Consider the following 72,089-nt stretch of genomic DNA (forward strand, 5'->3'; position numbering starts at 1 on the left):
CAGGCGTGAGCCACCCTGTCTGGCCTGACTGGCTAATTTTTTGAAAAAGATAAATATAGATGGCAATTACACTACTGATTTAGAAAAAGAACTAAATCAAAATATTAAATAAAAAATACCCAGTAATGTTCTGAGACGAATTTTAAGTATTTATTTCATCTTTGGATGAATTCAAGATTACTAAGCATGTCACCAGGGGCAGAAACAAGGAGTGTCCTTGATTTTACTATGTAAAAATTGTTAAAATCCCATAGAAAATTAATATGATAATTGATGTTGAAACATAAACACTAATTTGGCAAAGTAACAAGTGTGGCACCTACAAGTTAGTACCTCAGTGTAAAAAGTGTTAATATAAATAAAGAGACGACAGTGATTTTTAAAAAATGGGCAAAGGCTATGAACAGATCATGCACAAAAGCGAAAACGTAAGCAGATGAAAATTAAATAAAAATCCTGCAGGCTAAATAGTAATCAAAGAAATATTACTGCTATCACAAATTACCATACATTTATTTAGTGGCTTAAAACAGCACAGATTTATCACCTTATATTTCCGTTGGTTATAATCTTACACAGGTCTCACTGGCTAAAATCAAGATGTTGGCAGGACCACGTTCCTTTCTGGAGGTCTAAAAGAGACTCTGTTGCCCTGACTTTTCACCTTCTAGGACCCTTCCACATTTCTTGCCTCATGACCACTTCCACGCAGCCGTGTCTCTGGTTCTCTGGCCATCCTCCCACAACCTGGAGAGTTTCCACTTCGAAGGTAAGGCTCTCCAGGGTAATCCAGGATATTCCATCTCAAGGTTCTCAACTTAATCATGCCTGCAAAGTGGCTTTTCCCAGGTAGGGCAACATTCAGTTTCCAGGGATTAGGATGTGAACAACTTTGTGAGGTGATCATTGTATCTACTATAGGCATATAAAAAAATTCAATATACCTTAATAGAATATGAGGATATTATAATTTTATATATGACATATAATTATTATAAAATATGTATATAATAAAGGGATAATCAATTTCCTAATGAATTATTTGACATCTGCTGAGATGACATAATGTTTTCCAAGAATCTGTTAATCTGGTGAATTATCATGGACTAATTTTTTCAATATTAAACAAACATTTTATTCCTGGGAAAAACAGCTTGTTATGATGTATTATGATTTTTGTATTTCGTGTAGTTTGATAATATTTTATTATGATTTCGGCATCTATGTCCATAAGTGAGATGCACTTACAGCTTTTTTCTTTCAGACCAACCCTGTTATGTTTGATATCAAGTTTTTGTCAGACTTGTAAAGCAAATTGAAGAAAACTTCTTTTCTTCTCCTCCTCCTCCTCATCTCCCCCTTTCCTCTTCTTCTTCCTCTGAGAGAGTCCGTATAAAATAGAGATTATTTTTTCTTGCCTGTTTCATAGAACTCGCTGTTCAAACCATTGTGCTAGAATTTTTCTTTGTGAGAAGATATTTATTTACTAATTCCTTTTCTTTTATGTGTGTATGACTAATCAGATAGTTTATTTATTTCTGTCATTTTGAGCTGTTGTACAGTTTTCAAAGATTTTCTACTTTGTCTTTTTTTTTTTTTTTGAGACGGAGTCGCCCTCTGTCGCCCAGGCTGCAGTGCAGTGGCGCAATCTCGGCTCACTGCAAGCTCCGCCTCCCGGGTTCACGCCATTCTCCTGCCTCAGCCTCCCGAGTACCTGGGACTACAGGTGCCCGCTACCACGCCCGGCTAATTTTTTGTATTTTTAGTAGAGACGGGGTTTCACCGTGTTAGCCAGGATGGTCTCGATCTCCTGACCTCGTGATCCGCCCGCCTCGGCCTCCCAAAGTGCTGGGATTACAGGCTTGAGCCACCGCGCCCGGCCTCTACTTTGTCTTTCTAAGGGTTTTAATTAATGGGAATGCATTTATTTATATATAATTATCTCTTCTAATTACTGTATTGCTGCTTTTCATACAAAATCTTTAATCACTTTATGTCTCAGTAAAATGGATTTTACCTACTTTATAATTATCATTAAAGTTTAATAATTTAATATATATACAAATCATAGAGCACTGCTTGCACATGGTAAATGCTATATAAGTGATTATTATTGACATAATTCAACTTTCAATATTTTTAAAATTTCACAGCAATTTTTTCTCTGACCTGTGAGGTACTTAGAAGTGTTATTCCTAATTTCCAAAAACATATTTCTCTAGCTAGCTGTTCCTCAACTTATCATGGGGGCTACATCCCACAATAAACCCATGATAAAGTTGAAAAATTGTAAGCTGAACCATCATAAGTCAGAGACTGTCTGTATATGTTTTCAATAGTACTTATTTATTCACTATTAATTTTTAATTTTACTTCATGGTGGCCAAAAACATGTATTTTATAAAATACAACCTGAAGAGATTTGTCAAAGTTTGCATAATGGGCTAATATGTGGATGAACTGTCTTACCGTTGCATCTTAAAACCCACGTGTGCTTGGTGCTACATGTAGGTTTTCTTTTGTTGTTAAAATCACTGTTCTATGGATTTCTTTTAAATTAGTCTTACTAATTATGCTGTTCAAATATTCTAATTTTTGAAATATACTTTTCTATCAATTATTATAGAGTATGGGTAAAAATCTACTATAATTGTGGATTTTGTGGATTTGTGCATTGATCCTTTAAATTAAATGAACATTGGCATTATATATTTAAGCCTGTGTTATGAAGTTTATACAAGTTTAAATTTGTTACATCATCTTTCTGAATGGCAATTTATCAATATCTCATTACTTTTTCAGGTCTATACTCTTTCAATACAATTAAAACAGCTTTTTTAGTTTTTACAAATATTTTTCTGGTATAGATTTTTTCATCCTTTTGTTTTCTACCTTTTGTATTTTTATGGTTTTAATTGTCTCTTCAAAATGGCTTATAGCTTTCATCTTTTCTTAATCCAGTTTGATAACTTCAGACTTTTATTAGAGTATTTAGTTTATTTGCACTAATTGTACTTAAGGATTTATTTAGATTTATTCCTATCATTATTTTTTATATTTTCTTCTTTTGTATGCTGCTTTTTCTCTTCTCTTTTGCTTTATTTGGATTGATTGAGCACTTTTCATTCATTTGATCATTTCCTCTAGTAGTAGGGAAGTGGTTTTTGTCATGATAGACTCAGGTATACTCGGGGTGGTGGTTCAAACCAAGATACTTTTGTGAATGGGAGGAGCCACTGTTCATAATTATGCTAGGAACAAACCTTGACTGTTCTGTGCACACCACAAAATATATCAGCTTTAAATATACAGCAGTAATAAACAACCTTAAAGTATCAGTAACTTAGCAACAACAAAAAGTGTATTTCTTATTCGGGCTACATGCCCAATGAGAGTCAGCAGGACAGGCTCCCCAGGTCATTGTTTTTCAGGGACCCGGCCTGATGTATGCTCTACCTTACCCTGTGATTTTATGACCTCGCAGTAGTGGGAAGTCAAAATCACATGGTGATTTTGGCAGTGCTCTCCCATGATGTAAAATATGCATGGGGTATCCAAATGCAGGAGCTGAGGAGATTTAAATAACAAAAGACTTCTAAAAGGAGTCCTGAAAATAAAATTTAGAGTGAAACATTTTTTGTTTGAGAGTAGGTAAAATGAGAGTAGGTTATTTGATTTAATAGTGGTCTCTTTGGATCTCTAAAAATCTTTGCATGTGCATTCAAAAAGTAAATAGAAATAGTAAATGCCAGTTGATTGAAAATCATGATACTTTTGAGATGATACTAAATTTTTACAATATGATATAAATCAGAATAGTGTAGGCAGCCAATTTACATAATTCAACCCCAGAAAATTAACTACATACATTCACTATGTAATGACTTAATTCACTTAAGTTGAGCCAAGTGTCATAAATTTGCAATGAACGTTTTTACTTTTTAAAAAATGAGCTAATTTTAGATTTGTCACAGAAAACTACTATTCATTGACATCGCAAATTGGAATTATTAACAGAAAAGCTCATTTCAAATACGGAGAACATAAGAGAGTGTAGTGATTGGGATGTGTTCTCAACATCAAAATGTAAGAAGAAAATTTAATAGCCAGAACTTGAGAAAAATATAATGGGCTACCCGATGAATCACTTGACAGGAATATTATCAATGGAATTAAATAATGGCCTACTGTCAGTTTAATTCAATCTTCTCTTTAGTTAGTATATCAAATTTCATTCGTATATTATGAGAGGTGATGCCATCATTTTATCTGCCTGTCTCATTCTGACTATAGAATTTGAGCAACTTGACCATTCTTCGTTCTTGTTTTGATGGTCAAAGTTGCTGAATAATTGCTTCTTTCCTCCTTTGTGTGTCTTAGGACAAATACAGCACAATCTCAGAGTTAACTTAACATCCAAACTGTTATGACACTCTCTGTCCTCAGTTAGTTGGTAGAATTATAATCAGTTAAAAACACATGTAAAAAAAACAGCTTTTACTGAACATGGATATATAGCAGTGCTACTTTATAAAATAATAGTGTGGCTAATATAATGGCATTTATTTAAACAATTATTGAGATTATTTTTCTCATCTCTCCTCATTTTCTGACCTGAGAAATACAGTTCCAAGTCCATGAGTGAATGTAAATGAAGAAACAGGGAAAGCATTTTAGAATTTCTTGAAATCTGCCACCAGGTCTGATTGTACATATGTATATATACACTCATGCATGTGTGTGCCTATGTATGTGTGCATATGTGTATACGTATGTGTGTATGAATATATGTATTTGGTCATCATGGGCTGGTATATCTGGTTAGAACAAAGTACAAGTAAACCCCAAGTAATGAGTAAGATTCCCTCCAGATCCAGCTAATTATTTGAACATACCCTTTTCATCACAGCACGTCACTGCTGCAAACATTGGAATGCTTTCCCATGGTTTACTAAACAAAGTGCAAAGCTGTCTGACAATGCAGATCACAGCAAAGATCCAAGTGATGCATGCCCTTCGGCAGGATCTTCCCCACCCTGGGTCTCAGTTTTATCTTCTAGAAAATACACGTTCAAGAGTGAGATTTGCAGCTTCCTCCCTGCTCAGACCTCATGATTTTGACTCTGAAACCCATTCATATAACTTCATTATTCTTGCTCCCATGTGAGAAGGTAAGTCTAGTATGAATATCATTTTTGCCCAAACACTCCTGAGCATTACATAGACTTAATTAACGTTTTGCTTCTTCAGATGTTTTTTCTCATGTGCAGGCTGTTTATTAAAGGGCCACACAGCATGTTACCTTCAATCCTAAACATTTCTGGGAGTCAGTTTCGTGCACTGCAGTTGAAGATGAGAACTATTGAATGCTTACCCAGTGCCAGGCCTGTGTCTCCGCGCCTCTCGCCTGTCCCCGCTTAGCATCCTATGAGGTCGACACTGTGGTCACCCTCCCTTGGCCGGTGCAGAGCGGAGGGGAGGAGGTTAATGACTTGGTTGGCCTGTCTGACTCGGAAGCGCTGTCTTGCTCACCTCCAGTGTGCTGGGACAGCACAGGAACCACCTCAGAGGTGCTCTGGAGAGAGTGACCAGCACCCACCCTTCCACGCTGCCAGGGGTTCTTCGATGTGTCCAGTCTTCTCCTCCCAGCTGCGGGCCTCGAGCATTTATCTAAATGTTTCGCCTCCTTCAGACCCTACCTTGCTTTCTCCTCTCCCACTGGGGGTGGGCTGGCCTCCTACCCCCTGAGAAAATCAAGGACAGTGAGGAGGAGTGCTGTGGACTTCCCCTCTTTATCTTCATCAGCTGCACGGGCAGCTGTGCCTTCCTGCTTTGCCCTGGTCTCCTGGTTATGAAAGCCAAATCCCCCACGCAGCTGAGTCCCTTTCCCTCCTGCCTTCTTATGCTCCTGCACTGTCCTCAACTACTGTCTCTCTTTATGTTCAGCTGACCCCCCTCATCCCTACCCTTCACTTCACATGCCATTGACATAGTTGAGTTCACTCCACCTCGAAAAGGCTCTCCCTGAACTCTGAATATTCTCTAGCACATGTGTGTCCACCTCCATTTGCAGACAGTCCTGTTCTGTGCAGTTTCTTGTTCCTGGCCTTTAGCCCTAGTGAGCCCCTCCTTCAGATTTTCCTCTCTTATTTGTCTATCAAAACATTCTTCCCCGCGTAACAGGTGCCCCTCCCTCAATGAGTTCACCAGTGTCAAAACACCTCCCACACCTTGGAGTAACCGTAAGATTACTTGCTTCTCTCTCCTACTGAACTTTTAGTGTTTTGAGGATGGAGACCTTGCCATAGCACGGTTCTACCTTCCTGCAGTACCAGGCACCTAGAGTCCTAGGCCTTATTCATTTCATGCCCCTATAGATGCTGATTAAAGGCCTTTCCCTTCCCCATCCCCTGGTAAACTCCAACCCATTCTTGCAGACCCAGGTCAAGTCTCTTCTATGTACCTTCTGAAAACCTACTCAGTGGAAATCCTTACTATTATTACTAACATCACTTTTTGCACTATTTGTCCTCTTGATCTTTCTCTTAGTGGTTTGTGAAGTTTTTATATATTGCTGTTTTTATGTCTCCAGGACCTGAAACTATACTAGGTACATGGTAGGCACTCAACAAATATTTATTGAATGAATGGATCAATCAGCCAACCAAACTATGCAAAATAAAGAGCATAAGACTGTGAGAGAGGAGACGAAAGCCTGGCTGGGAGGGAAAGGCCATAAGGAGTAATAAGATAGGAAAGTGTTAGGGTGTGTGGGAGATCACAAAACAGTATTTTCAGCTGTCTCCGTTGAGAGTTGACATCTGCTTTTCCACCCCTCGAACCTAGGTTTGGCCTTGCAACAGATGGACCAACAGAACACTAGGAAACATGATTCAAGTAGCATCTTGAAATGTGATCCTGCATTGGGGGTCCCCTCTCCTCACTGCACCCGGAACTGTGAGTCCCTGATGTAAGTGAGCTCGAGCTAGCCTGTTGCAAAGACACCCTAGAGAAGGACAGAGGAGCCCAGTGAGCAGCCTGGTGAGTGAGGCCATTCTGGACCTTCCCCTCCAGCTGTGCCACCATCTGACCACAGTTCACTCCAAGTGAGACGAGTAGGAAAATCGCTCCCTTGAGTCCAGTCCAAATTGTCCACCTACCGAGCTGTAAACTAGTGAATACTTTTCTAAGTTTTCTAATAACAGCTACTAAGTTTTGAGGTTGTTTCATAGCAAAAACAAACTGATATGAGTTACAAAATATGAAGACACCCCTTGCATTTTAGAGGAGTAGGTTTAAATTTAATTTAGCCAGCAACCAAAACTTTAGCTTAAGTTACTGTTCTCTGAGAAAATCTGTGTTAACCTAAGGAAAGGTTAATTGGGTTAATATTATTTTTCTTCAATTATCTCACCATCTGCAATGAGTTAATTCTCTCTAAGATTTTGTGATTTTAGAAGAAATGGACTTATGGAAGTAATTAGCCATCAATTCCTTCAATGGGCTGTGTAGAACAAAGGGATTTCACTAAATGACAGTATTCGTATTTGCCCATCATTTCCATTCAAATGAAGTAGTGTTCAATATATGCTTACTTTGGGTTTACTTCTGCAGTCCTCCAAGAAACAGTGGTTTGTGTGGGCACAAATGAGCTACAGCACGTATAAGTCAATGGGAAGAAAGGAAATGCTCACTATGCTAGAAGTGACAGTAGAAACTTCCATTGTATGTGACTGGAGAGGCACAAATGAAGGGCATCTCCCAAAGTGAGTGAGAAGAGTTCAGACTGAATATCTCAAAACCTAAGCTCATGTAAGGGAACAGGCAGGGCAGCCCACTGGATTGCTTTCTCTCCTATGAAAAGGAATCACTGGAGCTGGTGGCACATGGGTGAGCTGGAGAAATTGCTCGTGGAATTGAGAAGGTCTCAACCTCTAGGTTGAATATCGTATTTCATCATTTTTGTGTCCAAGGTGGACATTTTCTAGCCATGTACTTATATACAAAATATAAGAAGCCATTTGGGCTGGGCGTGGTGGCTCACTCACTCCTGTAATCCCAGCACTTTGGGAGGTCGAGGCAGGCAGATCATGAGGTCAGGAGTTTGAGACCAGCCTGGCCAACATGGTGAAACCACATCTCTACTAAAATACAAAAATTAGCTGGGCGTGGTGGTGTGTGCCAGTAATCTCAGCTACTCAGGAGGCTGAGGCAGGAGAATCACTTGAACCTGGGAGGCGGAGGTTGCAGTTAGCTGAGATCACACCATTGCACGCTATCCTAGTGACAGAGCGAGACTCTGTCTAAAAAAAAAATAAAATAAGAAGCCATTTGGACCCAAACAGGCAGATCTCCTTGGTTCTTGGAGAGATAAGAGAGATAAGAGCAGCTTTGCCTTCCCCTGTGTCTGAAGATTGTATCATGGATCAGCATGGGCCTCTGTACCACAACTTGTTTTCCTGGGGTGTCCGTCCCAGGCAGTGCTTACTTTCTAAATTTTTCTCGGAGGCCTCATGGTGGGTATGGAAAACCGTGGGTGGTGAGTGAAGGAAAAGTAAGATGTCGCTGAAAGTGGTCTTACCTCAGAGAGAAAGAATTCAGACCTCAAGACAATAGGTTAAACTTCATGAAGCATCTTTGATTAAGTCATCTTATTCTATTCTACTTTTGCTGTAACTAGCAGGCTTCATCTTTTGGGAGTGTGAGAGGAGTGACAGTTTAAGGAGGCTTCACAGGCGTCCATACAATCACAGGATGAACAGCCTTTTAGAAGTTACAGTTGCCCTTCCAGGAAGACAAGTTTCATTGCCTGGTACATAAATTGAGTTAAACTTGAAGGATATTTTTATGTGAAAGGAAGGGCAAATATATACAAAGATGACATTCACAAATACATTTTCTGTAAAAATAGGACAAAAGAGTAATATACAACTAAGACATTGTCAAACTTTTTTTTCTAAAATCAAAATTTTACACCAGTTTTTTCCCTTTAAACTAGGAACCTATACTATTTCAAAGTGTTAAAACACATTATAACATTTTCAGAAAGCTACATTTAGGGAATGTTAAAAATATACATTAGAGGCTGGGCACGATGGCTCATGCCTGTAATCCCGGCACTTTGGGAGGCCAAGGCAGGTGGATCATCTGAGGTAAGGAGTTCGAGACTAGCCTGGCCAACATGGCAAAACCCCATTTCTACTAAAAATACAAAAATTAGCCTGGCATAGTGGCTCACAGCTGTAGTCCCAGCTACTTGGGAGGCTGAAGCAGGAGAATCGCTTGAACCCGGAAGGTGGAGGTTGCAGTGAGCCGAGATTGCACCACTGCACTCCAGCCTGGGCGACAGAGCGAGACCCTGTCTCAAACAACAACAACAAAAAGGCGTTAGAACCCTGAGGCTTCCAATGTCCATTGCAGGAGCTGTGGCCGCCATGTTCTTCTGGCATAGCTGGTTACCTTGGCCACATACCTGATGACCACCCACTGACAAACAGATGAATTGCTCTGCCATGGCTCAGAAGCAGACACTCAGACAGGAACTTTTCTTTTTTCTTTCATGGAACTTTACCTGTAGACCCTTTTGTTTCGCCCCAAACCATTAGGATAACTAAAAGCCACTCCAACATGTTGACGGGGGTAGCCGAGGAATGATGCAGACCAGAGCATCAGAGTAGGTGACAGGCATTTGACAGTGGACACCCAAAAAAGGTAAGAGTGGCTATTCATCACCAAGGGCAGAGCATTTGCTAATCATGTCATCCCTAGAATTAGCTCAAATTTAAGAGTCTCAGTGAAAAAAGTTTTGGAACTAGGCCATGAGAGTCTGAACTATGAATTTATTATTTTAGGGCTGCATGGACACATGGGCCATGTGAATACTAACTAGGCCCTTGTGAATATTGGAACTCTAGAATCTAATATTGACTCTTCAAGCCAATATTGATGAGGGGTTAAATAACCAAATACCACCTGTACCCCAATAACTTACGGGAAAAAAATTAAACAAAAAGCATTACCATCATTAGAAGTTACTTTGGCCTAACCATTTTGGAAAACTGGGTATTGAATAAAGTCGGATTTAAAGCCCAGTAATTTTGCTCCTACTATTAACTATGAAAATATGTACAATGAGAATATCTGGGAAAAAAGGTATGAGAAAAACAGCTCATCACATACAAACTAACAATACAATCAATGGCTGCTTTTACACCAGAGGCAAGGAAGACCAGATAGCAGTGGAATTACACATTCAAAGTGCTGGAAAAAACTATCAAGGAAGAAGTAATTATCCAGTAAAACTATTCTTTAAAAATAAAGGCAAATAAAGACATGAGTAGATAAACAAAGACTGGGAGATCTTGCTACTTTCAGACTTATAAGAAATACTAAAGAAAGTCCTATATTTCTCCTATTTTAAAGATACAGACTGTATAAAGCACTAATTATAATACTTTTGGGGGCTTATTAAATAAATTCATATATAATATGGTTATATATATTCATATATTATCTATGTCATATAGTACAAAAAAGAAGAAAATAAATGAATATTAAAGGTTTTATATTTTAACAGAACTAAGTTAGTATTAATCTAAAGTAGATGTGGTCAGTTAAGATATATGTTGTATGTTTATTGCAGCACTACTTACAATAGCAAAAACTTAGAACCAACCCAAATGTCCAACAATAATAGACTGGATTAAGAAAATGTGGCACATATACACCACGGAATACTATGCAGCCATAAAAAATGATGAGTTCATGTCCTTTGTAGGGACATGGATGAAGCTGGAAACCATCATTCTCAGCAAACTATCGCAAGTACAAAAAACCAAACACCGCATGTTCTCACTCATAGGTGGGAATTGAACAATGAGAGCACTCGGACACAGGAAGGGGAACATCGCACACTGGGGCCTGTTGTGGGGTGGAGGGAGAAGGGAGGGATAGCATTAGGAGATATACCTAATGTAAATGACGAGTTAATGGGTGCAGAACACCTACATGGCACATGTATACATATGTAACAAACCTGCACATTGTGCACATGTACCCTAGAACTTAAAGTATATTAAAAAATATATATACACATAAAAATAAATAAATGAATAAAGTTTTTACATTTTAACAGAATTAAGTTAGTTGTAATCTAAAGTAGATGTGGTAAGATATATGTTGTAATCCCTAGAGCAAACACCAGGAAAATGCATTTTAAAATAGTTTTAAAATTGACATAATTAAAATAGTAATAAATATTAAATAGTACTAAAATTATTTATTTTTCACAAAAGAGTAAAGAACAAAGAAACTAGAAAACATGAGACATACAGAAATGAAATAGCAAGATAGAAGAACAAAATCTAACATTAAATGTGAATGGATTAAGTTCAGATTATCAGATGACAAAATATAATATCCAACTACATGCTGTCTAGAAGAGTTACTCTTTAAAGACACAAATAGGTTGAAAATAAAGTGATGAAAAATATACATCAAGCGACAGTTACTGTATAAGCTACAATAATATCTATATACTAGCTATATCTATATTAAAAGCTAAATATGTATTAGAAACAAAGAAGGATGTTTCATAATAATAAAAGAATCAATGAATCAAGAAGCTGTAAAAATATAAATATATATCTAACAAAAGACCCCCAAAATACATGGAGCTAAAAACTGATAGATGGTAAGACGAAACAAACAATACAACAATAAGAGTTGATAGACATTTCTCCAAATATATACGAATAGTAAATAAACACATAAAAGATGTTCCATATTACTAGTCATTAGGGAGATGCAAATCAAAGCTACACTTTATACCCATTAGGATGGCTAGAATCAAAAAGACAGACAATAAAAAGTATTGGTAAAAATGGATAAATCACACCCTCATACATTGCTGGTAGGACAGCCACTTTGGAAAACAGTTTGCACAGTTCTTTAAAATATTACACATGGAGCTACCATGTGACTGAGCAATTCCACTTCTAAGTATACACCCAAGAAAGCTGAAAACGTGTTCACAAAAACACTTGCACACAAATGTTGATAACAGCATTATTTATTATAGCCAAAATGTAGAAATAACTCAAATGTCTATCGACTGATAAAAAAATGTGGTATGTCCATAAAATGGAATATTATTTGGCCATGAAAAAGAATGAAGTACTGACACATGCTAAATATGAATGAACCCTCAAAACATTATACCAAGTGAAAGAAGCCAGACATACATAAAGCGTCAAATGTTGTTTAATTCCATTTACATTAAATAGCTGGTATGGGCAAATATGTAGAGACAGAAAGTCAATTAATGGCTTCTAGGGGCTGGGAGCAAGGGGAAGTGGGAAATGATTGCTAATGGGTATGAGGCTTCTTTTAGAGACGATGTAAATGTTAGGAATTATATGGTGATGGTGGTTGCACACCTTTGTGAATACAGTTGGCCCATGAACAACATGGGTTTGAACTTCCAGGTTGGCCACACCAGGACAGCAAGACCAACCCCTCCTCTTCCTCCTCCTTTTCAACCTACTCAACATGAAGACGATGAGAATGAAAACGTTTATCATGATCCACTTCCAGTTAATGAATAGGAAACATATATTCTATTTCTTATGACTTTTTAAATAATATTCTCTTTTTGGTAGCTTACTTGATTGTAAGAATACTATATATAAATGTACATTTTAAATGAGTGAATTCTATGGAATGCAAACCATATCTCAGTAAAAGGAAAAATGCGAAATAAAAAAAGAGTTGAAAACTTCAAAACCAGTCTCAATAATAGATAGAGCAATTAAACTGAAAGAAAATTAAAAAGATAAATCAATGACTTGAGCAGCATAACTAACCAACTTGACCTATTTTGTATAACATAAATATACATGTATGAAGTATATTATATGCTTATGCATATTTATGAAGAAATTTATTCAACAATGGGAGAATACACATTCTTTTAAAGCACACATAAAACATTTTCCAGGATAGATCACATTCTGGGCTATAAAATAAACCTCAGACGGGCACGGTGCCTCAAGCCTGTAATCCCAGCACTTTGGAAGTCCGAGGCGGATGGATCTCTTGAGCTCAGGAGCTCAAGACTAGGCTGCACAGCATGGTGAAGCACTGTCTATACAAAAAATACGAAAATTGTCCAGCATGGTGGTGAGTACCTGTGGTCCCAGCTACTTGGGGGGCTGAGGTGGGAGGATTGCTTGAGCCTAAAAGGTTAAGGGTGCAGTGAGCCCTGATTGTGTCACTGCAGTTCAGCCTGGGTGACAGGGTAAGATCCTGCATTAAAAAAAAGCCTCAATAAATTTTTAAAGGATTGTAATCATACAAAGTATATTTCTTGACCATACCAGGATTAAATTAGAATTCAATGATGGGGAGAAATTTGGGAAATCATCAAATGTGGGAATTAGGCAACACACTTCTAACTAACCTAAGAATTAAAGAATAAATTTAAAAAAAGAAAATATTTTGAAATGAATGACAAGAATACACAGCATCAAAAATACAGAAGTGTTTAGAGGAAAAATGTAGAGCTCTGAATATCTATACTAGGATAGAAGAAACGTATAAAATCAATAACTGAAACTTTTGCTTTATGAAATTACAACAAACAGAGAATCTAAACCCAAACCAGGCAGAAAGAAGGAAATTGCAAAATCAAAGTAAAAGTCAATGAAATAGAAAACTGAAAAAATACTGAAGACTATGAAAGATGGCTCTTTGAAAAGGTTGATATTCATAAACTTTTAGCTAGAATAACTACAAAATAAAAAGAGCAAATGTGAAATATCAAATCAGGAATCAAGAGAGGGCATCCTTAACACAGAACTGAAAAAAAATGTAAATAAATATTATGACAACTCTATGCCAAAATATTAGACAATGTAAATAACATATAAAAATTGCTGGAAATGCTTGAATTGCCAAAACTGACTAGAGAAGAAATAGAAAATCCCCACATTATCTATCGACATGTTAAAAATAATAATACTAATCTTACACAAATTATTTCAGAAAATACTGGAGGAAGTAACATCTTCCATTCATTCTGTGAGGCCAGTACTACACTTATACCAAGCCCAGATAAATAGCTCAAAAGAAAAAAGGCCAATATCTCTCATAAACATGGGTGCAAAAATACTTAATGAAATGTTAGTAAAGCAAATTCAACAACTCATGAAATATGACCACGATTTTAATACTAGGAATGCTAGGTAGGTTTAAGATCCCAAAACAAGACAATATACAATTTTAATAGTTTAATGACCAAAAACTATATATCAATAGGTGTAAAAAATATTTAATGAGTTCCAATATTCACTCATATTTTTGAAAAAAATTCAATATAATCGGATTATAGAGGAATTCTTCTCTCTGATATAGGCATCTATGAAAAATACACAGCTGACATCATATTTAATGGTAAAGGACTCAATGCTTTTCCAGTGCTATGAACAAACCAAGAATATATACTTTCACCGTTTCTATTGAATATCAAACTTGAGATTTCATATTGTTCTTAGGAAATTTTAAACTTACAGGTTGGAAATAAGTAAACAAAACTCCTTTTATTCACAGATAGTATGATTCTTTTTATAGAGAATCATAAGGAATGTGCATGTATGCGCACACACACACACACACAACTAGAACTAATAAATGAATTTTTAAAGAACCTCAAAATACAAGATCAATATTTTAAAAATAAATTGTATGTTTATACATTAACAACATAAAAACTGAAAATGAAATTTAGAAAATTATTCTTGTTGTCATGAGAAGAAATAAAATATCTGAGAATCATTGAAAAAAAGAAATGAAGGTTGGTACATTAAAAATTACAAAACATTGTAAGAGAGACCAAATAAGATATAAATAAATAAATTGAGAGATGTCCCATTTTCATGTACTAAAACATACAAGATTGTTAAGACATCAGTTATTTCCAAATGCATCTACAGATTCATAACAATCCCTAAAAAATATCCTAGTATGCCATTTTTTTAAGGTAGAGAGGGAGGTAAAATTGATAATACTACAAAATTTATTTAAAATCCAAGAACTTGGAATGGACAATGTTTTCAGTGAAGAAATGTTTAGAGGATTTAGACTACTTGATTTCAAAACTGACTAAAAAGTTACAGGAATCAAGACAATGTGGCACTGGACTGAGGATAGGAACATACATCAATGGAACAAATCAGAGAAACCAGAAATAGACCCTGGCATTATGGCGAATAGATTTGTTAACAAATGGGACTAGGCAATTCAATGGATATAGTCTTTTCAATAAATATGCTGAGACAATTGAATATCAGTATGAAGAATAAAGTGAAAGAGAGAAATTAGATTCCTACCTCACGCCATACACAAAAATTAACTCAAAATAGATCTTAGACGTAAACTTAAGAGTTAAAAGCTATACAATTTTTAGAAATGATCCTTGTGTCCTAGAGTAGGAAGAGAGTTTTTAGATATGACACCAAAATGACAATACATAAAAGAAAAAGGAAATGAAATAGTGGACTTTAAAAATAAAAAAGCAAACACTTTTATATTTTCTATAACATCATTAAATAGTTGAAAGCACAAGCCACAGACCTGGGAAATATAATGTAAATAGTATATATAATATAGAACTTTTATTCAGAATATATTAAAAACTCTTACAAATCAATAATAATACACTCCAGTTTTTTAAAAAGGCAAAGGATGTGAAAAAGAAGAGTTGAAAGTAAGTAATACACACAAGAAAACATGCTCATTGTCATCAGTAATTAGAAAAATCTAAATTAGAATTATGAGAAGAAAACACTATATTCCCTCTAGAATGGATATAGTCAGACAATGACGGCATGGAAAGCTGCTGAGATGTAGAGAAACTGAACACTCTTCTCAATTCCTGTTCAGAATAAAAATGGAATAATTACTTATAACACGTTGACAATTTCTTCAAAAGTCAATAAAAATTTAGCTTACACTCCAACAATAGCAGCTTCTTGATTTGGATGATTAATTCTTAGTTATTCTACTTTTCTTTTTCTTTGATGTTGCTTTAGTTTTAAAAGTATATACTTTTACATTGGGTACAGTGTACACTGCTCGGGTGACAGGTGCACCAAATTCTCAGAAATCACCATTAAAGAACTTATCCATGTAACCAAACAGCACCTGCTCCCCAAACACTACTGAACTAAAAAAAATAAAGTGTATGCTTTTATTTTGGATTGCAGGGTATGTGTGCAGGTTTGTTACATGGGTATACTGCAAGATGCTGAGGTTCGGGGTATGAAAGATCCCAACACTCAGGTAAGGATTATGGTACTCAGGAGTTCTTCAACCCTAGCCCAGCTCCCTCCCTCCCCCATCTAATAGTCCTCAGTGCCTACTGTTGTCATCTTTACTTCCATGAGCACTCCATGGTTAGCTCCCACTTAATGAGAACATCCTGCATTTGCTTTTCTATTCCTACATTAATTTACTTAGGATTCAGATGTGAATTGCCCTCTAATTATAGCTTCAGCTGTATCATTTCTGATTAGGTAATTATCATTTAGTTAAAATGATTTCTAGTTTTCATCAATTTCTTTTTTGGCTCAATGAATATTTTAAAATGTTTTGTTCAGTTCCCAAATACTTGGAGACTTATCTTCTCAAATTAATTTATACCTTAATTTTACCATGGTCAGAATACATGCTCTCAATCAATTTAGTTCTACAAAATGACAAATATTTTGTGTGTGTTAGAAAAGAATGCGTATCCTGTGTTCTTGAGTTGAATATATCTATTCTATCAATTTTGAAAATCATCTAATCATCTAAATCCTTACTATTTAAAGACTCAAATTTCATGAAGAAAAATTGTGATGCTAAATAAACAAAAAGGAAAATCTACAATCATAGATAAAGATTTTAACACAACTCTCTCAGTAATTAGTAGAACCAGTTAGGAATTATATCTATCTGTTGAATTGACTACTTCATCATTATAAAATACCTTTATGTCTCGTTATGCTTTTAGTCTTAACTCATTTATACCTGAGGTGGGAACTTTTTGAATTTGAAAAATCAGACCTAGGCAATGATCTTGAGCAGCAGGAGATAAATAACTCCCACATGCTTAGCGTTCCAATAATGAAACACTTGGCATAAATGAGTTTAAACCCTATTTTGCATGTTATTCAAATATTTACACCAGCTTTTTTCTGCTTATTTGTTGCATGGTATATATTTTCCCATCCTTTTGCTTTCAAATGTACATACTTGTAATGAAAGATATGTCTTTATGGGAGCTTACATTTGTTTTTTTAAATTCAGCCTGGTCATTAATTTAAAAACTGAAATATTTGACTCATTTACATTTAATATGTTTTTTTTTCCTTCATCATGACTTTTTTTTTAACCAATTAGGTACTTAAATTTTTTTCATTTCCCCCTATTTACTTATTAATTACATAGCATTTAATATTATTGTTGAACTCACAAATGACATGTATTATTTTTAATCTCTTTAATTATACTCTAAGTTTTGGGATACATGTGCAGAATGTGCAGGTTTGTTACACAGGTATACATATGCTGTGGTGGTTTGCTGCACCCATCAACCCATCGTTTAGGTTTTAAGCCCCACATACATTACGTATTTGTCCTAATGCTATTCCTCCCTTTGCCCCCAACCCTCTGACAGGCCCCAGTATGTGATGTTCCCCTCCCTGTGTCCATGTGTTCTCATTGTTCAGCTCCTACTTATGAATGAGAACATGTGGTGTTTGGTTTTCTGTTCCTGTTAGTTTGCTGAGAATGATGGTTTCCAGCTTCATCCATGTCCCTGTAAAGGACATGAACTCATTCTTTTTTATGGCTGCATAGTATTCCATGATGTATATGTGCCACATTTTCATTATACAGTCTATCACTGATGGGCATTTGGGTTGGTTCCAAGCCTTTGCTATTATAAATAGTGCTTCAATAAACATACATGTGCATGTGTCTTTATAGTAGAATGATTTATAATTCTTTGGGTATCTACCCAGTAGTAGAATTGCTGAGTCAAATGGTATTTCTGGTTCCAGATCCTTGAGGAATTGCCAGACTGTCTTCCACAATGGTTGAACTAATTTACACTCCCACTAACAGTGTAAAAGCATTCCTATTTTTCCACAACTTCTCCAGCATCTGTTGTTCCCTGACTTTTTAATGACCGCCATTCTAATTGGCATGAGATGATATCTCACTGTGGTTTTGATTTGCATTTCTCTAATGACCAGTGATGATGAGCTTTTTTTAAATATGTTTGTTGGCCGTATATATGTCTTCTTCTGAGAAGTGTTTGTTCGTATCCTTTGCCCACTTTTTGGTGGGGTTGTGTGCTTTTTTCTTATAAATTTGTTTAAGTTCCTTATAGATTCTAGATATTAGACCTTTGTCAGATGGGTAGGTTGCAACAATTTTCTCCCATTCTCTAGGTTTCCTGTTCACGCTGACAATAGTTGCTTTTGCTGTGCAGAAGCTCTTTAAATGTAATTATATCCCATTTGTCAATTTTCACTTTTGTTGCCATTGCTATTGGTGTTTTAGTTATGAAGTCTTTGCTCATGCCTGTGTCCTGAATGGTATCGCCCAGGATCTCTTCTAGGGTTTTTATGGTTTTAGGTCTTATGTTTTTGTCTTTAATCCATCTTGAGTGAATTTTTGAACAAGCTGTAAGGAAGGGGTCCAGCTTCAGTTTTCTGCATATGGCTAGTCAGTTTTCCCGACACCATTTATTAAATAAGGAATCCTTTCCCCATTGCTTGTTTTTGTCAGGTTTGTCAAAGATCAGTTTGTTGTAAACATGTGGTGTTATTTCTGAGGCCTGTGTTCTGTTCCGTTGATATACATATCTGTTTTGGCAGCAATACCATGCTGTTTTGGTTACTGTAGCCTTGTAGTATAGTTTAAGTCAGGTAGTGAGATGCCTCCAGCTTCATTCTTTTGCTTAGGATTGTCTTGGTTATATGGGTCCTTTTTTGATTCCATATGAAATTTAAAGTAGTTTTCTCTAATTCTGTGAAGAAAGTCAATGGCAGCTTGTTGGGAATAGCACTGAATCTATAAATAACTTTGTGGAATATGGCCATTTTCAAGATATTGATTCTTCCTATCCATGAGCATGGAATGTCTTTCCATTTGTTAGTGTCCTCTCTTATTTCCGTGAGCAGTGGTTTGTAGTTCTCCCTGAAGAGGTCATTCAAATCCCTTGTAAGTTGTATTCCTAGGTATTTTATTCTCTTTGTAGCAACTGTGAATGGGAGTTCATTCATTATTTGGATCTGTGTTTACCTATTATTAGTGTATAGGAATGCTTGTGATTTTTGCACATTGATTTTGTATCCTGAGACTTTGCTGAAGTTGCTTATCAGCTTAAGGAGTTTTGGGGCTGAGACAATGGGGTTTTCTAAATATACAATCATGTCATCTGCAAACAGAGACAATTTGACTTCCTCTCTTCCTATTTGAATACGCTTTATTTCTTTCTCTTTCCTAATTGCCCTGGCCAGAACTTCCAATACTACATTGAATAGGAGTGGTGAGAGAGAGCATCCTTGTCTTGTGCAGGTTTTCAAAGGGAATGCTTCCTGCTTTTGCCCATTCAGTATGATATTGGCTCTGGGTTTGAAATGAAAACATGTATTCTTTAGTTATTAATATCAACTTTAAATGAAACCTCTAATTTTGTTTTAATACCAGGTCTTCCAACAGTACAACTCCATTTACACTATCCCACCTCCTCAACATGCATACCTTTTATGCTGCTGTTGTACAATACTTAAATTCTACATATATTTTAAACCACCTAGATAGATTGATTGTTTTAAGCAGTAACTATTTGTGTAAAAACATCCTTCAATATTGCCCTTAGCGTGACTCTGTCACTAAATGATTTTCTCCCATTTTATTTGTTTGATGATGTCTTTGACCTTCCTTCCTGAAGACTCCTCATTCTCAATATTTTTCTTAGTTGGAGACTGATACTGTGACAGTGTTAAGGTTTCTATTGTCTCGGCTCATGTAAGACATCATTGCATTTCATTTTCGTTTCCACTGGTTCTACGGAGAACTCAGCTGAGTCCAAATGCTGTCTCTTTTGAAGGAAATATGTCAGTCTACCTGTCCGGGTGTAAGAGTTCCTCCCTACATTTGATTTTTAGAAGTACTACTGTGATGTCCATAAGTCTCCTTCCTTTGCTTATTTTTAGTGGGGTGTTCCTCGTTTATCCTGTTTGAGATGTGTGCAGCTTCACGGATCCTTAGCAGGGGATCTTTTGCCAGTTTTGGAACATTCTCAGTTAAAATATTTTTTGAACACTTCGGCAAATTCTTCCTTACCTTTCCTTCTGGATTCTAATTACAGGTACCTTTTACTTTTACACTATGCCGCATATTTATCTTAATTTTTTTCTGTACTTTTTCTTGCTTTAACCTAGATGTTTTCTACTGACCAATCTTCCAGTTAATAAATCGTCTTTAATTGCATATTCATTTTACTTTTAAACACATCTTCTAAATTTATAATTTTATAAATTATATATTGGTTTAATGATACAACATTTATTTTCAGGATATTGGCCTCCAAAATCCTGGCTCAATTTCCCATGTTTTCAAACAGTCTTCCTTCTTTCTTCCCTTTTATTTATTTAAAAAGAAATTTTCCTACCTTTATGCTAGTCCTTGATTGGAGGGCTGGGCTAATACAAGCTACCTGATTGTAGTCAAATGAAGTAGAAAGTCAACAGAAAAACAGGAGTGTGGTGGCGGTAGTTTTGCAAGATGACTCAACCAAAAGAGGCAGAGTCAGGGGCTGTACCTAAAACAAATTTCTTACACCAATTTTCCCCTTAAAAATAAATGTGGACTTGTCACCACAAACCCCTCTCAAGACGGCAGGTGAGGAATCACTGGCTGTGTCCTAGGCCTCATAGGAACACCAGTGCCTAGAGTAGTTGTCTTTGGTGGTAGGAAATGACAGACTTTCTATCAGAGAGGCTTTTATTAAATCACAAATATAACATAAAAAATTAAAACCAAATGTCAAACCCTACATGTGACAGGGTAGCTGGCTCCAGGAGCTTAATGATTAAAGAAGAGAGCGTGTGGGCCCAAGGGTTTTCTTTGAAGGAGAGAAGTAACTGGCGTAAAGGCCCTCAAACTCTCAACTCAGCAGCCAAAAGGAGGCACAGACGCCAAAGACCTCAAGCATTTTCCGAAGGACGGGAAAGGAGTGGGGAATAATATTGGGATCCCGGGTCTTACACACATGGCATGACTCCTTATGCCAGGAGTGCACTCATTTCTAAGCCTGTCTTAGAACTGACAGGTGTCAGAATGAGAACTATGTAAAATTTGAAAGTATTTAATGATTTTATCTCTTGCAATGCCTGCTATCTTCATATATTTAAAATATTTCCATCACAAAAGCAACCAGATGGCATTGCCAAGATGGACACATAGGATGAAGCACCATGGGAAGGTTCTGAGAGGGCCTTCGTCGAAGTTCACTGCTGAGCTTGAGCTCTGTTGGGTTCTGGGGCGGGGACTCAGATACAGGGAGAGTTTGACCTTCCAGGAATGCTCCCTGACTGGGGGCCATCAGTGCTGGTCTCCAGGTGACGGGCGACCAATTCGCTGTTGGCACCAATGATAAATTGGCTGTGCCAGCCCCCTTCCTTCATTCCCAGGAAGCTCCGATAAAGGTTGTCAGCTCCTGGAATGCATTTTTTAGTACAGTTACCTATTGCCTGTGGGCGGATGTTTTAATTTCAACCAACTTAGAGGACACTATCATTTAAAATACTGATCAGTTCAGACCATCCTGTATAATACGTAATTTATGAGAAATGAACTTCGAACTTTGTTAAGCAATTTGATATAAAACCTGTAGGGCACATTCTTGCCATTTCTACAGATAGTAACTGTGAGTAAGAGCAGAAGATGTGGTCAGGAAGTGAGTGCTCATTCAGGTAACCTCGGTGACCCTTACAGCACTGAGAGGAACCTCTGCTCTGTGGCATCTCCAAGGGTGGAAGATTGGACATTCAACCAGTGTTTCGGTTTGTGGGATGAAACGTTCGCAATTGCAAAATCTTTGACTAGGAAGGTTTCATGGGCAAGCTTGATAAATTGTTCCAGGGCTAAGAAACAGTAAATACTCCTGTTGAAATATTTCACTTTGCTCAAGTTTCCCCTAATTTTTGACACCAGAGACAACATTAAACAAACATGTTCTAACTGCATCTTTTCTCAAGGCCTGGCTGTATACACACAATATTTCTGCAGTGTTGCCCTTGTGTTTGCATATTTACCCCCAAAAGCCCAGTGGACATCTGTGAAAATGAATCCCACATTGGGAAGCTACTGTAACACAAACTTCGCTCAGGAAGTCAGATGTCTGCAAACACAAGAATGTACCTATGTTTCTCAGGTTTAAAATCAAGTTCAACTGCAGGTTGATCTGCCTTTGCAGCATCCTCTGCAGGCTTTATTAAGATGATAAATGCTTTCCAGCCTGCCATGCTTAGCGAACACATGACACATATGAACACACACTATAGGCTTTCTAGTCTGTACAGCATATATATTATTAATTTCTTTCAATATTTCTGTATAATGTGTATTTTCTTTAATGATTTAACCTGGATATTTGCTCTAAGACTACCTGCCCACATCGTTACATATTTATTATAATAATATATCACTTTGTAAGCTGTGTTTTTGATATTTGTTTATCATTGTAAATAATGACACAAAATCATCCCACATTACACGGGGACAGCAAGTACTTTAGAACACTAGAAAAACCAGACTGTGGAGCCCTGCCTTTGAAATATGATTTAAAACAGAATTTATAGTGTCGCAGAATTACATAAAACTGTGTGAAATTGTGCAGATAATCATTTAAATCTCTCTACATGAAAAGATAATTGCTCCAGAAATTAACTGTACCTGGGGTTCATTCATTTGGTCATGGCTAGTTTCTTATGTAGTGATGATTTGATATCAGAGCTAATTAAGATCGGGTCAGAGTTGGTGAAGGTCAGACATTAATGTGTGGGATCATTGAAATGATAATTATAAACAGATTAGGAAGCCACGGTCCTTTATAAGGGGTTATTAGATAATTACTGTGAGAGTGAACGGCTTACTGTAATAATGGATTATCGACTACTTACAGCGTTTTAAGGGTGAGAGTGTATTCCTTCCTCAAGGACTAAAGAATAACGTTGTTGAAACTCAGAGCTCAGTAAATAAAGTAGAATGGTAGCTCCAGCCCATTTTTCCCTGAAAGGATTTTTATTTTAGGGGATGCCTGTTATCACTGATGTCCTTGCTGTCCTGTGGACAATGATGGCATGTCTTGAGAGGGGTAGGGAAGGAAAAATAGTATTAGGATTCTCTACTGTTAGACAAGGAGAACGAGGAGATGAGGAAGGTTTTGCTTTCCTCTCTGGTTCATTTATTTATAAGCTTTCCTGAATATTGGAAATCCATGAAAGCACAGGGTAGAATGAAAGCCGCTCAGCCCATTTGGCGTCTTCAGGATAGAGGTGCATTTCACCCTGGTGTGCCTTTCACTGGGAACACTCTGACAATGCAATGACATGAGCTATCGGTGAGGCTAACAGACACTGGGCTGCAGAGGAGTCCACATTCAGGACCTGGGGATTATGTGGGACAACTCTTTTCTCATCTGAAATCTTGTGGTGCTTCATCTAGAACAGGGACGTCCAATTTTTTGGCTTCCCTGTGCAGCCTTGAAAAAAGAAGAATTGTCTTTGATCACACATAAAATACACTAACATTAATGATAGCTGATGAATGAGCTAAAAAAAGAGTCTCAAAAACAAATCTCATAATGTTTTTAAAAAGTTTATGAGTTTGTGTTGGGCCACAAAGTTGTCCTGGGCTGCATGCAGCCCATGGGCCACAGGTTGGACAAACTTGAAATCATGTGGCCATGTTATCAAACTTGAATAGAAGCATGCTTTGCTGGAAGTTTCTCCATTATTGAGAGTCTCAAGAAACAGGATTGCAGGAGGCTGGTGTTCTTGACCAGGTCATCTGGACAGCCACAGTTCCACCAAGGCAGGCCTGGAAAGAGAACTACACCGTTATGATGCAGCTCTGTCTGTGAAAGATAATGACTCACCTACCAAATAATTCAGAAGGTTAAAATCTGAAGTTTAACTGCAGTGTTTAAACCCTGCTTTCAAAACAGCACCCCAGAATCTTTGCACCTCACTATGTGGTCCAGGGTGAAAAGGAAGGGCAGGGAAGTTCACATGACTCAAGGTGAATCTCTTCCAATCACAGGCATAAATTACTGGTGCTTTGACACTGTGGTTCCTGGGTCAACGTGATGCTATTGTGACTTGTTCATGATTTTTTTAGTTGACATATCATAATTATACGCACGAGACACAATGTGATATTTATATATGTGTAAACAATGTGTAATAATGAAATCATGGTAATTAGCATAGCCATCACCTCAAAAATTTATTATTTCTTTGTGTTGGGAACTTTCAAAATCCTTTTTCTAGCCATGGACTATCTTTTTTCTCCCTTATCTTTCAGTTTATCTGTATTTTCACAGGTGAAGTGTGAGTTTCTTGTAATAGATAGTATATAGTTGGGTCTTTTAAAAGATCCATTTAACTATTCTACATTTTTTAAATTGGATAATTTAATTTATTTACATTCATGTTTATTATCAATAAGTAAGAACTTATTTCTGCTGTTTTCTTAATTGGTTTTCTGGTTGTTTTACATATCATTTGTTCCTTTCTTCTTCTCTTATTGTTTATCTTTGCATTTCGTGGTTTTCTGTAGTGATAAGGTTTGGTTCTTTTCTCGTTCTCATTTGTAAATCTGTTCTAACAGTGAGTTTTATACATTCATTTTTGTTTATGATGTTAGTTATCATCCTTTCATTTTCATATGTATGATTTCCTTACACATTTCTTGCAAAACAGGTTTAGCGGTGATGATTTCTCTCAGTTTTTGCTTGTCTTGGAAAGACTAATTTCCATTCATTCTGAAAATAGCTTTGCTCGGTATAGCCTTCTTAGTTGAAAGAATTTGTTTGTTTGTTTTTACACTTTTAATATACTAACCCAATCTCTCTTGGCCTTTAAGGCTTCTGCTGATAAATCTGCTGATAGCCTAATGAGAATTCCTTTAAATGTGACTTGATGCTTTTTTCTTGCAGTTTTTAGAATTCTCTCTTCGTCTTTCACTTTTGGCTATAACACGTTTGGCTATAACAGTTTGACTATAACATGCCATGGAGAGAAAGTTTTTGGATTATATATGGGGAATTTTTAGCTTTTTTGATCTGGTTGTTCATATCTCTGCCAAGACTGGGGAATTTTTCAGATATTATTTTATTAAATATCTTTACTATAACTTTTTCTATCTCTTCTTCTTCAGAAGAATTTTGGCCATTTCCCAAAGTGCAAGTATTTGTTTGCTTAACGGTGCCCCATAAGTCCCATTTAAAAAAAAAGTTTCTTTACTTTTTTATTTTTTATTTTTTTTTTTGTCTGATTATGTCATTTCAAAAAGTTTGTCTTCAAGCTCAGAAATGTCTTCTTTTACTTCATCTAGTCTGTTCTGTAAGGTCTCAATTGTATTTTTTATTTCATTCATTGAATTCCTCACCTCAAAGGTTTGTTTGATTTTTTTCTAATAGTTCCTATCTCTTTATGGAATTTCTTATTCAAAACATAAGAAATTTGATTTCCTGGTTTTGTTAAATCATCTACCTGTAATCTCTTGTGTCTTAGTGAGTTTCCTTAACATTATTTTTTGAATTTGTTTTCAGGCATTTCATAGATTTTCTTTTCTTTAGGAGTATCTTACTGGAGAATTATTGTGTTTCTTTTGCTATAGCTTTTTATTTCTTTTCGCCTTTTCATGTTTCTTGAGTCTCTATGTTGATATCAACACACCTTGTGGAACATCTACTTCTTTCAATTTTATGGGGTAGCTTCCATAGGGTAAGACTTTTTCTTAGAGATGTGTTCTACAGCATCGGTTGGGTAGCATGCTTTGGCTTTCATTCTGAGTGGGTACATTATATAGTCTCTATGTATTTCTTTGGCTATCATCAATGTAATTTCTTTGGCTATCATCAATGTCAGTGGTGTCTGTGAGTATCTTAGTGGCCTAGAATGTAGGTATTTGTGGAGGCAAGACTTTGCTGGGGAAAGGGGCAACCAGGTAGGCCAGTTCTCAGGCCCTGGGTGAGTGCATGCCAAGTGTGATGGCTCCACTGGTTGTGGGGGCAGGGCAGGATCATTGGCAGTGGGGGCCCCGGTCAGGTGAGTAGTTGGACCCTGGGAAGCACATGCAGTGTGTGATGGCTTTACCAGTTGAAGCGTCAGAGTCACCACTGGTGATGGGCATTGGGCAGCGGGTCCTCAGTCCCTGGGGAGCACACATGTTAGTTTCCTCAGTCTTGGGGGTGGCCTTCCCACTGTTCTTGATTGCTTTTTTATTGGTTGGGGGGCGATGAGGGGGTGCAGGATGCTGTGTGGGCTTCAGTGCCAGAGTCACAGTTGTACTTCTGGATCTAACTGGGGTTGTGTAATTATAGCCTGTTGTGTGGGTTTGGTGAGAATAAGTCAGGCCCTCAGAAATGTGGAGATGCAGGGGCTATTAACTCCTAGGGCAGGATGCATTCTAGCCATAGTTTTGTTCCAAAAATGGCATTGTGCTGTGGCACCTTGGATCCTGGGTAGTGGGGGGTGACTAAGTGTTAGTTCATTCCCTGGAGTGATGGAGCTGTGTGAACTCTAGGCAGTTCTCTACACTGGGCTCAGAGCCTGTGAGGGTTGAGTGGCCCTGTTGTGGCTAGGATTGCATGTGTCCATGGTGGTAGTTGAGAGTTCTGGGAATCTCCAGCTTACCTTTTCCAATCAGGGGGATTCCCGCTTGGTACCAAGCTGATCTTAGCTGAGGACTTCACTTCCCTCTCTATGGTGCCATCCTGAGTTTCTGTCCTTCAAAGGGTTTTCATCACTTCCTAGCTGAATTCCAGTGTTCTCTCTCAGACACCACTCAAAATGTAGTTACTTATTTGTTATTTTGGTTCTTCTTTGTGGAGACATGAGTGGTGGGAATCTCTTTAGCCATTTTGATGACATAATCAGTGACATGCCTGGTTTTGGGAGTCCCCAGGACAGAGTTATGTCTTTTTGATGGCTAAAAATAGGCAGCACCTAATGCCAACTTTTATGCCTGTCAAGAAAAGAGGAAAACCTGGATTGTTGAGGTCCAGGGTGTCCCTCTTTCCTTGTGTAAATGGTACTCAGAAAGCCACAAAGGAAATGAAAGACAACTCTGCTTGAGGTTGAAGAGAAAGGCTGAGGAGGATAAGTTGAAGATTTACTGCAACCTGGAGCCTCTAGTGAAGCCACTGGCCCTTCTGCCACCTTTTCCCCACACAACTTTATTGTTTAAATGTTACACCAACCTCAAAGGTCAACGTTTGCAGATCTTCCTTGCCGGGACTCACACTCTGCTGTCTTGCAACCCAGCATTTCTCAGGGAGCCTGCCAAGGAAAGGCCATGCCAGTCAGTAATCTGGCTGCAAATTTGCAAGAAGATCAAACAAAATGCAATGTTTGGGATAGCTTTTCTCTTTCTGTGTGGTGTGCAGAGGCTGAAAAATCACCGTAGCTTACTGTGGCAAGAAAGAATGTGCGTATATGAAGAAAATGCTTCTTGGGGAATTATATTTCAGGAGTAAGCAGATCATTTGATACCTGGATTTTGGGCCTCCTGGCTAAGAGTCCTGGCTGAGTTCACCACCTTGAAACCACAATCTGGGTCACAATACTGCATGCCTCATGAGCAAAGGGAGGGTGTATGTAGGCAGGCTGTATAAGTGTCAGAGTGGAGACAAACTATCTTTGTTTCTAGAATCTCAGAGAGCATCTTGGGAAGCAGAGTTCTTTGTTGCCAGAAGTCAAAAAAAGCAAGATCCAAGTTGACTATGACCTCTATGGTCTATTCAGGAAGGTCTGTCAGAACTACACCATCCACCCTCTAGCTGGCTTATTCCTGTGCATATAGAATGTCTGTGCTGTGTCTGATCAGAACCATTCCCTCTTCACTTTCTAACACATTTTCCAGGCAGGCGAGGATCCCAGATGAGAACCAGAATATCTGTGGACTTAGGGTATCTGTCTCTGCTAGAGACCTGACCATGTCCTAGCAGTTCATTCACAGGGGCCAAAAAGTTAGGGAGGCCATTTTTGGTCTCCAAGATAAATGTGTTCCCTAAAATGTTTGTGCACTGCATCTTTGATCTGTTTCAGGTCACCAAATTGAAAAAATCTTGGCATGGATTCAGAGAGAATTATAACCTAGAGTTAGCCTTTCAAAGGCTGTGACCTAAGAACCCAGCAGTAGCCATGTAATGGTTTGTAGAGAATGGCATGGAGTCTGGATTAGTCACGATTTTCCAGAGAAACAGTACATTGGCTCACATAGTTAAGGAGGGGAGAAATTTTACAGTCTGTCTGCAAGGCTGGAGACCAGGGGAAGCTACTGCAAATCAAGAGGCCTGAAAATCAGGTGGCTGATGGTTTCAGCCCACATCTGAGTTCAAAGACCCAAGAACCAGGAGCACCTGTGTCTGAGGGCAGGCTAAGATTATTGTCTCAGTTCAGAGAGAACAAATTCCCCTTTCCTCTGCCTTTTTGTTATATTTGCGTTCTCAACAGATTGGACATATATGCCATCTACATTGTTGAGGGTTGGTCTTCCTCACCTCAGTCCATGGATTTAAATCCTCATCTCTTCTCAAACCCTGACAGATACACCCAGAAATAATGTTTTACCAACTATCTTGAGTATTCGTTAGCCCAGTCAAGTTGACAGAATTAACTATCACAGAGTTCATTGAAAATAATTCAAAATGTTTGTCTATAAAAGGGCATATCAGCTTTTTAGAAGCATTGAAGTATTTATAAAATTCTAATTGTTTTGCACCCACCGAATGCAAGCATTTTCAATTTTTTTCCCAGACTATTTGGCACAATGTAGACAACTTCTGAGCACTGGGGAATACGCCTTCTCCTATCATTTGCCCTGGGGCATGGATCTTTTGCCCTGGCAAGTTTCATAACATTTTAGTCCTTTCCCTTCCTCAACTGTGTGATGGTGACCACAATGCATCAGGAAAGCCCTTGTAAGAAAGACTCTTCAATATCTGGCTTGATGTCACCAAGATGTGCAAATATAAAAACAACACAATGTCAAGTTATCATTCTGGAAAGGAGTGAGAGCTGTGGTGGGCAGCTGGAGAGGAGGCAGGTCAACCTCTTGTTGACACCTTCCTGCCAAGGTGAGGCTTTCTTGGTAATTCTCTTGTCCCAAGAGAAAGGACACACAGAAGCAATGGTTCGAGACATGTGCTTTTTCTTCACGCAAAGAAAAGTGAGTTGTGACAGATCACCCTCTCATAAGTGAAAATAAATGTGGTTTTTACAGTAACATTAACAAAAATTGAAAATAAAAAGGATCATTAGTCAAAAATGCAGGTGACATAAAGTATCATACTAAATGATTGATGAAGCAAAAAATATTGCAAGAATCTATTTCACCACAACAAGGGGCATTTATTTCTCTACTTGGAGAGTTCATGGGGAATAATTGGAGTTTCCCTGAGACACTTACCTGTCTTTTGATGTTTACTGAATGCGTTTATTAAAACTCACATCACACTTTCAGTGGAAATCATTTTTTTTCTTGATTCACCTCAAGTGATCTCAGGCATGGAAATATGGAAAATGTTATATGAAGTTTTATGGAAATTGTTATGTAAAGTTCCATACACAAATCACTGAATTATTTACTTTGTTGCAGCCATTTCTGGAGACAAATGGAGTTTCCCAGCATGTGTGGCTCCTACAGGTCCCTGGAGGCCAGCTGGGCAGAAAACGTGGGAGAAGCCATGGAGAACCCACTGCTGGGCTGGCTGGCTGCCAACATTCACTGCAGAAACAACATGATGTTTTCTGCCTAATTAGCAGTGATATAAAGAGTGACTGAGAGAAATGTGAGGGTCTCAGTGTCTGAGAAGGGGTCCCCCACTTGAATTGGACAGACCCCACTTTCCTCCTTAAATTCACGTGCTTATGTGTCCACCCCAGATGTCCTCTTTGCCTCTAAACAATTAACTCTGATAAACTAAGTCATAAAACCCAATGTTTCATTTTTTAAATTGTGGACATATTATTATGAGTATTTATTACATGTGTGTGCACACCAAAATGCAGGTGGGGATGAAAAATGTGGCTAAATGCAACCCCACCTCTGGAAAAACTAAACCAGGTTAAAATGAAGTCCTATTTTAGTCTTAATTTAGTTTTAGCAGCATGTTCTTTCTGTGGCAGACACTGGATGGTCAGTGGTTTAGTGGCAGGATCATTTCCTGGCCATCCGCCCCTGGAATTCCTGGGACCAGTTATGCACCAGCAGTTAACTGGACAGTTCCAGTGCTCTGCTTCTCTGTGGGCCTCTATGGAATAGCATGTGTCTACTTTGCAGAGGGCCCGTGGGATGTGGCCAGGCCAGCTGATGGTCTCACAGAGACAGGCTTGCTCTGAGTCCATGTGTATTAGTCTGTTTTCATGCTGCTGATATCCAATACTGGATAATTTATACAGGAAAAAGGGTTTAATGGACTTACAGTTCCACATGGCTGGGGAGGCCTCACAATTATGGTGGAAGGTAAAAGGCACTTCTCACATGGTGGCAGACAAGAGAAGAAGAAAGCTTGTGCAGGGAAACTCCCCCTTTAAGACCATCAGATCTCATGAATCTTATTCACTATCATGAGAACAGCATGGGAAAGACCTGCCCCTATGATTCCATTACCTCCCACCAGGTTCCTCCCACAATACCTGGGAATTCAAGATGAGACACAGCCGAAACAGCCGAACCACATCATCATGGGAGGGGCAAGAATCTCTGCAGACTGGCTGGGCTTCCTAGTTAGCCTTAGCTTATCCCTGGAGACTCCAGAAGCAAAGAGGGCACATACCCTGATGTCCTCTCAACTCCTGATTCCTTTTCCTCTTGAGTTTAGAAACTGTATGAGGAGTGACATCTCCCTTTACTCAGTTTTGGTATCTAATGTAAGACTTAGCTATAACAAATTAGCTTCTCTTAGGGTTTTCCCACTTTTGAAGTCTGCTGATGATAGACATTTTATTGAGGAGAGTATGAGAGACAAAAATTCCAAATGCTGTGAGAAACCCAGGAGAGCATGGAGGAAAATAAGAGCAGCTACTATTTGCTAGTGACAAAGTTTGTCCCAGGCAAGACAGTAGAGGCTTTGCCTGTGTTATCTTAGGTCCAGATGCTTGGGGAAGTCTAAGGAGGCTTCACAAGTTAATGGCCTTAGCTCTGAGAAGAATGGTTGAACAGGAGGATGAAGGACAACCGAAACCAAGTGAGCAGAGCAGGAGACAGGAGCTCACCCTTAGCATCCTACTCCTGAGTCAGGCCAGGCCCTTGGGCACTGGCTTTCCTCTGAGCTTCCTAGGATGCTGGGATGGCTTAGGAGGCTCAACCCTGCATTAGTCCAGCTCTAACAACAGTGTCCTTGCGATAGGAATTCCTGAGTGTCCAAAACACTTTGGAAGAGTTGAGAAAATGTTTATATTAGAGCTTATGTCTTTCTTGTTAAAATTTTATTCACTCAAAATCAAATTATTTTGTTACAGATGGGGACTGAAATTTGGCAAAAATTGGCCAAATATACAGTGGTATTTGGATGTTATCTTGAAATTCATATAATTTAAATCATTCTGTCAGGGACCTTTAATAATTATTGCAGCTCCAAAAAGACTGTATGGTTCCAGAAAAATGAGGAGTGTCTTTGTGCACATGGTAACATTGATGCAGGACTTTTTGCTCCTTAGTTCAGCTAAAATCCTGGTTCTTGTCTCATGACCAGGAAAAATTCGGCACACAGACACATTTAAAGGTGAGGAGGGCAGAATTTATTAAGCAAAATAAAAGTTCTCAACAAAAAGAGGGGACCTGCATGCTGGTTTCCCACCTCACAAAATCGATCACCAGGTTGCCACACACAAGTTGAAGAGGCCGAGCTCCTCCCCAGCATAAGGCATGATTTCCTGGTGGCTCCACCTTCTCCGCCAGTGCACATGCTGGCATGCCCAGGTGAGCCATAGGTAGTATCAGAAAAGGCAGCATTTGATTGGTTAAAAGGCATTATTCAGAAAGAATCAATTGGGAATGGGCGGGCAAACAGAAGCAGTTCTTCCTCTGGATCTGGGGTTTCATCCGGGACCAGCAGTCAGGTCTTTCAGCCCTCATGCTGTTTCAGGCTTAAAGGTGGGTTTCATGAAGAACTGTTCACTATCTGCTCAGGCATTTGTCTCCTTCTGCCTCTACCAACATGGACAATTGACTTCCTGTTCCATCATTCATTGGTCCACGTTCCTTTTAACCCAGAGTAAAACAAAGCATAGCCTTTTATCAAGGAGACCTGCACAGAGATGCCCAGCATTTTTCACAGTGTGTTGTAATGAACATAAATACTCTGGACTCACAGATTCAATTGCCAAATAAATTTGGGAGGAGCATCTTATGAAAGTTCTGTCTTAGAGATTCATAGTGCAGGCCAGCATACTGAAGACATGAATCCCTGTAATATATAACTAAGCAATTTTGTGAATGTCCTCATTCCTGTAAATTCTTTGACAGTGGAACACTTACTAATGTAAAACATAGAAACTCCACAAAATGGTGTGTTTTTAAATTGCACCCTGGGTAATATCTTTTATTTTTAAACCTCCCCACTGAATGGGAAGGACTGTGTTTACATCAGTTTTTGATAGCTTGGGCACATGTCTAAGTGTTAGAACTCTGACACGAAATGATCTCTAAAATCTTGTAATTCTTTCCTTGGGGTTTCCACAGCAGGAAATCTCCTGCTGATTCCAACCAGGTGGCTCCATGGGAGAATTGTTCTTATGAATTCACTTTGACTTTTTATTTAGAGACATTTAAGCCATGTGACTATGTGCTTCCTTTATCATTCCACAAGAAACCTATAATTAAATATACTGTGAGAGGTTTAACCCAGCCAAGCCTTAACTGGAGCAGAGCTTTGATACTGAGCAAGACAACCAGTTTCATGGTTACCAGACCACCTTAATGTAAATTAAAAATTTCAGTCATCCATGAGGAAAAGGAACTGCAACCATAGACTCACAACAAAAGCAGACGAAAATTTGTACGTTGTTATTAGAAGATTGATGATAGTTTGGATTCAATTAGGAAAAGTTACACATTTCCAAAGTAGCCTTAGCAGACATTTATAATACTTCTTTATGATTTTAACAATAAATGTTTTATGTGGTGCCATTTCTTGATGTCTAAAATTTATTCTGTGTGTTTTTAAGCTTACAGTTGTCAACCTTAAATAGTAATCTAAGAAATCCACCAATGGGAGCTTAAACGTTGAGTTATGATGACTTGTCTAGAATCAATAGATATTATAAAATCTCTCTGTGTGTCTTTCTTTCTTTTTAAAATAGCTTCAGTGTTGTTGTTGTTGTTTTTTTTTAACTTGGAACGATATTAAGAGACCGCATTGCCCAATAAAGACATTGGGTTGAGGACCCCAGGTCTTCTGGTCACGGGGTTGCCCCCCAGGCCTGTTCCAGGGTCTAACGTAGGGGTAGCCCACCCACTTCCTGTTCACATGTCATCTCTCAAGGTGGCACAGGAGGCAGGAGGCCTGGATTTGCTTCCCTGTTACTATTTACTAGTGATGTGATTTTGTGCAGAAAGGTCCTCTTTCTGAGTCTCATTTTCTCATTTCTAAAATGTGGGTAGAAATACAGTCTTTCTCCTGAAAGGTGGGGGCAAAATCAAGTGATTTTATGACTCTCTTGTCTAGCTCCATGAGCTGTAATATTATTGAAGAAATTAGATGAAATAAATTAGACCGAAACTGTAAACAGTTCATAACTGGCTTAATATTTCAACTCTTGGAACACATAAATTCAGATGTACAGTTTGCTAAGCCATGCCTGCAAAAGTTCTGCTGTTGGAAGCCTCCTCCCAGATCTCAAAAATATGCTCTGCTTCCATTTAGTTCAGCTTTGCTTTATCTGAGTCAACAATGGCAGAAAAAGGTGAAATAGTGTCCCTTCAGCAGCTGAAAATTCTGCCTGTCTATCCATTCCCATTATCAAGTCCCTATTTAATTAAGGAAACACTTTCAACGTGGTATATCTACAAAGCAAAATGCTTTTATAGTGTAAACTTTGGGTTCCTCCATGATTGATTCTTTATGTTTGATTGATGTATGTTGAATTGGAGTATTCTGAAACCTGTAAGTCACTCATCAATCCTCTTTTTAGTTTCAAGGGCTGTAGCCTTAGAAAACTGCATCAATGTCTTCTGAATGGCCATCAAGCTCAAAGCCCTGCTCATTTCTTCAGGAAAGCTTATTAACAAATACATTCAGCACAGCTTGCAGGAAGCAACAAGTTTCATGTAGAGTACCATGGCGTCATTATGCAAGTGTCTGTCTGAGCATGGTCAGTAAGAGAACTGGTGGTTTTGGTCCATGAAAGAGCTGGGGTTCCTGGAAGTTTTTGGAATGCCTGGCCATGACATTGGTTGGAGTCTGACTGGGCCCCATGCAGAAAATGCCACACTCTGCTGAGCTGACATCTTTGTGTTCTGCTAGGAGGCCCAGGAATTCATAAAAGAAAAGACCTAAGGCACTTGAAAATTTCGAAGGTAAAACTGTCACCCGTGCAAATCAAATCAAAATTAATAATGTTTTTCTGACTCAATGCAAAAGGCGAAAACACCAATTTAGTTGTTGCTGCGGCTGCTTTTCATGCAGTGCTTTAGAGTTACAGATCCCACATGTGGTTGAAAACCGGTTACTTTCCTGTTGGCTTAAACTCAAAGGCATTTGTATGTGTGCTAAAAACATTTCTTACTATGCACTGTGTTGGAAGTTCCTTATTCATTTCTGCTCTTCTATTTAATTGAAATCTGAGGTTAAAGTGGGAAAATTGAAGCAAGACCCTGAGAGGAAGCTTACTAATACAAATGAGTTCTTTATGATATGAAAACATTACCTTTTGTTTGATTGATGTTTTTTGACACTTAGTGTTTGGGGACATTTTAGTTTTTGAATCACTTTGACTGTGGTCAGGACTGTGCTTGTTACCCAGACCAGTGAAAGTAACCATATTGGTTTAAACACTAACAAGATAAACTAGTGAAAGCAGCCATAATGGTTTTAAAGACTAACGGGATAATGGCGTTTCTTGTTTAGCGGCATAAATTGTGAATGTGTTCCATTAAATTTCCATATGGCATCATGACAATGTAAACACAGACCATCAAGAAGGTCCATAGACTGGCCACTGAGAGAACTCTGGGGGCCCATTGTGATGCTCTCTGGCTAGTCCATCGGGGTCTACATGAAAGAACCCGAGTATCTCCAGGGTGTTTCTGTGGGCTCAGTGATCAGGGGACGATGTAGTGTTCAGGGCTGGGCGCATAGTATGTGTTCAATAGGTACTTATTTGGATGATTGAGGGTGACCCCACCATGCATTTGGTTTCTCACAGTGAATCTTAATTTCTCAGATGTCTTTGCTAAGTATATTTGACAAAAATACATAAGAAAAACCTTTGTGTTCTTCAATCTCCAGTGAGATGTTGTTTTTACAATCACAGAGTTTGGTCCATGATCAATCATCTCCTCTCTTCAGATGCCCTACTCATGCCCTTTTCTGTTGCCCCAGGGTGGGTCCCATCTCCCCTCACTGGCTCCCTGCTTTCTCTGTGTCCCATATGCTTTTATTCGCCTGTCGAAATTCCATCCAACACTACCCAGGCAGGATCCACGGTTGGCCAGAGGCATGACTGAGAATCAACCTGGATGAACGGTGTCTTCCTGTCAGACGCTGGTGCAGCTGGGAACCCGTCCCTGCCCCCACCCGTCAGCTGAGAATGTGAAGCCGCATCCAGCCCAGCCCCACCCAGGGTGAAAATGCGCCTGCCCTCCTCCTGAGAGGCTCTGGGGATGCCCCCACCCGCCTGTGTCCATCAGATGTGCTGATGGGCATGAATGGGGTGGAGGGGGGAGTCCCTTGCCTGCTTGCACCTGTCAGCAGAGCTGATGGGCAGGGAAAGGTGGGGGAGGCTCTCTTTCCATCTTGTCAACCCAGCTGACAGACAAGTGTAAGTGGGCAAGGCCCCTGGCCTCTACAAGTCTGATGGGGGAGTTGTTTGATTGGGGAGTGGATGGGGTTCCGCTTGCCTGGCAGACTGAGGGACTGTAAGTGTTGGAGGCAGAAGAGTCTACACAAAGTAGAGTGAGAGGGCTGGTGTGTGTGTGTGCAGGCTCGTGTGTGTGCACAAACCTTCATTTTTTGAATGTGGAAACATGGCCCACATCCACACCATGGTATACTCACTGAGCCATGGCGTCTGTGTGATAGAGATTGGGGCAATGGTCATCTTTTGTCCAAAATAGTGGGATTTTCACATCAGTTGCTTTTAGAAATAAAAAGGGGGAAGAAAAGACATTATTTGTAAGCTTGATCTTCAAATTTGTAAGAAAACTACTTGATAACATTTTTCATATAATAACAAAGCTAGTAAGCTAATTAATTATCTTTTAGTTGGGGAAGAATTTGGTTTCTAAATTCTCCAGTCGGTGGTTTCAACTTTTTCTTTCTTTGGTTAGAATTCCTTAACCCCAAGAAACATTTAATTTGAGATTTGAGTGCAGATCTTACAGGAAAATTTGTCTTTGATGAGAAATGCTATGTTCACTTAGCAGGCTCTCGTACAATGCTGATATGTTGAAGACTCCATGTGATCAAGCCTTAGCCACATTTTTATGGAAGCCGAGCACCAGGGAGGCCCTTCTAGGAAGGAGCTTCATTCCCATCGGAAAGGTTGGCCATGGCACCAGCCTCACACTGGTTGGAAAGGGCTCATTGAGGAATCTTTCCAGAGTGTTTCATGACTTAACGTTTCATGGCTGGCTCTGCACAACCTGCAAATAAACAAAAACTAAAACAAAAAAACTACAGTGTTGTAGTGACTAATTAGGTAAATACAACACTTTCATTTCATAGAAACTCAAAACATCTGCAATTTGGAGGTAGCAATATGGTCATTTTTATTCAAATCCTGTTTTGTTTTCATGAAATAAAAATTGCAATGCTGATTTTCACATCTGGGCAGTTGGGTGTCAACAAATCGAGAACAAACTGTCAACCAAGTAAACAATAGAACTTTCAATTCTGAAAACTGATTTTGATGAAGAGTAATTTCTTAAAGAAGGGTGATCACTCCAAAAATTTCCTGATTATGTTCTGAAATCTTTCAGTAAAAATCATTAATAAGATCATACAGTCTCTGTTATTTGTGTGGGAAAATATAACAAGTCAACTATTTGAAGCCAAAATTAACCTATTGTTTGACTGTACACCTCCTTTCATCAAAGAATGACACTGAAGATATCAGTGGCACAAACAGAAGAACTGATGAAAAATAAATGCCTTCTCTATACCCTGAAATACACCTGTTATTTCTGTTCACAAGTCCTTATTTTATCATCTCAACTTATTAATGAATATAGTATCTAACCAGGCTTTCAGAAGACAAGGAATTTGTGATGTTTTGCAGCTTCTTTTTTTATTATTATTTTGAGCTGTACAGTGGCTTTCTTGACTCATCAGCAGACATCCTGCTGGTATGTACATGTGTGCTTTGGTAACATGAATCATCATTTGTTGTAGTACTTCATTATCAAGTTGGATATTAACAGGTGTGTTAAAGAAATATGTTTCCACTCTACCAAGACAGAGAGGCCTTAGTTAGTACTTGATTCCCTTTTACTCACGAGAAACTTAATCCTGTCATCTACACTGGTGTGGCAGGTGCACGTGGACAGCCTTGCTGTGGCCTTTTTATTTGGAGTCATGGATTTCTATGTACTTCTGAGGCTGGGTTTTGCTTCGAGGATAGAATCCAGAAGAAGGAAAGTGAGAGGCATTCTCTGAGTTCCATGGACATTTTCCTTTCCTGCTCTATACTGGTCATCTTATGCCTAGAGTAGAAGATCCTATTTGGTGAGCTGTACTCAGAAAACACACAAACCAAAAACTTGAAAATAGAAAACATTCCGGGGAGGAACTTGCAACAGCAAAAGTCTTGAATAGCATTATGAAAAATAGTTGAAGACACTAGAGATATTTAAATGAAGAACTAGACTACTGAGATGGACACTTAAGTATTGAAGGTTTTCATGTGGGAGATATTAGGTTACAGTCTTGGTAATTTTGGAGACTTGAGTTAGTACCAATCAGTGGGTGAAAGTTACAGTTAACAAGGCAAGGGTAACAGAATAGACATGATATTCAATAGACAGTTGGCAGAACATCTCTCAGGGATAGTGAAGGAAGAGGAGTTGTTCCTCTGAGTGGGAGTTCAAAGCGAGAACTCTAAAACTTTTTTTTCTCCTAAGGGTGCATGATTTAATTGAAGAGCTATTTAGAATACTTCGGGTCAGGATGGAGCCAGAATTTTCCTGTTCATTACAGATCATTTGAGCTTTTCCATATTTAGCATCATGAGGTTTGTTTTTAAACAGAATAGAATAGATTTATCAAGTTTTCTCATATTATGTCCCAAGTTGATTGCATATTCAGTTTGGGTAGTTATATGTCACCTTGAAGACAACTAGCTAATATGAAAGAAAAATGGAATGAGATTTAAAATGGTAAATTTTGACTGCCTGATAAATAATACACCCTAAAGATTCAATAATTCATCACTTTGAGTTATTTATCTCTCTCCAAAGATTTCTGAAATCATTCTTTACTGTTTCGCTTGATTAATTCTTTGATCTCTGCGATGGAGATCACTTTATCCGTGGCCACTGCACAGACTGAGTTATTAAAGGAATAGAGTGGTGATAAACACATTGATGCCAATCAGTTAAAACTGTAAAAAGGCTGGGTAGGAGGGTGGGAACAACAGATTTTATACTCTTGATGATTTTGAGAGCTGCAACTGCTATACCTTTGTATATTTATAAAGCTTAAGTGACTAATTTGCAAGCAAACTGGTCACTAGGGCCATGATCCCTGCATGCAAGGAGCACGTCTGATTAACATGGGCGAAGCACCTACTTGAATTTCTTTAGGGTGATCAGTTGCTAGTTATTTTATTGGGAGATGAATGCAGTATTGATGGTTAAAGTTTTCTGATGGCCCCTAAGGGAAGCTATGGGCATTGCATATACATTCAATTAATAGAACTAAGTCAAGAAAGTTAATCTTATCCGCCCCTACAGAGCCAGAGTTTGTAATATGCTCTGACAGTGATGAACCTTGAAGACAGTGTGCTAAGCAGAATGAGCAAGCTGCACAAGGGCAAGCCCTGTACCATTCCACTGAGATGAGGCATCTAAATTGGCCAGAGTTATAGAATCGACGAGAAGAATGGTGGTTACCAGGAGATGAGGGGAACTGGGAAATCGCTGAGCAACAGACATGAAGTTTCAGTTTTACACGCTGAATACATTCTAGACACCTGCTGCACAACATTATACTCAAAGTTCACAATACTGCACTGTACACTTAAAATGTGTTTGGGAGTAGATTTCATGGTAAGTGTTCTGTGCCCAACAAAAACAAAGTTTGTGTGTTATTGGAAGAACTGAATTAAATGCCAACCTTTTTTTAACAAAAACATTCTATGTATGTCTTTTTGCTTTTTACACTCTTCAGATGTTCTGAACATGGGCCTAAAGCTTCATTTAGGATGGTCGGGGGTTGACCATCTAGACAAAGGTTGTCTAATGCCATTTACAAAGATCAATTTGAACAAACAAAACTCTGAATCATAAACCGGCCTCCTTCAAACCATTTTTTCTCTTAAATGAGTACAATAGCCTGATAAAACATTTCCAGGCAGAGGAGGTGCTCTTTAAATAAAAAGATCAGAATGGTGCATGACTGATATATAACTGTGTAGGTAGGGGGCTCTCTAATGCTTGAAGTTTTGGGTGACCGTTTGGATCTATTGCTTCACCCTTGTTACTGTTGATCCGGGATCTGGAAGTCATTCCGGACCTCCAGAGCAGAGGAGTGATCACGGGCTAAGGATCTCTACAGGGCTTCATGTCCACCCTTGAAAAGTAAAATCATGCAAATTACCTGAAGTCATAACATTCGGAAGTCGCAGAGGAAGGATATGAAGTCTGTCTTCTCACATCTAGAGCTGACATTCCCTCTCCCTCCCTCACACCTTCCCTTCCTCCATTCTGCCCATTCTCCCACTGGATGCTATGATGGTTATAGAGAGAAAACTTAGCTTTATCTGCAGCAGCACTTCCCAAGTTACAGGAAATTCCCATTCTGGGAAGGAGGGAGGAGGGCCAGGGTCTCCACTGTGGACTGCCCTTGGGGATGCTGGGGGAACAAAGTCACTTTGGTGTCCTGGGTTTCTTGAGGAGGCTTGGTGAGCTAATCTGCATGACTGGTCTCCCAGGAAGGACTGTGCACGTGGGGCTGCCTGAACTTGTTGGCCCATGAAATCCTCTTTTCATGGAATACCTATTAATATCTCAGGACACAGTATGGAAAGCTCTGGTTAACTTTGTTAATTTGCTTACCAAACCCTTTCTCCATAGATAAGGAACGACAAACAGCAACCTTGGTGAAGACAAATTGGTGATATTTTACCCTTCGGACAGTTCTCTTCCAGGGATGTTAATTAAGTAACAACTGCCATCATTCTCAAAGAGCCCAGGCTTCCCCTCTTTGTGAATCATCCAAAGAAAATAGTCTTTAACAATCCAGTAACTCCAGAAACTACTTCAAAATCTGTTTGTTCTCCCTGACACCCAAATCTTCATGGAGATTTAAATAGTGATGATAATGATTCTGAGAAGCATTACAGAAGCTAATAAATAATAAAATGAGAACAAAATCCAAATTTAACATAAAACCTTCATACATGTCTTTAATCTAGAATTCTGCAAACTTAATTGACCTTAAGTTGTTTTGTTTTGTTATTGAAAATACAGAATAACCACCCCATTAGCTGGTTTTCTGGGAGTGCTGTCCTGTAGATGTGAGTTTAAAACATCACTTGGAAGCACAGTTGTCCTAGCCTCCTGTCCTTCATATGCTTAAGGAGCTTTAGGCAAGAACAGTTTGTAGTTCAGTTTGAAGTCTTTGTTCTATCCCCTTATCTGTTTGTAGCTACTGGAGTCCTGGCTGAAAGAAGCCAGATTCTACAATGAAAACACATGGACACAGGAAGGGGAACATCACACACCGGGGCCTGTTGTGGGGTGGGGGAGTGGGGAGAGATAGCATTAGGAGATATACCTAATGTTAAATGATGAGTTAATGGGTGCAGCACACCAGCATGGCACATGTATACATATGTAACAAACCTGCACGTTGTGCACATGTACCCTGAAACTTAAAGTATAATAATAATAAAAAAAACAGGTTCTGAATCCATTAATGCACCTTTAACACTCACAGCTGAGATGACACTTGAAGTGTGTGGATATTTCTAGGGGGTATCTGTTCTACTTTACAACATAAAACAATCTGTTTTTAGCATAATGCAGCAAATCAATACTGTCAGATTAGTAACAGCATTGCCATGGATATATTCTGACATAATTCATATATTTCAATTTCAAAAAATTATTAGTAAAATAGAATATTTATTGGTAATTTAATAGTGTGTTAAAATTTATGGGAAATAGTCTCAAAAATTACTCCCCTGGATGCTGCCAGTGTAGAACAGCTCTTTTCTTTAATATGTTTGTATAGGGTTAGTAAACATAAACAAGTAAAATCTTTCTTCAACTGGAGATCTTTATTTTCTCCCTTGGGGTCAAATTTCTCTCACCTTTTTATAGGATTTTGGGGTAATTTCAATTATCAGTACACTCTATGATGTGATTAAGCTTAATAGATGACAATAGTATATCTATCTGATAGCTAGAATTATATTTTATTATATCAAAATTATTGTTGATATATTACTGTAATTATGATTAGTATTAGTCCAAGCCTCCATGGTAAGAAATGAATAATTTCAAATGTACTAATGTGGATATTTTATAATTAATTACCCAATTAAAATAGAAACAGGTTTCCATATTTATTTTGAAAATATAAGCAATATAAAATAATTTATAATTTCCATTCATTTAATTTGTGCTCTCCTCCAAAATTTATAACTATCAAGTAAATACCTTTTACAAAAAGAACACACATGCAAACTGGGCACCTCCCAGATGTTAGATATTTTGCAAGTATTGTTTTTAATAAATGTAAAGTGTGCAGGTTTTTACAGATGAGTAAACTGAGGCTTAGAAAGGTGGACAACTGCTAAGAGAGAAGCCGGGATTCCAAGCACAGTCATTGCTCAGTATCCTGGGGATTGGCTTCAGGATGCCAAGTTCATAGATGCTGAGTCCCTTACGTAAAATGGCATAGTATTTACACAAAGCTGTGCACTTCCTCTACATATTTTAAACAATCTCCAGATTACTTGTGAGACTTAATGCAATGTAGTGCTAGGTAAATAGTTGTTATGCTGTATTTTTTTACTTGCATTATTTTTTATTGCTGTATTGTTATTTTTCTTGTTGTTGTTCTAACATTTTTTATCTACACTTGGTGGAATCCATGGATGGGGAACCCATGGACTTGGAGGGCTGATGATATTTCCAATACTTTCTGTCCTACTGGACCTCCTCAGTAGGAGTCCCTCAAGTGATAAGTTGCTGTATGAACGGAAAAAAACCACAGTAACTGCAGCAGAGTCATGATGGCTAATATTTTAGAATTTAACTTAATATTATTTTATTTTATAATTACATCAAAATTATGTTATTCCTATTTAAATTGTGCCTATAGACTTGAAGACAGTGAGTGTGTTCAGTTGTAGAGTTCTCTCCTTCTATTGATGAGTATACATTTGATCAGTTTTGCTGAGAAATTACTAGATAAAACATCACTCCACAGGGATCAACATTATAAAATCTCATAAGCAGTAACCTTGTCTCTATATACCAATTGTCAGAATCCCACAGCCAACCCAGAGATCTGTCATCAGTATCTGTGTATCCACAGGTATCCATATATGTAGCCTCCCGCTGGCATTTTCTTGAGGGTGTTCCTTCTGCTTCAACTAAGTCTCACCTGAGTTTCCAGGTCTCCTGTGGGTCCATCATATCACACCTCTTGGTCAGTTCTCCTCCCTGCAGGTTTCTATAGATAATGGATAAAGGGCCTGTATTCATTATCCCTGAGCCCTCACCCCTCAAACCTACAGGACTTTCAAAATCACCAATGTTTCTTTTTTTTCTTAGTCCTATATATAAATCTAAAATAAATCAATATATACTCATTATTCTCGTGAAAAAAACGTGCAGAATGGTAATTTTTAAAAGATATCTTGCCTTATTGTCCATCCATGGAGATCAACCCTGTTAACAGCTTGTGGTAACTATCCTTACGTTGGCATGACCAAGAGGTTGTACAAACACAATAGCACACAGAGAAGATTAGTCTGTAGAGAAAAGATGTAATTCCAAACTCATTAGACTGTGGTTAAGTGTTCTTACTTAGCTGCTCTGTGAGTGAGTGTCTCACATCCATGGGCATTTCTCCAGGCAATAACTACAACTCATTCCTGTTAAGAGTTGTACAATATTTCAATGTATGGACAAATACAATTTAGTCACTCTACAGGTTATCATAGATATTTCTATTGACTCTGATTCATTTTTAACCTCAAGACATGCCACAATATTCTTGTTCAAGTATCCTTATATCTTACTGCTTTTTGTATTTTAATATTTAATGTTCCCAAAAGAAACACTCCTAGAAGAAAAGGCATGCACAGCTTTATTTAAATACTTATAATTTAAACCAAGAATTTAAATTGCTGTTACCTCTAGGAGACTCATTTATTTCTAGGCACTGTCATGCATACTGGGCATTATTATGCTTTTAATTTTTTTCTAAACTGATGGGGTTAAAAATGTTGTGCATTATTAACTCGACATGCATTTCGCTGACAATGGAGTTCAACATTTTTTTATATGTCTATTATAACTTTTCAAATTGCCTTTTCTATGGATTGAGTCTTTACTAAATCATGCTTGTTTGCCTTTTTATCAATTTATAGAATCCTAGTGATGTACACACTTTATTTGTATATGTTGCAAATATTTTTCCAGTACATTGCTTATCTTTGACTGTTTTTGTTATCATTTGACATTTAAAAAAATGTATTCAGATAGGTCTTTTATTAGCCTGTTTCATAGACTCTTTGCTTTTCAATAATACAAATTTCTCCCAAAGGATTTTCAAATTTTTCATGTTTTTATAGATTTTTAACATGTTATTATGTATATGGAATAAGCAGGAGTTTAGTGTTGTTTTCTTTTAGATGAACAGCTAATTATGCCAATACCACTCATTAAGCAATCCATGCTCCCCTCCTGAATTGAAATATCCCTTTTGTAGTATATTGTTTCTATATGCACTCAATTTTATATAGACTTCCTATTACAATCTGTCATGTGAATGTCTTACTTCATTTCATATGAATGGCCTCTTGTACATTTTTAAATAGGTTAAGACAAGTGCCTGTTCCCTATACTGATATTTAGAATTATACTGCCCATTCTAAAACATTTGCTTTTCCGTATTATTTCAGTCAGATTAAGCTAGGCAAAAATGAACCAATTAACCTTCAAGTTCTAATGCTTAATTAAACACAAGTGTATATTTTGCTCTTCCAAACTCCCTCAAGGGAGTGGATTATTGCAGATCTCCTCCAACTGATGACCCAGGGATTGAGATCCCCCAACATGTGGCACCACCACTTCAAAATGCAGCTTTTGAGCTAGTCTTGGCAAAAGAAAAGTGCATAGAAAAATTACCTCACTCTCAAATACAGTTTATTGGCTAAAACTGGTCATGTAGCCTCAATCTAAGAATAGAGCTGATTATAATATGTAGGTGAGAGTGTGAAATATTGCTAGGTAGGATTGTTTCTGCCTCATACCTGGCCTTTTACACCATTTTACTCAGGTCAAAATAAAGTTTCTTCCGATTGTGTCATGTGTATATTACTTGGGAATAATTAATATTCTTATAATATTAAACTTTTCTACTCAGGAGAATAATATTTGTAGCTGAATATTTATCTGATCTGTTTTATATTCTTCAATAAGATTTATAATATAAATCTTTTATCTTTTTTATTAAGTTGTTATCTAAGTATTTTATAGTTCTAGCTACTTTTGAAACAGGTTAATTTGTTTGCATTTTCATTTCTAACTAATATGGAAAGTATAGAGAAAACTATGCTTTTGTATATTTAGCATATTTCCAGCCACCTTACCAAATTTTATTATAAACTGTGGTAATTTTTATTAGTTTCTAATTTTTTCTGCTTTTACAATAATATCATCCATAGAAAGAGTTAATGAATTTGTTATTCTCCAGTATATAAGCCAATTATTTTATATTTTATATAATATTTTTTAGATTATCTTAAAGAATTTTGTGTAATATTGATGTTACTTTTAGATACATCATCTCCAAGAAAAGTGTAGTAGAAAGCCTTGGATTCATCTCTATCTTGCACTCTCCCTCCAAGTCTATATGTGATCTATCAGAAAGTTTTAATGATTCTATCCTTTTAGTATTTTCCAATTTATTCCCCCATTCTTCCTTCACACCACCACAGTCTTAGGTCATGATTTCATCATTCTAACTTGATTATTACGTATCTTTTTCATTGCCCTCTCTAACGCTAATCTAGTCACCTCTGAAGTTGTATTTTTATCAAAATCTAATAATGACTCTCATTTTAGAAAAACATTCTATGGCTCCTCATTTTCATTCTTTGTTCATTGCTTTTCACAATCTCGTACTTGTCTGTTTTTGTGGTCATTCTACATTCTAAGCTACAACATGTCACTGTGGGCATGTTCTTCCTTCAGTACAGAAAGATCTCCCATTCTAACTACATGGATACATCCTTTTATGTCATCACACTGATTTTTTCTTGCTTAAATCATGACTTGTTAACTGAAGTTAGACTTTTCTGACACTAGTACAAAACCCACCATGTTGTCACTGTTCCTTTCCATTCCAGTCACTGGAATAATAAGAAGTACAGAGGATGTTAATGCATCTGCACAACACCTGGTTGATGCTTTTATGAACTTCTAAATTATTACTACTTGATGCAACAGGTATGTTTCTACATATATGAAGAGATTGAAGTAACTGCTGAACTGAAAGAGGTCAAGAAAATGTTATATTCTGGCATTAAAAGAGCAAGACTATGTGACAGATTAGTAAAGTAAATTATTCTTTGTTAACTAGTTCTTAAATTTTGTTGTATTTTATTTCCATTTTTAAAGGAGATAGTAATGAAACAATTCATAGACTTAATATTCTTACCAAACAAAGAGAAAGAAAAGCCTAGTAGACTCAGCCAAGTTTGCAAAGCAGATATTGTTCATTCTGCACCATTCAATTTTTCAGACATACCCTGTCTTGTGCTTCCCCCAGTCTCCTTTTGTTCTCTTTGTTTGCAGTTTTCAGCAAATACTTTAATATGACTATCATTCTTTTTTTAAAAAAATACGGTTATCTTCTCCAGTTTTTAATATATTAAGCCTCTATGAGAATTCAAGTTAAGGGATGTCTTTCAGGAATTCACTCCATAAGAACCATAAACTTTAAAGGTATTGCACATGTAAACTGACCCTTATTCTGATCTTAAGGAGGAACCACCAAGAATGGGTCTCTTAACTAACTACTAGAGTAAAGAAAGCAATGATACAAGTTATCAGTAATCATTTACTATTTGTTTATCAAACTGCAAAGTTTCAGAGATTCTCTCCTTTAAAAAAAACTTTAGTCAGGCTCCTCTGAGTCCTTTGTTTTACTAAGCTCATACTTAAGCTTCTCTTCTTGTTTCTGCAGAACTCAATTTGAGCAAGAATCCTGCACAATTGGTTAAGGGAAAATTCCTACCCTTGATATCTGACCACATTTGACATCTGATCACCCTGGCCTGCCTTCAGCAATGATCCTATCAAGTCAGTTTAGCTAGGATCCCCTTATCCCGGATGTTTCTTTCAGTAATTTCCCATGCACTGACCCCCACCCTGATCCTTGGTTATAACCCTTGACTTCTTCTCGTTGGCATTGGATTTGAGTCCAATCTCTCTCCCCCACTGCAAGACCCCAGTGGTTCCTACATCAATCAATATGACCAAATTTAAATAAAGTCTGCCTTCCCATCTTTAGCAAGTACCATGAATAATTTTCTCTCTAACAAAGGTCAAAGGAAAGCATGGATTTCTGGAGAGCTGTCCCTTCTTTCCTCCTTAGTAGCTTTACCTTTAGATCCTTTGATAATAGCTGTCTTGAAACGAGTTTGTAAGACTCCCCTGCCCTACTTCCTTCTATTCTCCTCTTCTCTTTCCCTCCTGTTTTCCTTCATGATGCTCCTGTGTTTTCACAAAATCACCAGATGATGGGCAGAATCACAAGCATGATCAAGAATGGGAGCTCACGTTGGGGAAGCAAGTCAATGAAGCCATGCCTTTGTTTCCACAGCACAGCAACAGACTCCTCGTGTAGGATGAGTATGTAACCCTCTGCCACAAGGCATGATCACCTGTTTTAACTGGGAGGTCAAGTTCACCAGAAGCCCCACTAACTTAAGTACAATACTTGATAACTATAACTTCACTTTCATAGCCTCAGTGTTCCTTGTATCCTCCTCTGAAAGAAACATGTCACTCAACAGGGAGATCTGACTTAAGACATGTTTGGCTCCTCACTGTAACTTTGGTAAAGTTATCTAGCTTTTAAAAATCAATTTGCATAGTTTTTCACTGCTTGCTAGATGAACAATTAGAGGCATGCCGATGCTATTTTTATTTAAAACAGGGATATTTTGTTCATCATGGATTTGGCTGTGCTAATTTGACTTTTTAAAATGTTGCACCAAAATTTTATTTACCTTGATTACTGATTTTGGTCCCTCCTTAAAATTTCCCCATGACTAGTGCCTCATACACCTCACCCCAATCCCAGCCCTCAGCCCGCAAATAATATCAAGAGACACTAAATTAAAAATACCTTTAATTTACATCAGATAAAAGAAAAACAGAACTGGATAGGTAAGCCATATTGTTCCAAACCCAGGCTAAAACACCAACATAATATTTTAAATGAACAAACAACTTCCTGAGCAAGTATTTCTTGTCAGATGTGATTGAAAAACATCAGCAATATTAAAACTGTGACATAGTTTTTTAAAGATCTCACAAAATGTTTGGGTACTCACTGGTGAGGAGACAACACAAATGAACTTCACTGGTGAATGACATGGAGCTCATATTTTGTTCTGGAAAACAAATTATTACAGGAGGGCCGCTTGAAATTGTAAGGAGCAGAATACAAACATACTTCTCTTTGTGCAATGAAAATGTTTCCGAACAGGGAAGTGTACTTTAAATTATATTCAATATAGACACTGTGAAAAAAATACATTTAAGACTAGTTTATAGAGAAAATTATTTAGTCATCTTAGTGTACTAAAATATTAAAGTTTGGGTTTTGAGGTTTTCTTGTACTGAAAGAAATCTTAGGGAGCATTTAGTACCAACCTTTTATAGATGAGAAAACTGAGGCTAAAAAGAAAAGAGCAATTTCCATTTTGTTGGATCCCCTTAAATCTTATGAAACAATCCTAATGTATTTGCTGAGAACCTAAATATCCAGTGTTTTATGCCTTAAACAGTGAAATCCTATACAGTCTAGTTGCTAAGTTTAAAGCTAACAAATATTTTTCTTTTTGCAGTAACTTTTCCCCTACTTGAAAAATTGCGATGCCGATTTTTCTCCCTTAATGTCACCTCAGTCACGATAAGCACCTTAATCATGTTGTGTTTATTTCTGTATTTGTTTGGCCTACTGAAGTATTAGGTAGCACACCACAGTGACACATTTATAACTGAAAGATGGAGAAAATCTAACTCGTTATTGGTCATTTAAACTTGGTCTCTAGATTGGCAATTTAATCACAGAAATTAACAATTAATGGACTAGAAGTGGAAAAACAGATGTCATAAGGTCAGCTGTCCTGAAGCCCTTTTTTATTTTTATTTATTTATTTTTTTGAGATAGAGTCTAGCTCTGTTGCCCAGGCTAGAGTGCAGCAGTGCAATCTCAGCTCACTGCAACCTTTACCTACTGGATTCAAGCTATTCTCCTGCCTCTGCCTCCCAAGTAACTGGGATTACAGGCATGCACCACTCTGCCAAGCTAATTTTTTTTTTATTTTTGGTAGAGACATGGTTTCACCATGTTGGCCAGGCTGGTCTTGAACTCCTGACATCAAGTGATTCGCCCGCCTCAGCCTCCCAAAGTATTGGGATTACAGGTATGGGCCACCACACCTGGCTGCTCACTCTATTACTTAATTTCTTCTTTCTCTAAAGTTCTTGTGAGCTGTTTGTTGATGCACACGTTTCAATATTCCTATTTTTAACATTTCAGAATTGTTTCTTCACCAGTGTAAGTCTGTTGTGTGCACACGGATATGCAAGCCTAAAGAGAATATCAAATGCAGATTTTGTAGAGATATCTATTAACATAAAATATTCTTGCTCCAAATTGTCCAAATAAAAGCTTATTTAATGCTGCTGCAAACATGCAGAGCTTCGTCACATAGACTAGCATAAGGTTGCACAGGTTGTAAGCTCCATGAAGGTAACAGTTTAGATCCTTTTTGTTTAGCGCTTTTTCTACAGAACCTTAGAAAAATCACTTCCCCATAGCAATCACTCAATCAACATTAAATGATGAATAAATGAGGGTACAAATGAATAAATGAATGCTGCTAAAATTTCTTATTTCTGTCATTTAATGGGAGCACTCTAGTAATTTATAAATTTAACAATTAGTACACGTTGATAATATATTGTCATTTCATGTTTTGTTTTTCATGGAGTTTAAGAATACAGAGCACTTTAACTTTGCGTCCAGCTAGATTGATGTTAGTAAAGAACAGTAAAAATATAATTAATATAAGGATTTATTGGAGGAAAAAAATAGACAATCAAACACTTTTCCATATACTAAACTTCGCTATTTCTCTAAGGTTTATAATTATAAATAAATCCAAATACCACAGATTTCAATAATTTCTTTTTCATCTGCTCTTTTGAAATTCTGGAAGAATATTTTTTAAATGTGGAGATAGAGTACAAACTGAAAGGAAGTGAATGGGAAGTGCTGTTTTCAGCCTCCTTGGTCTCTGGGTGTGAGTTTACCATCCTGGGTGGGTCAGGATTCCCCAGGTCGGCTGCTTCACTCCTACCATCCTCCTCTGGGCAGCTGTCCAGGTGTTAGCAGGGCAGGGAGGCCTCTCACAAGCCAGTGGCCCCACTGTTCACATCCCAGGCCAACCTCCCACGCTCAGGGCACACTTCATCCCAGAAACGAGGCCAGTGAGAAGGTGGACTTGACACCATGGACATGCAGCCCTAGGTTTGGCATTGCCGTGAGTCACAGGAGTCCTGGGAGCCGCTCCCGGACTGCAGGTCCCCAACTGCTCAGCACAAAGTTTCCCTTTCACCTCTCAACGCTTCGCTCTGATTTAAGGAGGCTCCGGCAAACTCAATAATCAAGGTAATTAATAATTCAATGCAATATTCTAAAGACATCACAATTACTGCCCCCTCCCCAAAAAAAAATCCATGCTGAAGGAAGCATCAGAATTTAAATAAAGACAGGATGAGTGGAAGCACGTGCTGCCTCTGACGGTTCCTCCAGCAAGTGGTGGAGAACTCTGCAAGTTTATTCAAAACACTAGATAATTGGACCAAAGTCAGAACGACGGGCAGAATATATCCCACGTCAGACATCCCAGCTGGATTAGATCTCCCTGCCGAGGAGGAGGAAAGGGAGGCTGAAAATAGCCAAGAAAGCAACCAAGAAGCATATATAAGTCAGTGGCTCTTCTGGCAAGGCTGACCTCCCAGGATTTAAACAGGGAGATCACCCATTTTTGGGGAAAGACTTTATACTCACCCTCGCGAGGTGCTTGGGCAGGGCTTCCAGGACCCTCCCGTGCCGAGAAGCCAACCCAGCTCTGGGGCTAATTCCTTGGCACCCATTAGCATGTGCCACCCATGCTCTTTCATTCCCTTTCTCTGTTTCCTCGGTTTCTGCACAAGTTTTTATGATTTGTAAATTCGCCGAGTTTCCTAAATGCATTGACTTTGTGAATTCTCATTCTCCAACTCTAAGTCCCTCCCAGTAAAATAGTTTCCTCTTCAGATCAGAATGTTCCCATCTTGGGCATATATTTATTTTAAAATAATGCACGTGTTATTTTTAGCTTAATAAAATAAATTAAAAGTCCACCATCTATGGGGACAAGTCTTGAACTTATTTAAATATATTGGTAAAAAAAAAAAAAAGTAGTCTGAATTAGTTCAACCGTTGTGGAAAGCAGTTCAAAGGCCTAAAAACAGAAATACCATTCGACCCACCAATCCCATTGCTGGGTACATACCCAGAGGAATATAAATCATTCTACCATGAAGACACATGCATGCATATGTTCATTGCAGCACTATTCACAGCAGCAAAGACATGAAATCAACCTAAACGCTCATTAATAATAGATTGGATAAAGAAAATATGGCACATATACACCATGGAATACTATGCAGCTGTAAAAAGGAATGCGAACATGTAATTTGAAGAAATATGGATGGAGCTGGCGGCCATTATTCTTAACAAACTAACGCAGGAACAAAAAACTAAATACCTCATGTTCTCACTTATAAGTGGGGGCCAAATGATGAGAACACAAGGACACAAAGAAGGGAGCAACACACACTAAGGCCTCTTTGAGAGTGGAAGGCGGAGGAAGGAGAGGAGCAGAAAAAACGTAACTATTGGGTACTGGGCTTAATATTTGGGTGATGAAATAATCTGTACAACAAACCCTCAAGACACGAGTTTACCTGCGTAAGAAACCTGTACATGTACCCCTGAACCTAAAATACAAGTTAAAAAAGTAGTCTGTATAATATTTATTTAAAACGAGAATTTAAAATGTTAATTTTGCCTATAGAATAAATGTATTACAGCACAACCCATCATTATGTGACTTTTGATCAACAAGGAGTCAAATGGAGTAACTTTAAACCTAACAGCGGCATATAGTGAAACCCACAGAAAACCCACCTAGCCTGTGGGCAGTTGCTCCTGATCCTGAACGTCAGCGTTCGAAGCAGAACTGCTGTGCATGGTTTCTGTGTGACTTCCGACGTGTAATGAACACTCACGGTCACTGCCCAACTCAGAAGATAATTTGTCCTTCTGTGCACACCAGTGGCCTTGTGAAAAGGTGAACCATGTTAAACAAAAGGATTTCTGGTGCCTGTTGACTGTGCTGGCCAGGGCAGAGGAGGGTATCCAAGGAAAGAGAATGTGTATGTGTTGCGGAGATTCTGCACACTTGTATGTTTTAGGTAGTTGTTTTCTTACAAATGTATTAAACAAAATAAAACCTCACTAAAATGCCCACACGTTGGCCCAGCAAGTTTCTGGGTTCTTCTAGAACATTCTACAGGCCTCTGGCATCTTCATTGGCCACCAGATAGGGCCTTTCTGTCTCCTGACTCTTCAGGGCCCGGGCCAGCCTCCCTGCCTGCCTGCACGGAAGGCTGCTGTCTGCAGGGGCCTCCTCTGTAAAAGCCCCAAACACAGAAACCTGGTTTTCGTCACTGGGAAACTCGTGGTGACCCTGCCAGGATCTGCCCCGTGGCTCCAGGGAACCCTGCTCTTGACCTACAAAGTTGGGGGCTTAGCCCACTAAGTCGTTCCCTCTAGCTATTTCAAGTCAGTACTAAGCACATTAAGCAAATTACAACCCTGGGGGAAGCTGGAAAGAGAAAGATGCAGCATCAATCTTCCCGACAACTTAGGTCTTACAAAGAAAAAGAAAAAAAATACTTGGTCCAAGCAGGTCCAGTCTGCACAAACCTTTTCCGTTCTAAGCCCCAAGCCTGGCAATTGAAATTGCAAATGTGTGAGGCTCTAGGCATCAAACAACCTGCCAGCCCTGCAAGTGCGGTGCAGCCCTCCTGGCTTTGAGTATCCTCGGGCCCTAGTATTATAGAAATGATTTATGACAACTGCTTATTGTGGGCCCGTCTATCCCTTTTGGGGTCTTTCTTACCTCATTGCAACTCCACTATGATCCTGTGATGCTGGCATTCTGCAGGTGGTGACGCCCAGCAAGGGTCAGTGCAGGCCTGCCAGGAGGCGGAGCCCGTGACCTGTCCCAGTGCCTGTGAGCCTCATGTTCTCACTGCACAGAAGGCAGGGAGGTTTAGTTCCTGGCTGGGCTTCTCTGCTTTCCCTCAGCTGAGCAGAAGCCCCCCAAACTCCAAATTAGTCTTCCTCGAATGGAATCTGCACTTTCCGTTCTAAAGAATACTAAGGCATGTGATTCCCAACACCGTCTGCTTGTCAACTCTTCTCCGCAATGGCCCTCCTGGACCTGGGTCTCCCAGTTCCCATGGGCTGTTCTGCATGGACCATGGGTGGACTTAGGGACACTGAGGTCCCCGTGCCTCTTAAAGGGGCAGGCAGAGCTGCCTGGTCACTGACCCCAGGAGTTACTGAGCTGGCCTCTATTAGAGTCCTGGGGATTCTGTTAAAAATGCCCACAGACTGGGGGCCCAAAACAACCGGCATTTGTTCTTTTGCAGTTCTGGAAGCCAGAAGTCTAAAGGTGAGGGTAGGGCCATGGTCCCTCTGAAGACTCCAGGGGCGGCTCCTTCCTTCCTTCTTCCAGCCCTTGGTGGTTGCTAGAAATCTTGGCTTATGGACATGCACTCCCACCTCTGCTGCTGTCTTCATGTGGTCTTCTCCTCTCTGTGTCTACCTCCATGTCCTCATGTTGTCACATGACTTTTTTAGAAGCCACTTGGCACTGGATTTAGGGCCCACCTAATCAGACCTGATCTCATTTAACGAATTCCAGCTGTAATGACTGTATTTTCAATTAAGGCTGTATTCTGAGGCTGCAGATGGAGGTGAATTTGAGGGTGATGGTACATTATTCCACCCAGCACCTTGCCTTGGCTTGGAGATGAGAATTAAATGTGCAGGTCACTTTCAAACCAGGTTGTGGCAGTCAAGAAAATGGATTGAATTGTCACCAGTAGAAGATGAGAGATGATAAAATGTACAGCGATCGCCCATTATATTGAGCTTTTAAATATTTACTTGGTTATCATTGTTGCTTTTTATAAACTCACATTTCCATAATTAAATTAAACATTTTGATATGCAAGTGTTTGCTATATAGAGAGCATAATTTTTTCTTATTTTATTTTTTGAAAGAAAATGTTTGTTTCCAGTAAACAGACTAGGAAGAGAAATAAGAAAGAGAGAGGTGTTGGGACCAAGGCTTAAGAACTTCACTTTTCTGGCTGTCAAGCCTTCCCCGAAGATCCATTTATTCTCCTTAGAACTTCAGAGATCCAAATGGAAGCCTATTACTCAAAAAAAAAAAAAAAAAAAAAAAAAAAGGCTGGGGTGCTCCCAGGAACACTGCTATTCTCCTGCTCTGAAGCAAGTCCAAAGAACTCAGGTGGGGACAGAAGAAATCCCATCTTCCTTCCACTGCCCAGACCCCTCCCACAGCCATCTCTGAGCTTTGAGATCCTTTCAAGCATCTTGCAGAATCACAGTGATCCATCCAAGTGATGCAATTCCTCCTCCATTTAGTGGATTCCTATTGCTCACCTCCCACGCAAGAAATGAAATGGGCTGGAGATCTGACCAACAATGATGCATCCAGAACAAGTGTTAGAATATAGGCCTGGGCACCTGGACAGACACAGCCAGTGGTTTTTGCTGGAGAATAAGTCAGCTGAATCAGTTTCCCTTGACCCACAGGTCAATCCTCCTGACCAGAGGCCAGTCCTGATTTTGTAAGGCCTAAGTTTGAGACAAGTTGGGGGATCCTTCCCACATGAAAAAAACAATACAAAGTTGACTTCCTTTTGTACATGTTACAAGAAACATGTGAACACTGGAATGCATTGCGAGGATTTCCAGGGCCTGGGGAGGATCCCGTGCTGGTGAGAGGTTCTATTGATTCCTGGAAAGTATGTCTGGGGGCCTGGCTCTGAGCACTGCCCGTGAATTACTCTTCACAGGCCCTCTTGACTTCAGACACGCCTCCCTTGGGATTCCCAGACAGCTGTCCTGACCCTTCAACCAAACAGGGAAGCATTCAGATTGCCTCCAGTCTCCATCCAGACAACATCATTTTCCAAGGACTTGGAATTGAAAGTTGCCATCCAGGCACCTGAGTAACTTGTGAGGCTTTGTCTTGTTTATTGTTTTGCCTCCGAGAAAAACAAGAGGATAACTGCAAGTAACAGTGACAACCAATACCGAACCAAAGGCGGTGGGGGAAAAGACGGGTGGAAGCCATTCTCTGCAGAATACAACCAGGATAAAGTCAGTGCAGGGTGAGAAAATCCTAAGCAAAAATGGTAGCAGGACAATGAGAAGGTGGTCCTTGGAGCCATAGAACATAGAACCCCCAGGAAGCAAAGGAAAGGAGCAATGACAGGAAGCGAATCACCCCAGCCCAGCAGTGTCTGCTAGGGTAGGGGGCCCAAGGTCACGGAAGCAGGTCCTAAAGCTGTTGTGACAGCAGGGCCCCAGGATCTCAGAAGAGGAGTTGCACAATAGTCTGAGGATAAGAAAGCAATCTTCACTGGTTATATTCAGGTGAGGACAACAGAGAAGGTTCATGGAGCCCTTGGTGGCCCAGGAGCAACCAGAGTGCATCATCAATCAGCAGCCAAGGAACCCAGCAAACTTCGAACTCTGATCTCTGCGTGTGTAGGGGAGCAAAGGACCCTGGTACTAGGGAAGGGTTGTTTCTCTAGATACTGTGCTTCAAAGCAACAGTAGACTCAACTATCCTCATTTCCTTCAGGGACTCTGATGGGTCTTCTATGCATTAATGTAGGTCTTTGATCCCAATCTGTAGATCTTTCTGTTTACATCTCCCTTGAAAGAATGAGCATTAAAATTTGCTGCCTGTTGGATAATTCCTTTGAGTAGGTTTACATTTTCCTGACCCAGGGTTCAAGTGTGCTCTTTTCACCAGAGAATTAACAAACGATCATGTCCATAAGCTGCCTGCCCTTCCTCCGTCCTTCCTTCCTTTCTGCCTTCTCACCTTGCTTTTTTACTTCTTTCCTTCTACTTTGCCTCCCTTCGTTCAGTAGATAGATATTGAGTAACTACTTGGGACTCAGTGTTGTTCAAATTACTTTGAATTGCTGTCTTATTGTTTATATTTACTCTGTTACTTACCTTATGTCTTTTATGAAGTGAGTTCCATTAGATCTTGACCAAATCCCTAAACCCCAGTTACTTATTAGTTGGCTGTTAGACAATGCATATCAATGGAACAGAGCTATAAAGTGTCATTAAAGTGAATCTGCTGGCTGAGAAACTCACTTCTAAAACATGTTGGACATACCTTCTGTTCTGATACTTGTACCTGCAGAAGCATCAATATCCCAGGGAACACTGAGTGGTGGCTGGGGTCCCAGGCGCCATGAACAAGTGTGATGGTTCATTTTAGGTATCAACTTGAGTGAGCCATAAGGTGCCCAGATATTTGGTTAATCATTATTTCTAGGTGTGCCTGGGAGGTTGTTTCTGGATGATATTAACATTTGGATAGATAGACTGAGTTAAGCAGGTTGCCCTCCCCAATATGGATAAGCTTCCTCCAAGCCATTGAGGTCCTGAATAGAAGAAAATAATTTGTTTTGTCTGACTATCTGACTACCTTTGAGCTGGGGCATCAGTTTTATCCTGCCTTGGGCTTGAACTCAGCCTGGAACCATTGGCTCTCCTGGTTCTCAGGTCTTCAGACTTGGACAGGACCAGACCATCTGCTCTTCAAGGTCCTTGGCTTGCCAGGCAGAGCTTGGAGCTTCTCAATGTCCATAAGTATGTGAACCAATTCCTTACAATAAATCTCTTTCCAATCAGTTCTTTTTCTCTGGGGAACCCTGACTATTACACTCAGGATGTCAAAAAATAAATAAATAAATACTCATCACCATTTATCACTGGGCAAATGAAAATGGACCCTTTTCATTTTATTTCACATTTTCAGTCATTTTACAAATCATTTACAATTATATGAGTAAAGGGATACTACTTTAAAAAAAAAAAAAAAAAACTTTAGAAGAATTTTAACATGGCAAACCCAAATTTTTATTTCATGTTTTCCAGGCTTTAAGTTCTATGTATGTGAAATGGGCAAAGTTCTCTGAATATACTATCTGCTCATAAACCTTCTTGTGTAAATCTGGAATGCAACTTCCTTGTAAAAACTGATTTCAGATTTCAGGTTGCAAACATTTTGGGATAATTTTTAGCTTCTCTTTATTTCGAGTTTTTCTTTTTTCACTTGCATCATCAAAGCACAATACTTAATAATTCTTTGACAGTTCATAACTTTTTTGAAAAGAGAGTACAGCTTTCTTATTTGCTCCATAATTAAAAATAATTTTCATTCTTAGTTTTATTATCAATAATTAGAAAAAATAAACCCTTTTTTATTTTTACATAATCTGTTTTCTTCTGATCACTTTGTATGCTTAGCTACATTGTGTCCACTTAGAAATCATAGTAAATAGATTTTGGTGCACAAACATCATAGAAGTTGAAAGAATACTGTCACCTTTCTGTTTGGCAAAACAAGAAGTTATACGTTTTTGCCCCAGTCAATTGTGGGATGGAGTCCTTCCTATTGAATGACTAAGTGGGTGAGAGTACCATATTTCCTTTTTGTCTGTAGAAATATGTTGCTGATGTAAACATTCTTGAGTTTGAAAAAATTCATCTAGAATATCTAAAGACCACAGTCTGAGATTTCACTTATAACACCAATTTCATGATCATCATCAGAATCTAGACAGCTGATACATGTGTCTTTGTATTAACCTTCTGATTTGTCTAAGGATTGTAAAAATATCCTCCATGTTCTTTTCTTTTCTCTCTACTGTTATAGGCAGAATCTGAAAAGTTCTAAATTTTCAAATATGTTCAATAAAACTAAAAATAATCTACAAAGAATGTGCCCCAAGTCATTTTAACATCTTCGAAAAAGGAGATTTAATATTTTGGGCAACGTAAAAAGAAAACCAAAGGATAATGAAACAATAACTATTTATTTCATTATTTTTTATCCTTCCACGTGATTGTATCATTCTTTTATTCTTATTCTCTTAGTGTTTGTTTTTTTAAAGCACATTTGAACATAACTAGTGAGTAATGATAAAATAGTTCCTAGACTGATAAAATAGTTAAATTCTTCAAGATACAAGAAAAAAAAATCACAATCCTTTTATCTTAGATTTCAGAAAAGGACCCAAAGGACCCATATGTTAATTACACAGAAAACAGAATTTTATTCCATTCAAAATAACATTAAATAATGTTATATAAGAGGAAATAATTTTTTAAATAAGTAAATTTTATTTCTTCTTTGGAAAACCCCTACTAAATAATAACAGCTATGAAATATTAATTCATACAAATGGTTAGAAATGCTCTAAGAAACCTCAAAACTAAAAATGTTGTCGACTGGCCACTGACAGCACGCTGAGGGTTAGAAGTCCCACTTCCTGGCCAATTGTTTTCACTAAGACTCATGGTGATGTTTTCCACGTGAATGTTAACACGTGAAAATGTGATAATTCCCTAAAAGAACCAGACTGCCAACAATGTCATCAAAACATAACAAATAAGCCCTGTACCCTCAAGTAAGATGCGTTCATCCCAGCAGGAAGCACCGTCAGCGGCACTTTGGCAGGTGCTGAGTGAGAGATGCTGTCCTGACACTTCCCGTGTCCAAGTGCTTTTCCTGAGGCTCCACCTCCACCTGGCTTTATCCGGAAGCCCATTCTCACTGCCCTGCAGGCAGGATGGCCACACCCATGCAGGGAACTGCAAATGAAGACCAGAAACATCTAACTTCCTAGGACATATTTGTCTCTAGTTTCCGTATAATTTAAATAAAACTAGATTTTGGCTCAAGTCTCATAGATTATTTAATTTGCACATTAATTGAATCGAGTGCAAGCATTTTGATTAAAATCTAAATTCTAAGACAAAAAATCCTTTATTCTATCTCTAAAGAAGTGAAGCAAGAAAAACAAGAGGCATCTCGCTGATACAAACTCGCTTCTTTGTTCCACTGAGCCCCAACGGGGATGCGTAGTTGCCGTGGATGCTGGCAGGCCAGTTGACGGGACAGGGAGCCAGGCAGTGCGGCGCCTGCCCACAGCCTGGCGGGTTCCCAGGCTGCACACGGGAAAGGAGAAGAGGAGATTTTTATCCAGCGGTGGCAGAAGACATGCAGTTTTACAGGTCTGGTACCTGCACACCAGACTACAGCTGTACACACTTGCTCTCATATGACAAATGTTTCACAGCTGTTTTATATACAGTTTGTTTGGGGCAAAAAATAAATACATCAATCAATCATGAGTATGACTTAGATTTGCCGAAGAGTTCTTCCAGACAGTCCGCCGGTCGCTATGAATTTCACCTCATCCTGTGGAGGTGATGCCTCTGCGACAGCTTCTCCAAGAGAGTTAATTTGCCAGAATCGCTTTTATAAAGCAAAGAGGGAAGAGAACATAAAAGCACTAACCTGATGCTTTTACGAATGAGTTTAAATGAGCTTGTTTCAAAGAGTCATGTTTATCCACATACTGTCAGGCATTAAGCCCATCTTGCCAAACAGGCCATCTTTGGAAATTAGTGTTCTTGGAACAGATGACTTTAGAATCAGGGAGTCAGATTTTCTGGCAGCGACATGCTATGTAGGAGTGAGTATCATTACTCCTCAGGGCAAGATGCAAAGAAAAGTAAGACAAGATCCATAGGTGTCCATGGCTGAGTTTCAAACACACTTGTACGAACTGTCCTTGAAGCAGCCCCTCCTGTGTATCATAGATCACCCCAAACATCCCAGGATAATATTTACACTAGAACAAATATTGGCTTTATGTAAAATAAAATTGTGTTGACATTTTGGGTAATTAAAAGATAAAACATGTAGGGTTTATTGAAGCAACAAGGAGAACTTTTTTTTTCTTTAAAGTATTGAATGTAAATCCAGTCCTTTCAAAATACAGGAGCATTGCAGCAGCTGCTTGGAATGCCAGGGCGAAAGAGAAGGTTACCATGGTGGGGAAAACGTCTTTGTCAGGTCCACGGACTGTGCTTGTGGCAGGTGCACGTCCACAGACCTCACTGTCAACAAGAGGAAGCCACAAAAACCATCAGTTTGGTGCAATGAGTTTCAAAATGAGAAGTAATGTTACAATTTAGTTTTTGTGTAACTTTCCTCATAAGCATAGAAAAATTCATATTACATTTTCATATTTCATATTCATTTTCAATTAAAAAACTGTAGTTTATATACAGTTACCATTAATGTTTTTGATATTATAAACATTAAATAACAGTGGGAATATCGAACTTCTATTAAAACAAAGAGAACAGCCATGCACTTTCAGTTTTTGATGCTTACAGGTTTTTTATGAACTAGGCATCGATAATAAACAGATAAAATAGACCTGGGTAAATAAGTAATTTATTATATTGTATAATAAAAATAATAAATACATATTAAGTAGCTGGGCTAATCTTTCCATTTTTGAACATTTTAAGTTCATATTTCAACAAAATAATATATGAGAATTTGAGATTTAAAATGGCCCATTTTATAAAATAAATTGTATTAATTTTACATCTCTCTGTTGCTCTCTTCCTCACTGTCTATATGAACATCTGTAACCATATTTTTAGCTATATCTGATCTATACTTAAACCCATATGTTTCTTACCATCCTTTTTGATTAGTCTATTAAAATGTTTCTGTAGCTACTCAGAATTATTCCGTTAGCAGAAGCACCTGTCATTTTGCTCCTGGCAGTCACGAAGATCAAAATATATTTTGCGTGTGCCTTTTCCAAGGTTTCCAAAGAGCTGGATGAGGTTCCTAATGGAAATCAGTGTTTGCTCAGCTAAAACAAATACCTCTGGGCCTTCTCAGTGCCTGGCCTGGGCATGGTGTGGACATCCACAGATAAAATGAAACGTGGGACTGTTGGCTGAGTGCCTCAAGCATGATGCTATGCAAATAAGTCATCAGTTTTCTAACAGGTCTGAAACAAGCCGTGTCCTATGAGCTGCCACCTACTTCATGAGGACGTGCCCTGGGAGGCTTTTCCTCTCTCGAGCCCGGCGGGGTTGCCAGACAACGTGCTGCCGCTCTGTAGTGGCTGCCGGTCTTCAGGCATCATTGTTGAACTTTCAGCAATCACCCATGTGCTCAAAAAGCCCCTTCATTAAATCCACAAACCTGCCCTGAGAGCATGGCCTCATCTTATCTACACAGGCGCTCCTGGGTGGGTCACACTAGTCTCCCTCCAGGTACAGCCTTTTAAAAAGCTGGTTTTCAAGTGGATTCATCCCGAGACAGGCAGAAGGAAAGAAGTATGGTTTGCAGTCCATATTCACATGCGGGGCGTGGTCAGCCATCACCCATAAAGGGCTTCCTTTCATTGAAACAACAAAGAGGACTTTTTAACATTTTAAACATGTTATGTCTTAATAAAAATAATGAAATTCCTTTCATGTGAAGTTCAACCTTACAATGGGATGACTGTATCTTCTCAGATATTACTGCGGTTGCCCCGGAAAGAAGAAATTTGGCCTGGAGACCCCAGCACCAACTCCTGCCTGAGTTTCCAGCCTGTGGATTTCAGACTTGTCAGTCCCACAACCAACCATGTGAGCCAATTCCTTCAAATAAATTTCTTTAAAAAAATACATACATATGTTTACGTGTGTGTGTGTGTGTTCATATATAACCTATGGGTTCTATTTCTCTGCAGAGATCCCACTCAAGTCAGACAGAAGAGACCAGGCAAAGAGCAGACGCTCCTCAATGTTCTTGGAGGGGACCTCACCTGTTACGTTGCAAAGTACACTCAGGGCCCTTGGACTTGGCTGCAGCCAATCAGGACTGCAGAGGAGAGGTGGAGAGGAGAGTGTCTGGAGGTAGAGGGCAGGTGTCTGGAAAGGAGAAGTGGAAGGCAGAAGGTGTCTGGAGGTGGAGGGCAGGTGTCTGGAAGGGAGAATTGGAAGGCAGAGGATGTCTGCAGAGCAGAGGTGGAGAGGGGGTTGTCTGGAGGTGGAGGGCAGAGATTGGTCACCCTCCGTGTCCCCAGGGACCTTGGCTGTGTCAGGGGTGCCTACCCTTTTGGCTTCCCTGGGCCACAATGGAAGATGAAAATTGCCTTGGGCCACACGTAAAATACACTAACACTAACGATAGCTGATGAGCTAAAAGAAAATCACAAAAAAAATCTCATAATGTTTTAAGAAAATTTACGAATTGCTGTTGGGCTGCATTCAAAGCTGTCCTGGACTGCACGTGGCCCACAGGCCGTGGGTTGGACAAGCTTGTTTTATATCAAAGGCTCGAGAAGACATAAGCTGAAGAGTAGGCGGAGAATGCAGCCCCCTCTCCATGCTCACTGTCCTGCAGTGCCTCTCAGTCTCTCGCGGAAGTGTCTGGGCATCCCCCTCTCTTCCGTGGGGGATGCCTGAGTGATGCCTGCAGATAGAATGGACTGATGATTGACCTAATGACTAGAGGCTGTTTCCAGAAGTCCTTGACCATGTGTGCTTTCCTGGGCACGTGGAACGGAGCTCTTCTGACTCAGGACTCCAAGAAGTGGGAGTCTCGTCTGAGCACCCAGGTGCGGCCTTCATATCTACTTGGTCTTTCCCAGCCAAACACACCTGCCTCTGCAAGCCCAACCTGGTTTTATTTCAGAGAATTAAGAGAAACCCCCAAAAGATAGAAATGAGTCATTGATTATGGCCAAAAAGAAATCAGACGACTGTATTTGTTTCCTGTGGCTGATGTAAAAAAATTGCCACAAACTGGGTGACTTAAAAACAGAATTTATTATCTCACAATTCTGGAGCCTAGAAGTACAAAATCAAGGCGTCACTGGGACTGGCACTCTGATGGTGCGGGGGAGGCCTCCTTCCTTGCCTCTGCTGGTGCCTGTGCTGCTACCGTGCCTCGGGATTCCCTGGCTTGTGGACACAGCTCTTGTCACATGCTGTCCCCCCATGTGTCTCTGTGTCTCTCTTCTGTCTTCTTATAAGGACACCAGCCATGGGACTAGGGCTCATACTAGCTCCATATAACCTTATCTTAACTAATTACATTGGCACAGACTCTATTTCCAAATAAGTAACATTCTGAGGTTCAGGGTGGACATGAATTTGGAGAGGCACTGTTTACCCCTGTTCTGTGAGTCCCACATAGTTTCAAATGTGAACCCTGGGAGCTCCTGCTTTATCAGGATCAGAGTGGAATGAGGAGCCCCCGTCTTCTTATTTGCCCAGGACAGAAGGTGTCCCAGAGCATAGACTTTTAGTGCTAATGCTACAACAATCCCAGGCAAACTGGGACAGTTGGCCACCCCAGCAGGCCCTTCTTAAGTGCATATGGACACAGGCGGTCTCTGTCCAGCCCTGCCCCACTCTCCTCCTCTGGGGGAATCGTTTCTCTCTCTGCCCCGTTGTGTCCCGACATGGGCCTCTCAGCTTCCCCCACCCTCCGCCCTGCTCTGCCCATCGATGGAGTCTCCGCCAAGCTTTGCTGGTTGGCTGTTGGCACCTGATTTCCTTCCTGCAGAATTCTCAGCTGCTACTGGAGTTTTCTTTGTCATTCTATCATCTTACCAAAACCTTCATTCTCTCCACGTTTCCTTATTTCCTACAGGAAGGCTTAGAGTCCTGCCACGCTCAGCCCTTTCAATGCAAGGACTTGTTTGCTTATCTGTGGTGGCTGATATCACAAAAATCATGCACAGACTTTGTTTTGTTTTTAGTTCATCAGCTGTAGTTGGTGTTAGTGTATTTTATGTGTGGCCCAAGACAATTTGTCTTCTTCCAGTGTGGCCCAGGGAACACCCATGGCTTAGACCACAGAGTTCATGAACAGATTTAGCTAAAAGAAAGGATAATCTCTCAAATTCTTTCATTTTCACATTTTCATCTGTTCTTCTTTCATCTTCTTTAGAGAAACCTAAGAAAATATTTCCTATGTTTTTCAAAGAGAGAGCTTCGTCTCTGCATCTAATGTTTAGTAATTCCAGTTTAGAGAATGATCAAGACCTGGTCTCTCAGGTCACGGTGCTAGACAAGAGTGCAGAAACCCTGATGAACCCTTGTTTCACAAAAGGCCATTAGAAGGGGTCTTAATATCTGGTAGGTCCAGGCTTCTTATGGGAAGGAGTTCCCTCGTGCCCCAGTTAGAGTTCTCTGGGGAGTCACCCCTCTGTTCTCTTGTCCCACCTGCCTGATGTAGCGGAATCTGCAGCAATGTACAGTAGGGAATGGAGACCTCATCAGAATTTTGATCCTAGGACATGGGCTTTGGACTAAATAGAACCACAGGCTTAGGCTACTGAAATTACAAATCCGGAGCTCCTTAATGGAATCTTTTTAGGTTCTGTGGCTTGCTGAGCTGAAGCCCTCCTAGGTTCTTTGACCTTATGGGCTCCTCCCTGAGGTTAAAGAAACCCTCTCATGGGCCTAGTGGGTGGTCTACATTGACATCCCCACAGCTGGTCCCAGGCACACTCCGCTCACATTGAAAGACTGCATTAGTATTGTGCAGAGTCGGTGCAAGGTGAGAACCCGCTTATGACGGCTGTAGCTTGTTCAGATAACAAGTCTTTTCAGCTCTAGGGAAATTAAGAACATACTAATTTACATAATGTGAAATCAAGGAGCAAGAACACCTGTGGATAGTAGCTTTGCTGGGTTCTAGCAGGATGCTTCAGTCAATAACACACCACTGGGGCAAAAAGACCCAACACCAGTGAATCCTAACCCCATCCTACGCCCAGAGGAGGTGGAGCCACAGGGCTGCCGGCGGCTCCTCACAGGTTAAAGCTACATGCAATGCCTGGTCATCTCTGGAGAGCAATGGGCAGAGCTCCTCAGGGCAATGAGGGAAGGCAGTGGCCCACAGTCCTGAGTGGCCTGCCCACTGCCGTAACAGGGGACTCTCTTTCATACATAAGGCAGAACTTTCCAAATGACACTTCCTCCAAACTGCCTTGTAAGCCGCTGGCCAGGGACACTGATAGTCCCTGGAAATCCAGGCCATCTTTCCCTTAGATCAAGTTTACTGTTTGGGACTGCACCTTTCCCCAATAGTGTCACTCTGTAGCAACTCGGATATTTAAATATTGACCATTTTTGGTTTGTATTTTTGTCGTTTCTACTAATTGCCAAGGGTTTCAAGAGGATTTAGAGATTGCAGATGTCTTTCTTATCTATCACTGTCTCTGTTTCTCTGGACAGTCTGTCTCTAGTGACTGCTTCAAGAGTGAGGCAGACAGTTCATGACTCAGAGACGTGATGCAGACAGCAGGACGGGCACCGGGGCCGCCTCTCCCATGGCAGAGCTGCGAGGGATCCAGCCAGCTCCATGAGCTGCTCACCAGCAATCCCGGGGTGGAAATGGATGGACGCAGGCTGCAGCCCAGCTTCCCTATGGCGTGGCGGGAAATGAGTCACAGCTAGGAGAGCCCGGGCACTGACCAGGCCAGGGTCCAGCCTTCCACACTCTGGGAGGTGCTGAGGCAGGCCAGCCTCAGCTCTGCATAGCCCCACAGCCCTGGTGCTTGACACAGAGCCTGCATGGAGCTCCAGGACGTTCCCACCGCCAGGACCTCCCAGAGACACACGCAGCTCAGGCTGGTGGAAACGTAGCAGCATTCTGCCTCAAATTTGCCGTGGAAGTGCTAGTCCAAGCATGGACAGTGGTAAGGCTGTGGGGGCTGCCAAGGAGACCTTGGCCAAATCAGCTCAAGAAACCTGCATTCAACCTGGTTTGACTGACACTCTGGCCGCAGGGCTCCTCAGTGCCTTTGCCCTGGTGACTAGCATCCGACCCTCCAAGGGCGTGTGGCTGCACAAGGCTCTCCAAGTGCCTCAGCTGTGACTCCCCTGGTGCAAAGCACAGCCCCGGACCGGGGTGCAGGAAACCAGCTTTGGGAGACATGGCTCCCCCGGGTCATGCACACTTTGGAAAGCAATTCGTGGCTGTGACGTGGTTCTTGAGAGAGAGGAGGCAAAGTGAATGGAAAAAAAGGACAGAAGAAAGCAGGGAGACACGGTTCCAGGGTCTCCTGCAGACGGCCAGCCCCTCACAGGCATTCTGTTGACCACATTTTAAACAGATCCCAGGGCACTGTCTGTCCTTTAGGCAGCCCCATTGCTCTTGGTGCTTTTTATCTTCCATTCTTGAGTGTGAGTGTGAGTGTGTGTGTGTGTGTATGTTTCTGAAAACAGGGAAAGCTGACGCTTACTGCAACACCAGACTGACCCTCGAACCTCAAAGGAATCACCAAGAGGAGGCAGAAATGGCAAGGGAATGCCACAGTTCCCAGTTCTCCCTCCCAGGCACCCACACCCGCCTTGAGCACAAAAGGCTGCTGGCTGTTGTGAATTTGATTGTGCTCTCTAAAGGGCAGCTCGCTTGGCCTGGACAAATTCTTTGCGACAGACTCCTTCCCCTCAACTCTGAGCTTGAATGAACCTGATATTGTCAAAAGAGTTGATCAAATCTATATTTTTGTACCTGCTTTCCTGTGTATAACTGCATTTTCTAAATTTAGAACAGTCTTCAGATTAAGATGAAGACCGCTTTGACATTTTTATCTTAATTGTCTCATTTCTACCAAGTTGTTTAAAATATTACAATAAAACACTGAATACAACTGTTGAGAGATTGGGTTAAATTGACAGTAATATAAATGAGTTTGTCCTTTTGGGCAAAGTCTAATTATTGAAGATTAAATACTCTGCTACTTTCTAAAAAATCCTAAGCTGGAATTCAGAAGGAAGATTCCCGGAATACGGTGACAATAGCTGACAGCAAAGTGGGTCCTCCCCTGTTTTCCTCTAGGTGTGTTCTCATTAGAGCATAGATTCATGGTGAACTGGGGGAAAGCAGCCTGGAACAGAGATAGATAGAACTCAGCAGATGGTAATGAAAACAGAATATTCTATGGAGTTAAAAATCAATAGATTTTAGCCAGCCGTATGCTAATGAAGTACTCTGATTTCTTTACCAATCTCTTGGGGGTTTGAGAAAATTATAGCAGCAAGCCTCAACCTGAAGGCAGGTCAGCACTTTCCTGGTGGGCTCTTCCTAACGCCCCTTTACAGCCACAGACAGTGGTGGGTGAAGTCGAAATGCTCCGGTATGCCGTATTGATTTAAAGACATATTTGTTCTCCTCTGGTCAGAAAGAGTACTGAACCCGAATTGCAGGACTCTCATAATTGGATTCAGCATGTTTTGTATTAACTAATTAGGAGTTTTCCTTTTTTGTGCTTGCTTCTTTTTGTCTGCTCAGCTCTTTTAATTCTCTTTCTTCCGTGAAGCTTGAACGCAAGACTCATTATTTTCTTTTTAAATATTTGACTATGCACTTTCAGCCCAATGGGGGTGACTGGGGATACATTAAGAGAAACACAAATCTAATTCCTCTCTCCGCTCTCTATGTTCTTCCTGTAAGCTTGTCCTGTGATGTTCCCCGCCCTCATCTGCCTCCAGCACACACAGGCAGGCGCACGCGCAGCTCCCGCTGAACTCAGGGCACACATTGGTGTGTTTCATGGCCCAGTCAGATCTTTAACAGGTAATCTCGTATTCCATTAAATTATACCCTGGTTTGCAGAAGAGACGGGCATTAGTGCAACTTGCTTGCTGCACCAGTCTCAAATTAAACACAGGAGTGAATGGCTTTCTTTGACTTAGCATTCCAGAGGCATCTGATCTCAGTGAAGCACGTGTTTTGGAACTAAGAAATCTTGAGACCAATTCTGCCCCACCTTGGTGCTCTCTGAGCTAGCAAGCCCAGAGAGCTTTTGAAATCAACAGATGCCCTGAGCCTGCTTAGTTCTGCAGAGACAGCAGGAGGGGAGAGGAGGCCTTGATGAGGGTCGTGGAGGACAGAGGAAGAACTGCAAATGAGTAGGACAATTCTGGGTCACGGTGTGGAGGTGAGGCACCCTGGAGACACAGCCTGCTCCGTGGTGACGACAGTTGGGATGGAAAATAAAGAAACTGAAGGGACTCCATATAGTGTGGGGTGAACAGGCACCTTTAAGCAAGGAGGACTGTGTAAATCAGCTAACATATTGAGTATTGAGGATGATGAAAGCCTTACAACACTAAAATCATCTCAGTATTACTCTGTGTAGATCACATTCCTGCGTACTTTCATATAATTACGGGAGCATATATTCCTTCTAACTGAAATCTGATGTAACTGTTCAATACATAAACATTTGCATGCCCCCAAATCAGCAGGTGCTGAGATGTGGCTCTTGGTGTCCCATGCACCATTTTTCTTCCAGGAACAGGAAACTCCTTCTCCACAGGCAGGTTGTGAGTAGAGTGAAAGGATGGCTGTGCTTTTATCAAAAAGCTCCAAACAACGAACCTTTCAAAATCAAATTGTGATCCTTACACCTCTACAGACAACACAGAAAATGTGGGTTCTGTGGCCCGCTCCTGTGATTCCTGGGGGTGGAAAACAGGCTAGGGTGAGGGGGTGAGGGTTAGGGTGAGAGCTGGGGCTAGGGATAGGGGTAGGGGTGGGATAGGTTTAAGAACAGAGTTGAGGTCAGGCGTAGGGCTACGGGGTAGTAACATTAAGAGTACCGTCATGTTATTGTTAGGTTTAGGGCTAAGATAATATAACAAACACTGTATATCAAAACTTCATTCCCTGCCAGGTGCGGTGGCTCATGCCTGTAATCCCAGCACTTTGGGAGGCCGAGGCAGGCAGAACACGAGGTCAGGAGATCGAGACCATCCTGGCTAACACGGTGAAACCTCGTCTCTACTAAAAAATACAATACATTAGCCGGGCGTGGTGGCGGGTGCCTGTAGTCCCAGCTACTCGGGAGGCTGAGGCAGGAGAATGGCGTGAACCTGGGAGGTGGAGCTTGCATTGAGCCGAGATCCAGCCACTGCACTCCAGCCTGGGTGACAGAGCGAGACTCTGTCTCAAAAAAAAAAAAAAAAAAAAAAAAAAACTTCATTCCCTTCCAGAATTCAATGTTTTAGCCTAGTGAACAAAGCACAGGACAGCCAGGAAAGGATAAAAGAAAGAAACCAGAGGATGGAGGTGCTTCTCCAGCAAATTCAGGCAAGCGTTCCCAGCGCTTCCGTCTGTGTTGAAGGGACAGCCCCCACCCGCTGTTCTTCTCTGGGCTGGTGCTGGGCTTTGCCTGCGCATGGAATCACCCAGAGCTGTCGGAGGGGTTGTGGATCTCATGTCTTTTACCTTTTCTTTGGGGAAGTAAATTGCATGAAGCCGAACCAATATCTTTGTATGGACTTTAATAAGTGGCTGAAAATACTATAGACTCAAAACAAAAACTAAAAATGTAAGGAGAACATGGCCAGTTTCCTCAGGACTGTTTACATCTTCCAAGACCAAAGGCATTTGTCTCAAAGCCCCATCTCCTGCCACCAGGCGACTGTTTGTTTCTGCATCACCCACTTCCTCCACACCATCACTGAGGGCCTCGGCTTCCTAAGGTGGTCAGCAGCCCCCACAGGAATCCAATGGAAACGGCCTGTCTGGCTTCCCTACTTCCCTCTTCCCGGGTCCCTCCTGCGTCCTGTGGCTTGATTTCTTCCCCCTCCCATGAATGCGGAGGAAGCCAACTTTGAGAGATGAATCAACCATGTCAGTCCTGTCTTGAGAAGCCCCTCATCGAGCAAAGGACACAGTCATGGAAATTCATCCATGCAGTGCAGCAAATTCCAGGTAACAAGCACATGTAGGGCACGAGTGGGGAAGGAATTCACACTGTTGTGTGCAGGGCTCTGAAGTAGGCAGTGGAGAAGGAGTAGGGGTGATGGGGAGAAAGCAGGCAGAGGCCTGCACAGTGGGAGGAATGAGACGGGCTGCTGCAGGAGTTTGCCTTGGGGTCTGGGAGGCACACACCACTGCGATGCGTGGTCTATGTGCACATATCCAGTATATACAGGAGAGCTGAAATATGTCAAGTATCTCTTGCAGAGAAGCATAGAGAAAAACACAGCAAATGCCCACATGCCCACCAAGTGCACTTAACATCCTGCAATGTTTCTCCAGAAAAAGAGCTCTGATGACATTCGGCCCCAGGTTGTGGATAGAGAAACAAACTTGTGTGTCTCTGCTAAGCCTGGAAACTTGTATGACCACTCTAGAAAACAAGCGGACAGAGTCTCTGGACCCACCCGGCCATTCCGCTCCCACTCTAGAAAACAAGCGGACAGAGTCTCTCGACCCACCCGGCCATTCCGCTCCCACTCTAGAAAACAAGCGGACAGAGTCTCTGAACCCGCCCTGCCATTCTGCTCCCACTCTAGAAAACAAGCGGACAGAGTCTCTGAACACGCCCTGCCATTCTGCTCCCACTCTAGAAAACAAGCGGACAGAGTCTCTGAACCCGCCCTGCCATTCCGCTCCCACAGGCCCTCCTCAGCGACTCCAGTGCAAAAGTACACGAGGTCATGAGGTAAGTTTGAGTCCAGATGCGGTCTGGGTGTGGACGCCAGCCAGGTTGGTGGAGGCTAGGACTTGCTTTGGGACTTTGCATGGAAGTCATTTCAAGTTTTCAGGCAGGAAAATGACATAATTTACTGTATTAGTTCATTTTCATACTGCTATCAAGAAGTACCTGAGACTGGGTAATTTATAAAGAAAAATAGGTTTAATGGACTCACAGTTCCAGATGGCTGGGGAGGCATCACAATCACGGCAGAAGGGGAAGCAAACATGTCCTTCTTCACGTGGTGGCAGCAAGGAGAAGTGCAGGGGAATTGTGCTTTTATAAAACCATCAGTTCTCGTGACACTTATTCACTATCGCAAAAGCAGCATGGGAAAACCTCGCCCCCATCACTCCATTATCTCCCATCAGGTCCTTCGCACAACATGTGGGGATTAAGGGAGCTACAATTCAAGATGAGATTTAGGTGGGGACACAGCCAAACCGTATCAGTGGCATTTTGATTTGTGAAGATGTACCAGTCAGGTTATGCCGTATTCAGCTGAGTAACAAACATCCTCACAACTTCCAAGCCAGGCAGGAGCACAGGGAGAGTTGGAACATGCAAGATTCTTCTAGAGGGCTGTTGGAACTCACATTTTAAATCACCCTCCTGACTTCTACGCATTTTTCCTTCTTTGATATTTATCCCCCCTGCTGTACATCCTGTGGTGCCTGATGAAGTGCTCCCCAGCAAATTCACAGAATCCTCAGAAAGCAGAGACGACAAGGAGCACAGGAGCATGGGGATGTCAGGGGCTGGGGAATTCCTGAGACCTTCCTAATCCTCATAAGTGATACCCAGATTCAATTCAAGGTTTGGACAAATATATCCATCTATTTTTTAAACCACGACTGAAGAGACAATTTCACTGCGCTCTATACCTAACGAATGCTTTAATGATGTCTCCTGAAAGTGAGTGTTCCTCTCTGGGGACTCCTGCGAAATACATGATGATGAGCTCATGACGTAGATGAAGCTGGCAAGACGGCCTCGGCGCTGGTCTTGGAGGACTGTGCTCTGATGCCAGGAAGCGATTCCGTCGTGCTTATCTGGAGGGTTCTGTCGTGCTTATCTGGAAGGTTCCGTCGTGC

This window comes from Pan paniscus, chromosome 4, assembly GCF_029289425.2.
Source record: "Pan paniscus chromosome 4, NHGRI_mPanPan1-v2.0_pri, whole genome shotgun sequence".
Lineage (NCBI taxonomy): Eukaryota > Metazoa > Chordata > Mammalia > Primates > Hominidae > Pan > Pan paniscus.